The 72,089-nt window shown below is 38.4% G+C and overlaps 2 protein-coding genes across 3 annotated transcripts; both read right to left on the bottom strand.

The window, feature by feature from the left end:
- Nucleotides 1-12,683: 12,683 nt before the first annotated feature.
- On the bottom strand, nucleotides 12,684-31,371 carry LOC145795246 (xanthohumol 4-O-methyltransferase-like). 2 transcript variants are annotated; one of them, XM_082879046.1, is made up of 2 exons: nucleotides 30,535-31,368; nucleotides 12,684-13,165 (listed from the first exon to the last, which is right to left on the bottom strand). In XM_082879046.1, exons 1-2 carry the CDS (start codon nucleotides 31,300-31,302, stop codon nucleotides 12,866-12,868), a joined length of 1,068 nt encoding a protein of 355 aa, XP_082735172.1. In that variant the 5' UTR covers nucleotides 31,303-31,368; the 3' UTR covers nucleotides 12,684-12,865. The 2 variants fall into 2 exon arrangements, with proteins under 2 accessions (XP_082735172.1, XP_082735173.1); XM_082879047.1 differs by lacking the exon at nucleotides 12,684-13,165 and adding an exon at nucleotides 30,028-30,331 and having other exon boundaries at nucleotides 30,535-31,371.
- A 4,099-nt stretch (nucleotides 31,372-35,470) lies between these two features.
- On the bottom strand, nucleotides 35,471-58,318 carry LOC145796020 (uncharacterized). The gene is made up of 7 exons (XM_082880992.1): nucleotides 58,286-58,318; nucleotides 57,603-57,706; nucleotides 36,863-36,947; nucleotides 36,656-36,726; nucleotides 35,824-35,938; nucleotides 35,632-35,670; nucleotides 35,471-35,548 (listed from the first exon to the last, which is right to left on the bottom strand). Exons 1-7 carry the CDS (start codon nucleotides 58,316-58,318, stop codon nucleotides 35,471-35,473), a joined length of 525 nt encoding a protein of 174 aa, XP_082737118.1.
- Between the last annotated feature and the right edge of the window lie 13,771 nt (nucleotides 58,319-72,089).

Here is a 72,089-nt window from a genome sequence, read left to right as displayed (position 1 = left end):
TCCGTGTGTCCACCCAAAACAAGTTTCACATGCGACCACCTTCATTGAGGTCAATTGTAGAATAGAAGTTTGAATTTTGTTGTTACATCAAATAAAAATAAAGTGCAACTGATTCGGCATCTCGAACCCCAAGCCTTAATCTTCTAACATTCTCAATGTGATTCATTGCATCTCATTCATCAAATCTTAATGCCTCGTACCCCCTTGCTTCAACAACTATAGAATGAAAATTCCTAGCCACCCCTATCCCCGCTTCATTGTTTATTTCTAGTCTTTTCTTCATAGGAGTAAGAATCCTCTTATTCATTGCAAAATGTCGTGAGTCACTAGGAATCAAGTCATGCCTATGTGCAAGCACAACTGTGGTTAACTTAAATCTTCCATCCTTTTGTAGAGTCACTTTAACCTTTGTTTTACATTTAATTTTTGATGACAAAGATGGTTGGAGAGGGTGTATTTCTAGTCGTTTTGTTCTCTTGCATGCTCGAGTACATTCAATTCCAAATTATTTTACTTCCCCATCTTGTCTAATATTTTGTGTTCTATAAGCTACAACAAATCCGAGGTGTTTTGTATATTTTGCATAAAATGCTTATACTTCTTACTTTTAGCTAAAACACATTCCCTTTTTAGGTTCTTCCACATCACCAATCTCATTTAATGATGGATTGTTCTCTAGTTCTTCAACTTCCTTAGTCACATTCAGTGAAAGATTGTTTGAATCAATGTCCATTGAAGCGTGTAGCTTGAAACCAAAATTCAGACTACCTAACCAGTAACCAGACAGAAAATAAAGTGTAATTGAAAGTAGTGACAAGATTTCATATTTTCTTTCACTTCTCAAACCAGCCTAGATGATAATCTAATGCAAATCCTAACCCTCTATGACAAGTACTTCCAAATACCCCCACATTTTTTGGACTAAAAAGCCTCAAAAATCAAACAAAACAATCATATTTTTCTCCAATAGAAACATAAAATCAAGCATAAAGACAAGATTTCATATAGAGATGGTAGTAAGTTCTGAAGATAATCAAAACTTAACTTACTATTATCACATGCAACTTGGGTGATTTTTCATGAACAACATTTCAATTTTTTTAACAGAACATGCATCAAACATAATACAATTTTCCTAATATTTTACACAGATCATGAAGGTTCTCTAACAGAACATAAAATCAAGAATAAAGACAAGGTTCTCCAGTTCTAAAAAGAATCAGAACTTACTATTATCACTTGCAACTTGGGTATTTTTCATAAACAAAATTATAATTTTTCTATGTGGACTTTCATCAAACAACTGGAATGCATCAATGCAATGGTAAATGTTCAACAGAGGGTTTGATTCCAAAACAACCAAAAAAAAATATATATATTACAGACATCACACATGCATCACAAAATTCAGCAAATACAAAAAATTGCAGACATCACAAATGCATCTCAGATGCAAAAACACAAGAACACCCAGGTCAGTGAACACCAGGTCGGTGGTCGTCGTGATCGTTAATGAACACCCAGGTCGGGGGTCATCGTGCTCGTCATTGAAGTCGTGCTCATTGTGCTCATCTGGTTTCCCTCTCTCTCTCTCTCTGTTCTCTCTTCTATTTTCTGTTTTATTTTTGAATTGTTATATCTCCAAACTAGAACACGTGGAACACACATGCATCATATTTTTGGACGGAAAACAATTTGATCCATTCGGGCCACCATCCATTCATGCTACCCATTAGCTTTGCTTGAATTTTTAGATACACCTAATGTAAATACACATAAAAAGTATAATATTTATGAAAAAAAAAATTTATAAAAAAAATCACTAAGTACCAAAAATATAATAATAAAAAAATATGAAAATTTAGTATATTTTCCTATTCTTGTGTATTTATTGATTTTTTTAAAAAAACATTTTTACAAATATTTTACTTTTTAAATACATCTAGGTAAGGTGCATTTAGAAAGTAAAAAACTTGAAGGAAAGAGTATAAGATTTGGGGCTGATCAAAGGAGCTATGGTAGGTCATAGTGAACTGAAGTTGTCTCAACTGCAGTTTGCTGATGACACTAATATTTTTTGTGAAGCAAATTGGGAGGAAATCATTGCAATAAAGAAAATTTTGAGATATTTTGAACTAATGTCTCGGTTAAAGATCAATTTTGATAAAAGTAAAGTTTGTGGGATGGTGTAAAGGATGATCAGGTTAAAGCGTTTGCAAAAAAGTTGAATTGTTTAACTAAAAAATTGTCCTTGAATTATCTAGGCATGCTTCTAGGATCAAATCCAGGGAGTAGGAGAACATGGCAGCCAATTGTTGATAAGTTTAAAAAGAAATTAGCTCTATGGAAGAGAAAATGTTTATCATTTGCAGGTAGGCTAACTTTGATTAAGTCCGTACTATCAGGACTTCTAGTGTACTTTTTATCCATGTTTAAGATGCCAGTGGGCATTGCTAAGTTGCTAGATAGAATTCAATCTACCTTTCTTTGGGGTGGTGATGAGGTGAGGAAAAAAGTACATCTTGTAAAGTGGGAGGAGGTGTGCAAAAATAAAAGCAAATATAGGCTTGGTGTGAGGAAGCTCAGAGAGGTCAATCAGTGTTTGTTAATTAAATGGTGGTGGAAGTAGGGCTTGGAAGATAAAGCATTATGGAAACAAGTGGTGTGCCGTAAGTATGGCAAGAGTGGTGGTAGATGGAGTCCATTGACAATGGAGTCAAAGGTGCCACCTATCATGTGGAAGGATATTATGTCCTTAGCTACAAGTAATCCACCCTTGAGAGAGTTCTTATTGTCTAATTTCCAAATTGTGATTGGGAATGGTATTAGGAGAAAATTTTGGGTGGATGTGTGGATTAATAATAAGAGTTTATCCCTTGCTTTTCCTAAATTTTTTTCATTATCAGTTGAGAAGGATGGGTCATTGTATGATTTCTATCACAGGAATGATGGAGGGGTGACGCTTTGAATTTCATTTTCAGAAGACCGCTTTTTGCTTGGGAAGAGGAGGAGCTCCATAACTTGACTGTGTATCTTCATGTGGCACCCAGCTTAAGAATTCAAGCAGTGGACTCTTGCACATGGTTGGCTCATCCATCTAGGGCTTTTTCTATAGCTTCAGTATGGAATTGGATGGATTCAAGTAAAGGATCTAATCTCAGAATAGTCAAGACCATTTGGAATAATATTGCTCCCCCAAAGCATCAATTCCTGACATGGTTAGCTTGGAGAGGTAGGATGAAATCTGTTGTCATTATGCAAATGATTGGGGTGTTGAAGCCTAATGCAAACATCCTCTATGTATTTTGCAAGTCTAAGGTGGAGTCATAGAATCATTTATTATTGCATTGTAGTTGTATTTAGAAAGTGTGGTCTGGGATTGTAGGTTGGTGGGGTTTGTGTTGGGTTATCCCTGGGTCTGTATAGTCCCTGCTGAGTTGGTGGGCTAGTTTTAAGGTCAAAAAGAATGTGGTGGAGATTTGGAAAATTGTTCTTTTGTTTTTGTTATGGTCAATTTGGAAACTAAGAAATGAATGCTTGTTTAATAATGCTCAACCTAATTTTGTGGACTAGGAAGAATTTGTGGAAGTCAGAGTGGCCTTATGGGCAAAGTCTAATTTGAAGAATTTTCATTTCTCTGTGCATGATATTATTTCCAACTTAAGGAAGATTTGTTACTAAGTTTAATCTATTGGGGCAGCTGTTGGTGTATGGTTATTGCTGGTGTATTGTGTAATCTTGATGATGTTCTGTTTTTGGCTGATTAGCTGATGCAGATGGAGAGGCATGTTGATTGGAGGTGTCAGCTGGATGGAGTACATGGTAGCAGGGGCTTCTCGTTTGTTTCTTGAGGTGAGGATGCATCTTCAGCTAGTTGCTGTTGTTGTTGTTTTGCTAGTGTTTCTTCTGGTTGCTGTTGTTTCTTCTATCTCTCTTTTGTGTTGATGTCTCACCAACTAGCCTAAGCTAACTTTTATTTGTGTATCTTACTTTGTATAGCGATTCCGATTTTAACCCAATCCTTTTTATCTTGGACTCAAGTTTCATGGTTTCGTAATGTTGATTCATGTCTTTTTCCCCTCATACTTCCTTGAGTTTGGCTATTGGATTATAATGGTTGAGTTTGGAATAGGTTGGTTGCTTGGTTTTTCAAACTCTTATTGTCCAAAATTCTACTCTTTCGCTCAAGCGACATTTCTTGCACTCGAGCAGGCTTTGTGAACTCTAAATACGTTTGCAGGTCTGCAAAAGTATAAGGAGAGTGTATTCTACGCTCGAGTGATGCTTTCTACACACAAGCGGTCTCAGCTCGAGTGACCTGTCTTGCGCTCGTTTGTTGGTCTGTTATCTGTAAAACTATTGGGAGTGTATATTCTATGCTCGAGCGTCACTTGTCTGACGCTCGAGCGTTACTTCTTGCACTCGAGCGAACTATGCGCGTATCAGTTCGCAACAACACCTTTTTACATCACTTTTTCATATCTTTTTCTCTCAAAACCCTAGATCTAGAGCATTTCTCTTTACATTTCCACCTAGATCCGTTGGTTTCTCTACTCTAGTGTCTTTGGGAAAGAGGTAGAGCGTCTCAAGAGCTTCACTTTGGTCCGAACAAAACTTGGTTTCGGCGTCTTTGAAGTTTCTTCCTTGCTTTACTCGTCTTCTAAACTTGAGGTAGGGATTTTCTACACTCTCTATGGTTTTTAACTTAGCTATTTGTTGTTGTATAAGTAGTATGGTGATTCTGGAGGATTTTGAATAAACCGAGGGTTTTAGTTTAAAATCAAAAAAGGGGTTTTCAAATAGATGTATTGAAAACGGTTTTGAGAGTAGATATGAGGTTGTGGTGTGATTAATTTGTTAATTTTGATACTTGGGGTGGATTAGGAAGAAAGAGAAGTTTTGCCCTAAAATGTCTGAATTTGTTATTTTGTATAAACAATTGGAATTAGTATAAAAAGTGGAAATTGGTTGGATGTTTATATAAATGGTAGAGTTGGATATGTATTACCTTTCACCTAAGGAAGTTTGAATGGTTTGTATGTCTTCGACATTGTATATCTATTTAGAAACATTTGTTTTGGGCTATCGGTGGAGGATAGCTATGATTATTTTAGAAATTGCATAAAGTTTAGGTGAATTGAAACTAATCATTCATTCGTTGTCATTGAACAAGACTATGCCTTTAATACATTACAAATATATGATGTTTGGGAGAAGAAATGTGATGTGTTTCATGTTTGGGAGAAGAAAAGGGATGGACTCCATTGAATTAAGTTGGCCTATGTGTCCAGGGTGAAATAGGATGTATCCCAAAAATCGCATGTATACATGGATGTCGATTCGCGCAGACGAAATGTCCGTAAAATAGCAAAATGGAAGTATTTGTATAATGGCTACGTTGGTTAAAGAACTACTGAGTTGTACTTTTAGTTTGGTTGTCTGAATGAAATGGTGAATGACTTATGAATTGAGATAAAATGAATTGAGATATAAATTTGACATAGTAAGATATTGCAAAAGAGTTATGAATGATTTCATCATGGACATTTTATATGCTTATTACACTTATACCTTTGTTAAGATTGTGTTAGATTATTCCTACTGGGCTTTGGCTCACCTTATATAGGAAAAACATTTTCAGCTGTTGGTGATATGTCTCCGCCAAGGCAATAGCTTGGGAGGAATCAGAGCTAAAGGCTTGTCTTTTGTGTATTATATTATTGTTTTGATTCAAGCCAAGGGTTTTACATGTATTGGATTTATATCCACTTTTGTTGTAACCAAGCATGGTCTTAGAAAGATGTAAGCCTATAGGGCATTTATTTTGCTAAACTCTTTTGTACCATTAACTCTTATGAAATAAATAATATTAGACCCTTGTTCATATTGTTATTTACATATGGTCTGGAATGGATTTATGACATTTATTTTGGGGCATTACAACTTGGTATCAGAGCGTACCGGCTTTGAATACTTTGGGTACGTGGGAAGTGGTTATTGCCATAATGGGTTTGTCTCGCTCGATAGAGACTTTAGTATGTACTATGTGCTTACATGATAACATGCTTATGTGGTTATATGGGTACGGGGTTTAGTTTCTAGGATATTGATTGAGTCTATGGGTTTCTAGAAGTCCTATTAGAAGAGCACTTGATCACTGTTGTTTCTAATTATAACTCTGGCAACGCCACGGGACGATCATTATCCAGAAACAAAATTCCTATGTGTTTATTTGACAACATGCTTATGTGGAGTGAATTACTGTTGTCCACCGCATTAGGATGCAGGTGAATTAGCTTTCGCACATTTACAAATGTGCCAATCTTTTGTGTTACCTTCATTAGGATGTCAAGACATGGACATGGTGATGGTACGCATGGTAGGCCTAAGTGGCATGAGGTGCCTTTACTGGATGACATTCTGGCATAAGAAGAAGGGGTCGGTTAGACCAATGTGGCCGAACCAGTGGATCAACAGGCCATGGGCGCCTTAGCCCACAAAATGGCTGGAGCATTGTGGGACTTTATGATATTCTCAGAGCTGAGAATCAAATCCAGGCCCAAGTAGCTGAGACAGGGTCGTCTTTCTTTAAGCGGGAGTTTTTTTGGTGGAATTCGGATGAGTTTTTTGGTGATCCCAAGGAGCCACTGAAGACGGATGAGTGGCTAGAACAAATAGTGAAGACATTCGAGATGCTTGGCATTGAGGACGACTAGTTGAGAGTGTTTTGGCATCCTTCCAGCTGAAGGGAGATGTGGGTCAGTGGTGGAAGTATGCGCATGGGCACATTGGGGTGACCTAGGAGGCTTTTGTTAGCGACTTCCAAGATAAATTCTTGCCTCCCACAGTTCCAGAGAAGTTGAGAGATTAGTTCTCCAAGCTTGTGCAATTGAACATCCGGTAGCCGAGTTTGAGGCCACATTTACTAGCTTGTCAAGGTTTACATCAGAAGTCGTAGCGACTGAAGAGCACCATTATTTAGAGTTCGAGAAGAGGTTGAGGATCGGGCTCATGTTCAAAGTGGTCAGGTCAATGATTAGAGACTATGGACGCTTTGTGGAGGCAACGGCTTATCTGGTGACCGTAATGCAGATGGAGAAGAAGAGGATAAGGGGCTCTAGGAGGAGTCAGGATATTCAGGGGGACAATAAGAGGCAAAGAGATTCTAATCCACAACAGTCCAGGGAGCTCAGATGAGGTCTACTTTTCGAGTATCGAGTTTGAGTTCTGGGAGAGGTGGTTAGGGAGATGTCACTTGTCTCAAATGTGGCTAGTTGAGCCACAAGTCTCTAGCTTGCTCGTAGAGAGGAGGAGGACAGCAGTCTGCATTGTCTTTGGCTCGTTCTCAGAGCCAGAGTTAGGGAAGAGGCCAGCCGCTCACTTGTTATCAGTGTAGGCAGGCTCGGTACATGAAGAGGTTTTGCCCTCAGTTGGGCGGCATACCTGGTATGTTTGGTTCGAGGCATAGACAGAGCCACCAGCCGACACAGTCAGCACGGGCCTCAAGGGCCAATCAGAGAGCCTCTTCGGCTCAGTCAGTGCATGAGGCTTATGCTCCGAGGGGTGAGCAGGTTGAGCAGAGACCTACAAGGCATGCGTATGCTATTACCATGCCAGATCTTGTACCAGCTCCTATAGTGAGAGGTACCTTCTTGTTTTGCAATTCAGTTGCTAATGTATTGATTGATATGGGTGCATCCCATTCATTTATCTGGTCTGCATTTACATCAATTTTGGGGTTAGAGTTGGCTCGGTTAGCATCTCCTCTCTGTGTAGAGTCACCTATTGGTCGTGAGATTGTTTTGAAGTAGGGGTGTCGAGGTTGTGACATTGAGATTACCAATGGCTAACTTCCTTTTGCATTTGTGTTGATTAACATGTCTAGTTTTGATGTTATTTTGGGTATGGACTGGTTGTCGTCATATCGGGCTGTCATAGATTGTTACCATCAGAGGGTTATTGTATAAACCTTGAGCGGTGTTTTATTTCTTGGGAGACCGGGTTGATAGAGTCTTATCACTGGTGTATGATCCGCGTGGGCGGAATGAACGTAGTTTCCTTCTTGCCAACTTCTTAAGTAGGGAGTGTGATGAAGTCCGAGTTGAGTTGCCAAGGGTGGTTTGTGAATACCCGGACACTTTTCCTGAGGATCTTACTAGTTTACCACCTTATCGAGAGATCAAGTTCTCTATTAATTTAGTGTCTAGCACAACACCGATTTCTATGGCACTGTATAGATTTGCACCTGCCGAGTTGAGTGAGTTAAAGATTCAATTCCAAGAATTGTTAGATAAGGGTTTTGTTCGCCCTAGTACTTCACCGTGGAAAGCACGTGCTCTTTTTGCCAAAAAGAAAGATAGTGCGTTACGACTTTTTATAGATTATCGAAAGTTGAACCGGGTAACTGTTAAGAACAAGTACCCAATGCCTCGTATAGATGATTTGTTTGATCAGTTGAAAAGGTCTTATTATTTCTCTAAGATAAAGCGGAGATCGTGGTATCACCAGTTGAGAATAAGGGAGGAGGATATCTAGAAGACGGCATTCCGTACGCAGTATGGCCATTATGAGTTCCTAGTGATGCCTTTTGGGCTAACCAATGCACCATCTGTGTTTATGGATTTGATGGGTCGGATCTTCCATGAGTTCCTATACCGTTTTGTGGTCGTCTTTATAGATGACATCTTGATTTACTCACCCTCTGAGGAGAAGCACGAGGAATGCTTATGAGTGGTGCTTAAGTTTCTAAGACCCCACAAACTATAAGCTAAGTTTGGGAAATGTGAATTTTGGCTGAGGGAAGTTAAGTTCTTAGGCCATGTGGTATCCGGGGAAGGGGTGACTGTAGATTCATCTAAGATTGAGGCAGTGCAAGATTGGGAATAACCTAAGAATGCTTTTGAGATCCGTAGTTTCTTGGGGTTGGTCAAGTATTAGCGTCAGTTTGTGAAAGATTTCTCTAGATTAGTTTCACCATTAACTAGACTGACAAGGAAGGGAGTTGAGTTTGTGTGGAATGAGGCTTGTGAGATGTCTTTTCAAGAGTTTAAGGTTAGACTTACCACTGCTCTAGTGTTGATTATTCTGGATAGGGGTTTGGGCTATTCAGTGTACTATGATGCCTCACGGGAAGGGTTGGGCTGTGTTTTGATGCAAGAGGGGAAAGTAGCAGCCTATGGCTCGTGACAGTTGAAAACACATAAGAGAAACTACCCTACTCATGACCTAGAGTTAGCGATGGTGATCTTTACCTTAAAGATTTGGAGGCATTATCTGTATGGTGAGAAGTTTGAAGTGTTTTCTGATCACGAGAGTCTAAAATATCTGTTTACACAAAAAGACTTAAATCTGAGGCAGAGGAGGTGGATGGAGTTCATAGAGGATTATGACTTTGAGTTACATTATCATCCGGGGAAGGCCAATGTTGTAGTCGATGCTTTGAGTAGGAAATCTACTGACAGTGTAGCTTGTATAGCCATCCGAGAATGGGAAATGTTGGGTGTTATTGGTGAGTTTGACTTGCATCTTGGAGAGTCTGTTAAGTCGGCATCGTTGTTTTTAGTAGTTGCACAACCTACACTAGTGAACCAAGTGATAGAAGCACAGAAACGTAACTTTGAGGTAGAATCTCTCCAGGAGAAGATATCCAGTGGGAAGGTAGAAAGAGGCTTGAACGTGTACTCTAACTCGAGTGTTAGTTACCTTGACTGTCTCTTCGTGCCGGAGTCTTGCCCAGAAGAAGTACTCCCAGAGTTTCACCATTCACGCCTTGCGGTGCACCCGGGAGGCACAAAGATGTATCATGACCTTAGCCGCCAGTTTTGGTAAAGGGGAATAAAGAAAGATGTGGCCATGTCTGTGTTGAGATGCCTTACTTGTCAACTAGTGAAGGCTGGGTTTGTTGCAACTCTTGCATATAGCCTAGTGAAAGTGGGAGCATTTTACGATGGATTTTGTTGTGGGTGTTCCGAGGACTCAATGGGATAGTGATGCAATTTGAGTGGTAGTTGATCGGTTGACCAAGTCGGCGCACTTTATACCTGTGCGTATGAGTGACTTGGTAGATCATCTTGCTGACCTCTATATTAGGGACATAGTGAGATTGCACGGAGTTCCTGTGATGATTGTCTCGGATAAAGATTCGCATTTCACAGCTCGGTTATGGCAAAGCCTACAGAGTGCCTTGGGCACGAGATTGACTTTTTGTACTACGTATCATCCTTAGACTGACGAGCAGTCCGAGCGTACTATTTAGATCTTTGAGGATATGCTTCGGGAATGTGTTCTTGACTTTAAGGGGTCATGTGAGAGACACTTGCCCTTAGTGGAGTTTGCCTATAACAATAGCTTCCAATCGAGTATTGGCATGGCACCGTTTGAGGCCTTGTATGGTCGATCGTGTAGATCCCCTATGTGTTATGTCGAGGTGGGTGATGCATCTATGTTAAGTCTAGAGTTAGTTGGGAAACGACGGAGAAAGTTACACTTACTCGTAAGAGGTTGGCTACTGCCCAGAGTTGCCAGAAAAGTTATGCTGACCGTAGGAGGAGACCCTTGTCTTTTGAGGTGGAAGACCATGTCTTCTTGAAGATATCACCTAGGAGGGGTTTGATGAGGTTTAGAAAGAATAAGAAGTTGTCCCATCTATTCATTGGGCCTTTTGAGATCCTTGAGTAGATTGAAGAGATAGCTTATCGTTTGGTCTTGCTGCCACAGCTTTTCGGGGTTCATGATGTGTTTCATATTAGTATGCTTCGGAAGTATAAACCGGATCTAACGCACATGTTGGATTGGACTGACTTAGAGGTAGATGAGGATGCTTCGTATGAGGAGAGACCGGTGAGAGTCTTGGATAGTTGGTACCAAGTCTTACAAGGCAAGACAATTCCTTGGTTAGAGTATTGTGGAAACATCATAGGGTTGAGGAAACAACTTGGGAGTGTGAGTTGGAGGTCCATGAAAAAGTATTTAGACTTATTTGTTGATGGTTGATCATGTATTGAAATTTTGTTATGTTAATGAAATATGAAAACATTGTATATGTTTTGAGAATATGGACACATTGCATATGTTGTATATGTCTTGAAAACACAGATTTAATGTAAACATTGTATACGTTTTGGAAAAATATGAATTGTGCTTTCAATGTTGGAACTTGTGTATCGAGTTAATGAGAATGAGTGAACAGAGAATGGGTCATGGTGATGGAATTGATTAATTATCCTTATTGTGATCGGTTTAAACATAGTTTTAAAACTTGATTTGTAATTTTAGGGACAAAATTCCTTAAGGGATGGAGATTATAGCGATTCTGGTTTTAACCCGACCCTTTTTATCTTGGAGTCGGGCTTCGTGGTTTCGTAATGTTGACTCATGTCTTTTTCTCCTCATACTTTCTTGAGTTTCGCTATTGGAATGTAACAGTTGTATTTGGAACAGGTTGATTGCTTGGTTTTTCAAACACCTGTTGCCCAGAATTCTGCTCTTCCACTCGAGCGGCACTTTTTGCTCTCGAACGGGCTTTGTGAACTCTCAAGTACTTTTGCAGGTCTACAAAAGTACTAGGAGAGTGTATTCTACGCTCGAGCGGTGTTTTCTGCGCTGAAGCGGTCTGAGCTTCGTGCGGTCTTTCTTGTGCTCGAACGTTGGTCCGTTGTCTACAAAACTACTGGGGGTGTGTATTCTGTGCTTGAGAGTCACTTCTTGCGCTTGAGCGGAACAACTTATTGTGTCTGACGCTCGAACGTCACTTTTTGCGCTCGAGCGGACTGGGCATATATGAATTTGTAGCGGCACTATTGTACATCACTTTTTTTATATCTTTTTCTCTTAAAACCCTAGATCTGGAGGCTCTTCCTCTAAAACTCACTCTCTCTCTACATTTTTACCTAGATCCGTTGGTTTCTCTTTCCTAATGTCTTTGGAAAAGAGGTAGAGCATCTCAAGAGCTTCACTTTGGTCTAAACAAAACTCGGTTTTGGCATCTTTGAAGTTGCTGCCTTGCTTTGCTCGTCTTCTAAACTTGAGGTAGGGATTTTCTATACTCCATACGATTTTTAATTTAGTTATTTGTTGTTGTATAAGTAGTATGGTGATTTTGGAAGATTTTGAGTAAACCTAGGTTTTAGTTTAAAATCAAAAGATGGGTTTTCAAATGGATGTAGTATCAAATTATTTAATTAACTTTAATAGGATTTTGATACTACAAATCTTATAATTAAATCTTATAGGATTTAATTAACTTTAATAGGATTTTGATACTACTAAAATTAAAGTTAATTAAATCATTTAAAATTCCTTAAATTTTAAAGTTAATTAAATCATTTGATACTACTTCCATTTGAAAATCCCCTGTGGTTCTAAAAATTACATTATGTCCCCCAGGGTTTCTAATTTCATAACAAATAAATCTTTTTATTAATAAATCATAAAGTTAATTAACAGTTTTAATAATGTTAAAATTTTATTTCAATTAATAATTTAGATAATTTTATTACTGTATAGGTGAAACTGTTAGAAATTTCACTTTTTCAATTAATTCTTGTTAAATAACAAATTCTAACAGGGAGGTATTTGTAATTTTTCAAACCACAAGGGCAATTCGTATTTTAAGCAAGTCTCAGGAGATGTATTTGTAGTTTACCCAAAATATTCACAAAAAATAAAAAACTCAATTTCCAAAATATTAAAACCAAACAATGTGAATAATAAGTGAATCAAAATAACGTCAAAATATAAAAATTCGAAACATGATTCAACACTTACAAATAATTTAAAACAGAAGGATAAAAAGATTTGAAACCCGTCTCATGTTCAACTGGTTTAGGTTACATAGCATTTTCTAGCTAAAATGGAGATGAAAAATTCATTCCAGAAAAGCCTCAATTATTGAGGGAAAAGCTGCAATTTTGATAACATTGTAGCGCGGAAAACCTCCTTCCTCCAACACTTTCTTCCATTCAAGCTCAGTCCTCTCTTTTCCACCCGAACTGTGAGCAATCATTGGCAGATCGAACACCAATCTTGTATCATCAAACATGCCATCACCTTCCGGATTTAGAACTACATCAACGATAATCGCCTTTCCGGTTTTCTCAGGTATTGCTTTCCGAGAATTTTCCAAGATGTTAACACAATCTTCGTCGTTCCAATCATGCATTATCCGCTGCATTCACAAATAATTGTTAGGCATCACCGATTTTGTTTAGTAATGATTTTACTCCATATTTTCGCTTTTTGTTTCCAAATATTATGACATTTGTGAAATTGAAACTACAAATCTTATAATTAAATCATTTTTAGTTATAACTAAAAAAATAATGGGTCATAAGACATAACCAAAGACATTTTTGGTCATAACAAAAATAATAATCAAAATAGGTTATAACTAACATCACAATAAAATATAATCAAATCATAACTAGGAGTCATAACCAAATACTACTTGAGGAATAATAAAAGCCATTTTCAATCATAACTAAAATAAAAGCACAACAAATCATAATTAATACTATAATAAGTTATAACTAATATCAATTGAACATATTTACAGACCACAAAAGTTATAACTAGACATAAACGGTGTGTATTATAGAAATTTCCTACATTTAATAGTACAAAAGAAAATTGTGTCCTTGCCAAGCTATCTCAGGGCAAGGTTTGTGTTAGGAATGCTATATATATAGCAAGAGTTTTTTGTGTTGATTGTTAATTATATTTTGTGGTACAAACTCTCAAATCTATGCCTAGTTTGACAATTGTTTCTCTTAGTTAAAAAATCAAAAAGTTACTAAAAAAATCAAAAAGCCAACAACTCATACAAAAAAGTCAAAGATTCCCTTTTCTTTATACATTTTGCACATCTTTTCGTAAAAAGTCAAAAAATCATCCCAAACATACTAGTTTTTTTTACGTCACATTTTAGCCAAAAAGCTAAAAAGTTACTAAAAAAGTCTGTTCTCAAACGAGGCCAGGCCGAAGATAAATTTTAACCCGCGTGACATATTTGAAATAAATTTGATATATATATTTTGATATAATTTTATTTATATCTAGAGTTTTGGTTTTTAGCATTTTTTTTTTTTTTTTTTGTGAATAACCCTTATGCTGTGTTTGGTTGGAGGATTTGAGGAGGGATTTGGAAAGGGAAAGAGAAAAGTTAGGTGAAATGTAAATAAAATACACCTACATTTCACCTAGTTTCACACACCTTTTCCCTTTTCCTTTTCAAATCCTTCCCCAAATTCTCCAACCAAACACAGCATTAGGATTTTCAGCGTGCTCGTGTGCACTGTCGCCCGTGCCTAGTTGACGAGGTATTGGTGTGCTCCAGCAAGGGATATATATGCATTTAATTTAGCAATCTTTGGGCCTTTGGTCATAGAAATTATGCAAGTTGTGTGTTATTTTGCAAGGTATCTTCAAGGTATCACATGTATGTTGGGGGGCTATAAAGTTGCTCACTGTTTGGCTTGTATGGCTGTCTCTTTCGCAGGCTTACAATTTCGAATGGAAGAGGTTCCTGCGTCCATATCTAACCTTGCCGGGTTGATGTTGGTTCGATTTCTTTGTAAGTTTTGGCTTTTGACAGTTTTCCATCCGGAAAAATTATTTTTTTATTATTATTATTTTTTAAAATTTAAAGATTGAAGTCGCCTCACACAGGCCGTCCAACACGATTCTCATGGCAAAAATAGTGAACAATTTTTGTCGCCCATACTACTCATAATAATATATATTGATTAGAAAACTTTATAACTGTAGGAAGTTTAAAATTTTAAATTGCACTCATAACATATAATTGTACGAAAGTTCAAAATTCTAATTATTAGTGCATTATTTATGCACATGAAATTTTACTATACATCTATTTGAAAAGACTGTACTATATGCACTTTTAATTACGTCATTTTTTTCTTTAGCTATGATCAATTTTATTTTTAATTGTGACATTACTTTAGTTATGACTCATAAATTTTTTTTTTTAAATTATATCTCCTGTTGTGTTTATTATAATTTTTTTTTAATTATGACTCAAAAAATTAAAATTATATCATTTTTTTATTTTAATTATAAGATGCATATCACGTACACCATTTGAAAAATATGCATCATAATATTTCCCTCCATGCACATATTTTAATATTGAATAGCATATTGGGAAAATACGGGTAATCATCTGGTTTTCTACATTCTGTTCGTAATATTGTGGTGGAAAATGAAAAGTGTGCCGCTGTATGGAGATGGTGGATCCCATAGATTCTTTTAATTAAAAATAATTGTGTTATTAATTTAATATAATTATTAGGATAAATTACACTCATATCCTCTAAGGTTTTTAATAATTATAGAGACCTCTGATATAATTTCAATAATTACATAAATCACCCTTACTTTTGAAACTATTATTAAGATTTCTCACAATTAATCTTCTGTTAATTTATTTAACAGAATATGATGACGTCTTACTGACGTCATCTATTATGGATAAAAAATTCAAAGATTGGCCTTATATATTAAAAGGCAAACTTTACTTTACCCCCATGTGGTTTGGGTCAGGTACATTATCCCATAACATTCAAAAATCACCACATAACTCCCATGTGCTTTGTGCACTAAAAGGCACAGTTAACTTTTCCGTTCAAAATAATACATTGTGAGAGTCACGCACTTATAAGGAGAGTAACACTATTTTTAAGACGAAAATGCTCCTAACACATCTTCAAATTTATAAACAATACTATTCAATTATTTCTCTCTCTATTCCATTCATCCCAGCCATTAGTAGCCTTTCATTTTTTTATTTTTCCCTTCTCCTTTCTCTTCTTTTCTTTTTTCGAACTCATCAACGTCCACTACTTGCAGCTTCCCCCATGATCAAACTAAAACAAAAATTTTATATGAAAGCTACTAAATACAAGTAGCCCCATGGATTCCGGAAATTTTTTTTCTAGTTTAACAAATGTTTAAACACCGTGGCTTGTTCTTTTGTAGCTTAATACCCATCTGATCCCTTTCATTCATCCATCTAGTGTCTCCTTTGCTTCCATATCCTTACCTTGCTTCATTGCTAACCATTTTACCTCTTCCCTTACTTTCCTTCCCTTATACTACATGGATGATTGCTAATACCATAATTAAAACCATGAAGATTGCAGATAAGAGGCAATTAGAAATTTTACATGAAAATTTGGGGTCATTCAGCATTAAAATTTTGGGATTTCATGAAAGAAGTATTGTGAAAATCTTAGCTACAGATTTTAGAAATATATACACATTTATATATACAAATTATATATATGCAATTTGCAGGTTTATAGATATATATATATATATATATATATGTTAGAGTTGGTAGCATGGAAGGAAGATGAAAGAAAATAGGTGTGTGTATGTGCGCACGTATATATATGTATTTATATTTGTAGATTTAATTTAAAAGAGATAAGAGGAAGAAAATGGGGGCATAAAGGTAAATTTATACATTCTGTTAACAGAAGTTAGTGTGCGTTTTAGTTCACAAACTATATGGGGGTTATGTGGTAATTTTCAAATGTCAAAGGGGTAATCTGCATCCGGCCCAAAACCGCAAGGGGGTAAAATGAAATTTTCCCTATATTAAAATAGTAAATTTCGCTCACCTCTCTTGAAGTTTTACAAAAAAATGATAAAGACCCATACATTATTTTAATAATGTTAAACAAAATTATTAAATTGTATACAATATTTAAAAAAAATTCTAAATTATTAAGACAACCATATATATATATATAGCAGAATAACAAAACATTACCTTATCTAAAAAAAAAAAAATAAAGCTAATAAATTGATCACCATTAAACCTTATAAAAGATGTTTTATTTTAAAAAAAAAAATCGTCAATTTTATAAATAATTATTTTGAGACATTAGAGTTTAAATAAAAATTTAAAAATACATAGAGGTATTTGATTTTTTTTTTCTGTATGAAAAATATATATTTGGAGAAAATATCCGTCTCTTTCTATTTTCTTTATTTTATTTCTTTCATTTTTTTCTATTTATTTTCTCATTTATTTTTTCGTAGTGTCACTGCAGTAAATAACAACACCATATAATAATAATAATTATTATTATTATTGTTTGTTCTATTCTCTATGTTTTTTCCTCAACTATTATTATTTTTTTTTTATCATTTTCTCTTTCATAAATCTTAGCTAGCATCACCTAATACCATAGCAACTTACGAAATATGAATTTTTCTTTTGTTTTGTACACATATTTTTGTATTAAAATTTTTTTACAAAAAATAAATATAATAACATTTCATATTTATAATAAAAAAAGTAAAAATTACCATATGTTACTTCATAAATATATAAAATAAATATACATATATATATATATATATCATTTTATCCTTCCACAATCCAATATTATTCTCAGATTTTAATTATCATTAAAAAAAAATAAGTCAATATTTCCCACCTTAATAATTAAATTTTTTAAAAAAATATAAAAGTGGAAAAATATCTAATCACGTTACAATAAATTAAAATTAGATGTAGGAAATGAAAGATAAAGAAATTATTTGAGAATAATAAACTATTTAAATTCGTCATTTGTTACATCTACTTAAAATAAAATTTTACTTGAAAAAATAATTTATTTGAAAATAATAAAACACTCAAATAATTTTTTATTTATTACATTTAAAATCATATCTCCATATTTTTTTCTTTCATTTAAATTATTTTTATTAAATTAAATCTCAAAATTAATTCAAATAAGAAATATGGATATTCTTTCTTAATTTCATTAATGGTTTAACTTTTTTTATTTATTTATTTTTTGAACTTATAAATGTTCAAAACTTATAATAAAAAAATACAAAGTCAAAAAAAAAAATAGATATGCGTGTGTGTGTGTGAGAAATAAAATGATAATTTAATATACATAGGTAAATTACAATTAAAGGTATTAAGTGTAAAAGGTATTATGGATATTTTTGCATAATCAAGTTAACACTATTTGGCTTAAATTAACGGGAGGGGAATCTTGACAATGTCAGAAAGAGTAAGGGAGATTTCTGTAATTATTAAAGTTACAGAGCAAGTCCATATATATATATATATATGGTAGAATAACAAAACATTACCTTATCTTAAAATATATATGAAAAAAATAAATAAATAAAATAAAATAAAAAATAAAATTGAGCTAATAAATTGATCACCATTAAACCTTATAAAAGATGTTTTATTTTTTAAAAGACCATCAACTTTATAAATAATTATTTTGAGAAATTAGAGTTTGAATAAAAATTTAAAAATACATATATTTATTTTATTTGATTTGTTTTTTTGGGTAAAAAAAATACATATTTGGAGAAATTATCCATCTCTTTCCATTTTCTTTATTTAATTTCTTTCATTTTTTTTTCTATTTATTTTCTCATTTACCTTTTCGTAGTGTCACTGCAGTAAATAATAACACCATATAATTTTTTATTATTATTATTTGTTCTCTTCCCTATGTTTTTTCCTAAATTTTTTTTCATAATTTTCTTTCATAAACGTTAGCTATCATCACCCAATACCATAGCAACTTACAAAATATGAATTTTTCTTTTGTTTTGTACACATATTTGTGTATTAAATGTTTTTTAAGAAAAATAAACATAATAACATTTTATATTTATAATAAAAAAATTGACTTATAAAAATTATCAAATGTTACCTCATAAATATATAAAATAAAAATTATCATTTTATCGTTCCACAATCCAATATTATTTTCAAATTTTAATTATCATTAAAAAAATAAGTCAATATTTCTCACCTTAATAATAATATTTTAAAAAATAAAATAAAATTAAAAAATATCTAATCACGTTACAATAAATTAAAATTAGATGTAGAAAATGAAAGATAAAGAAATTAAAATTATAAAAGTTCAAACTTGTACTAACAAAAAATACAAAATCAAGGAAATACAAATATATATATGCATATATGCGTGTGAGAAATAAAATGATAATTTAATACATAGGTAGATTACACTTAAAAGTTATTAACTGTAAGGATATTATGGTTATTTTCACAATCCAGTTAACACTGTTTGGCTTGAATTAATGGAAAGAAAATCTTGATAATATCTGTGGGGATATATTTTTGAGTACCGACACGTGGCAAGGTGACGCCGACGTGTCAGCCGAGGTGCCACGTGTCAGGATCATAACGCCGAGGTGATCTCGATCAAGCCGAGGTTATTTCCGAAGATATAGGAATCCGAGATAAGCAGATAAAGGACAAGAGTCCTAGAATAAAGAGGAGACTTAGTCAAGATAAGGATAAAGCTCTTAGGGAGTTTATCTCTATCTCTAAAGGAGTCCAAAGTAAGTATTAAACAGGAATCCATAGAATTCAGGCTTCTATTGGGATTAGGATTGAGGTAACTATAAAAGAGAGGCACTCCCGTGGGTCTAAGGTACGCAATTTCATGCTTTTGATACTCAAGCTTGTGAGTTTAGCACTTGATTTATCTTTGAGAGATATACTGACTTGATCGTCGGAGTGCCCCCAGGCGGACAAACCACTGCCGGAATCTTCTCTTTCTGTTGCAGGTCAGCCAGGTGCCATCTATTCTGTCGGTGCTCTCCAGTTGGTTACTAAGCGGGCAGTGTGGTCAGAAAATCACTCACACAATTTGGCGCCGTCTGTGGGAACGAAAGTAGAATAGATGGCCAGTACGGACAGAAGGAAAAGATTGGGGATGACACTCCTGCTGGGAGTGGGAGACCTACTGACCTCGATGGCAAATGAGAAAGGTCGAATGCAGAAACTCATGAACAAAATCACGGAGCGAAAGACGTCGGCCAGACTAGCGACACACCAAAGAAACCTGATCAAAGCAGGTACTACAACGAAGACGACTTCCAGGTTTGGAAGGATAGGTGCCTATGGAGGGACGAAGAGGTAAAAAAGATGGAAAACAAATTGGCAGACCTGCAGTCGGTCGTCAATTTCATGATGCAAAATAACGTCATGCAGCCACCATACCCGCTGCACGACACACCGATTCCAGCGGCCAATACCCAGAAGGGAGGACAGAAAACAATCCCCGTAGCCCCTCAGCACAACGGAGACGAGAGATACTCTCACCGACCTTCTAGGGAGGACGGACGAAAAGAATCAAGAAGAGAAGGATCACGGAGGACGCATCGCACAAAGGACGCAGACCCTAAAGGACATCGGCATGTTCAGGGGCAGGCACTGTGCTTCGACACAACTCATGGAGAAGGATCGAAAAGGGCTCACCACGAGGCCGAGAGTAGTATACCGAAAAGACTGAAGTCGAAAGATAGCCGAGCTCCTGGGCGGAGCAAAGAAGACTTAAGAGATTACCTCAAGAGAAAGCAACAGAATGCCGAAGCCAAGGTAACCTCTCCAGATAAGCCGAGGACACCATTCTTGGTGGAATTAGACAGATTTGAGGCACCAAAGCGATTCAGTATGCCGAGGTTTCAAATATACGATGGAAAGTCAGACCCCAACTTCCACGTTGGACTATATTTGAATTCAATGGCATTATATAGTGGAAACGAGCCGTTGCTCTGCAAAGTGTTCCCCTCATCCTTCGGGGAGATTGCATCAGATTGGTTCCACAAACTACCGAAGGGAAGCGTGAAGACTTGGGAAGGCCTGGCCGAGATGTTTGTGGCCAGGTTTGTAACAAACAAGTTGCAGCCATTAAGGGTGTACGCGTTAATGGCTCTGAAGATTAGCAAGGATGAAGGCCTTAGGGCCTACGCAAAAAGATACTATGAGGTGTTCAATCGAATACCCGAATGTAATCAAGAGGTGGCAGTCGTATCTTTCAAGAACGGCTTGAAAGACAACTGTCCACTACGGAAGTCTCTGGCAATGACATTGCCAAAAAATATGGAGGAGCTCATGGCGAGAATCGAGAAGTACGCCAGAGCCGAAGAAGACACGTCGGGAACTAGGGAGACTCGCCGAAGCGAGGTCGAGGTAACAACGGAACGAGTAGGCAAGAGGCAGAACTAAGGGCCACACAAGCAGTAACAACTGTGTTCCGAATCCCAATTCCCAAAGTCCTGGATTAAATTCGAAACCAGCCCTATTTCAGAACACCAGAAAGGACTCCATGAGAGTTCATGGAAAGAAACATTGGCAGGCATTGTGCCTACCATAATGAAGATGGGCATACAACTCAGGGTTGTAGAGCCCTGAAAACATATTTGGAAGATCTGGTGAGACAAGGACATCTAAGAGACCTTGTCGATGAGACCAGAACAAGGGAAGAACAGACAAGATTGCCTCAGGCACCAGCAGCCCCACCTCCCCCAGTACAATAGCCGCAGGCAGGAGGACCTCGGATAATCAACGTAATCCACTTGCAGGTTAACGAAAACGAAATCCGAGGAGAGACCCAGAAAGTGAAGCACCTGCAACATGTCTACCAAGTCGGGAAAAAAAAACATCGGGCAGAGGAATGCCAAGGACCAATGATAACCTTTACTAAAGCCGACCTAGAGATGGTCCAGCATCCGCATAATGATGCCTTGGTAGTATCCCTCCAGGTTGGGGAGTGCCAAGTGAAATGCATCCTGGTTGATCAAGGCAGCTCTTGTGACATCATGTGCGTCCGATGTTATAAAGAGCTCGGCCTTCACCAAGATGATATGGAATAGTCCAATGGCCCAATGGTTGGGTTCAATGGAACGCCGACATGGCCTCTGGGAGCAGTAAGCTTGGAGGTGCAGGCTGGCACCAGAAAAATCAAGACAGAATTCACCATCATCGACACACCCTCCCCTTACAACATCATCTTGGGGAGGCCATGGTTGCATACAATGGGGGCAGTTCCCTCAATATTGCATTAACTATTGCGATTCCCAGCAGAGCATGGGATAGAAGAAGTCAGAGGCGATCAGCTGCAGGCGAAGAATTGCTCCATGGCAGCAATGAAATCTACCTGCAGTGTGCGAGAGCCAGAGAAGACAGAAATTAAAGATGAGGACGTAGAAGTCCTAGAAGACGTCGGCAAAGAGCCAACCGGGAAGAGTGAAGAGGCACTGAAGAAAATCCTCGTCCAAGATGGGGATGAAGAATGCTTCTTTCTTCTCGACTCGGGCTTAGTCGAAGAAGAGGAAAAGGAGTTGGAAACTTTTTTGAGAGCAAATATTGAGGTGTTCGCTTGGACATCTTATGAAATGCCTGGCATTGACCCCGAGGTCATGTGCCACAAACTGAATGTTGACAGGTCGGCCAAACCTGTAATTCAACGAGCCAGAAGACCGACATTAATGCACATCGAAGTAGTAAAAGAAGAAGTAGACAGGCTCCTGGAGGCTAGGGCCATTAGAGAAGTACACTACCCCACATGGCTATCCAATACAGTGGTGTTAAAGAAGAAGAACGGTAAATGGAGGATCTGTGTAGACTTCACCAGCCTCAACAAAGCCTATCCCAAAGACAGCTTTCCTCTACCAAAGATTGACCAGCTAGTAGATGCCACTTTAGGGCATGGAAGAATGAGCTTCCTAGATGCCTACAGGGGGTACCACCAAATAGCCATGTACCCGCCAGACGAAGAGAAGATAGCGTTTATCACCCCAAAAGGCCTGTACTGTTACAGAGTAATGCCTTTCGGGTTGAAAAACGCAGGAGCAACTTACCAAAGGCTGGTAACCAAAATGTTCAAGCACCTGATTGGCCGAACAGTAGAAGTCTACATCGACGACATGGTCGTTAAGACCAAGGAGCTTGAGGGTTATCTTACCGATCTAAAAACAGTCTTTGAAATCCTTAAAACATATCGGCTCCGACTCAATGCATCGAAGTGTGCATTTGGTGTTGGATCTGGTAAGTTTTTAGGAGACCTAGTGACTAGAGGGGGCATCGAGGCCAGCCTAGATCAGATCAAGGCCATCCTAGAGTTGAAGAGCCCGACGTCGGCAAAGCAAGTGCAGATGCTAATTGGAAGGGCCACAGCCCTGAACAGATTAATCGGCAAAAACTCAGATAAGTGCAGACCTTTCTTCAACTTGATAAAGAAAGCCACAGATTTCCTGTGGACAGAAGAATGCGAAGTCGCTTTGGCCGACCTAAAAAAATACTTGACCACAGCTCCAGTTCTTTCAAATCCAGAACTTGGGGAGGAGTTGTTCCTGTACTTAGCCGTTTCAGAACATGCGATAAGTGCAGTACTAATCCGAGAAGAGAAAGGGGAACAAAGGGCTGTTTACTATTTAAGCAAAACCCTAGCCAATGCAGAAACGAGGTATCTGCCCTTAGAGAAGTTGGTACTAGCTTTAGTAATGACTTTAAAAAAGTTGAACCATTACTTCCAGGCCCATAAAATTGTGGTGCTAACAGAGCACCCCTTGAAGTCCTTACTGCAATAAGGAGACCTGATAGGAAGAATAGCTAGATGGGCAGTCACCCTAGGCCAGTGTGACTTGGAGTACAGGCCAAGGACAGCAATTAAAGGCCAGGTTCTGGCCGACTTCGTGGCCGAGTTCACACTAGAGTCCATCGAACATCGGGCTCCGTTGAGCCAGGAAGAGCGATGTCCAGCCAAGCAAGGAGAAACACAACCAAAGGCAAAAGAACAAAGGAAAGAGGACAAACTCAGACCCTGCAGCATTTACATCGGCGACTCCTTTCGACTGTTTGTCGATGGGAGTTCAAACCGACAAGGAGCAGGGGCAGGAGTAGTATTGATATCCCCAGATGGGCAGGTACTAGAACAGTCAATTCTTTTGGGATTCAAGGCCTCAAATAATGAAGCAGAATATGAAGCACTCATTGCATGACTGAAGTTGGCAGCAACAGTGCAAGCAGATGAGGTAATAGTTTTTTGTGATTCATAACTAATAGATAACCAGACAACAGGTGAGTTTGCAGCCCGAGATGAATGAATGTCGGCCTATGCAAAGGAAGTCATCAGACTGTCAGCCTTATTTCAGAACTGTCGACTACTTCAAGTAAGCCGAGATGACAACAGCCACACCGATGCGTTGGCTAACCTAGCTAGTGCAGTACAGCTTGGAAAAGCAAGAACAATAATGATTGACTACCTGCTGGGCCCAAGCATTGAACCAATAACCACAGAGCATGAAGCAATGTACATAGACATGGGACCAAGCTGGATGGACGCAATTGTTGCGTTCCTAAAAGAAGAAAAGCTACCAGATGACCGCAAGGAGGCACACAAGATCAGATTGAAGTCGGCAATATTCAGTCTGACAGCAGAAGGACATCTTTACAGAAGGTCCTTCACTGGACCCCTTTTAAGGTGTGTACACCCTTTGCAGGTTGAAGATTTTCTATATGAAATCCACAAAGGAATTTGTGGAAGCCACGCGGGGGGCAGATCACTAGCTCACAGGGCCATTACCCAAGGGTATTGGTGGCCTTACATGCAAAAAGATGCAGAAGCTTACGTGAAGAAGTGTGAACAATGCCAAAGGTTTGCACCCTTGATACACCGACCAGCTGCTGACCTGAACCCTGTATCCAGTCCTTGGCCATTTGCCCAATGGGGCATGGATCTCGTTGGGCAATTACCCCAAGCAACTGGACAAAGAAAGTACTTGCTAGTAGCAACAGATTACTTCACAAAATGGCTAGAAGCAGAGCCTCTTGCCAAAATCCGAGATGTGGATGTCAAGAATTTCATATGGAGAAACATCATCACCAGATTTGAAATTCTGAGAGTAATTGTTGCAAACAATAGAACTCAATTTGACAGCAAGCTAATCAAGAACTTCTGTGCAAAGTTCAAGAACAAGAACTACTTTTCAACCCCAAGCTTTCCATAAAGCAATGGACAAGCAGAAGCATCCAACAAAGTAATTTTGGATAGAATAAAGAAGAGGTTGCAGGCAGCAAAAGGCAAGTGGGTAGACGAATTGCCCAATGTACTCTGGGCATATCGAACTACGCCGAGAAGATCAACAGGAGAATCCCCCTTCGCCATGGCTTATGGCACAGAAGCAGTCATTCCGCTGGAGATCGGCATCCCAGGAATCAGAACCGAGGGAGTTGAAAATGAGACTAATGATGTACTGTTAGCCTGAGATCTGGATCTTTTAGAAGAAAGAAGAGAGAAAGCTGCAATCCAGTTTGCAACATACCAGCAGCAACTTGCAAAAACTTATAACAAGAAAGTCAATCCAACAGAGTTTCAAGTCGGCGACCTAGTCCTGAGGAAAGTCGTCGACAATAAGAAGGATCCCAGAGAGGGCAAGCTTGGCCCAAACTGGGAAGGACCCTACAGAATCATCTCGGTACTGGGTAATGGGGCATATCGACTTGAAGATAATGAGGGCAAAGAGTTGCCAAGACCTTGGAACACTTGTAATCTGAAATTTTTCTATCATTAAAATTCCTTTGTTCCTTTGCCATTCGCCGAAGTAAATAAATAAAGATTCTGTTCTCTTTTCAAGAAAACTTGACATTGTCTCTAGAATACATGCATAATGAGAATCCAAGTGGAACTCAGGTTCACATTAGGGGGCAGAGAGAAGAAGAATATGCTTAACACTTGTTGAAATTTGTGGACAATTTACAAGTTGAAGTTAAGCCGAAATCATTGTTTAACACTTATTGAAATTTGTGGACCATTTACAAGTTAAGTTAAACCGAAATTATTGCTTAACACTTGTTGAAATTGTGGACAATTTACAAGTTGAAGTTAAGCCGAAATCATTGTTTAACACTTGTTGAAATTTGTGGACCATTTACAAGTTATGTTAAACCGAAATCATTGTTTAACACTTGTTGAAATTTGTGGACAATTTACAAGTTGAAGTTAAGCCGAAATCATTGTTTAACACTTGTTGAAATTTGTGGACAATTTACAAGTGAAGTTAAACCGAAATTATTGCTTAACACTTGTTGAAATTTGTGGACAATTTACAAGTTGAAGTTAAGCCGAAATCATTGTTTAACACTTGTTGAAATTTGTGAACAATTTACAAGTTGAAGTTAAGCCGAAATCATTGTTTAACACTTGTTGAAATTTGTGGACAATTTACAAGTTAAGTTAAACCAAAATTATTGCTTAATACTTGTTGAAATTTGTGGACAATTTACAAGTTGAAGTTAAGCCGAAGTCATTGTTTAACACTTGTTGAAATTTGTGGACAATTTACAAGTTGAGTTAAACTAGTATGAGGTTTAACACTTGTTAAAAGTTTACAAGTTAAGATTAAAACCAAGACGTTTGTCTATCCGAGGTGTATCACCCCGAGAAGATTATACAAAGAAAGAAAAGTATGTGAAAGACATGTAGAATATTCTAAGTATAGAATCATGCAGAAGCAATGAAGAGAAGACAAGAGTGCAAGCACTTAGAAAAAGAAAAGTTGCATTAGCATTCACCAAGAAAAGGGCACATTGGCCTTACATTGTTCCAAAAGATAAAGAAGAAACAAAATACAAGTAAGCAAAAGAAAAACATGAAGCTAAGACTCCTCTCCACCAGTTGGTTGAATTTGAAGATTAGATGTTTGTTGAGATGACATCTCAGCAGCCTTATCCGCCGCGACCTCGGCGTCAATTTCTGTAAGAGTGTCATCAAGGTTCTTATCAGCAAGGGTGGCATCGGCTGAATCCTTCACATAAGCAGCGTCTTTGTTAACCTCATCACCTTCTTCATCCTGAGTCAAGTCTAGGACTTGCTCATTCTGAAGAGGGGACTTGGCCCCATCAGCATGTTTGGATTTTCTTACCAAAGCCTCATCCTCATCCTCATCACCATCCTCAAACTTAGATTCGCCGGCATCTTGACTTGGAGGTTGAGCTGGAGGGAATGGAAGAGGAATGGCATCAGCTTTTCTCAGTGGTGAGTCCTCTAGGACATTAAGTTTCTTTAGAAGGGACATCCAACCAAGGGTGAAACCCTTGTTGTATGCCTCCTTCACCTGTTGTTTGTAGGCATCTGTGACGTCGGCCATGCCTTGGGCATATGCTTTCTCGTCGACGTCTTTTATTTCGGATTCTTTGGTGGCCAGTGCCTCCTGAAGCTCCTTTTCGGCTTGGACCATTTTTTCCTCGGCTTCTCTCTTCTGAGACTCAGCCACTTTCCTGATAGCCTCAGCAGCCTCAGCCTTCTCTTCGGCATTGGTCTGAGCTTTGATTGCAGCCTCGACTTGGTCCTCCTATTTTTTCATCTTTGATTGAAGACCTTTGTTGGTATTTTGAAGGGAAGAGAACTCCTTCTTCATCTCGGCCAACTTCTCCCGATTTTCAAAAGACTGAATTAAAAATGAATGAGCATGCTAAATAGCCTGAAAGTGAACAGAGCGAAAGTTATTAGAAAATTTTCTAAGTATGAAAAAAAAAAGTGCCAGATAAAAGACACATACTTGGACAGAACGCTGAAGCATCAAGGCATAGTTCTCGTACTCGCTGAAGCCAGCGTTCTGCTCCAGATCCCCTGGTAGAAGCAGAGCAGTACTAAGCACAACGCCGACATTGATATCCTTGGCGCTCTCATTGGCCATGACTGGCTTATCTTCCATGGTTATTTCAGGGGCCCAGGGGGCGGCAGGCTTCTTAGACCCCGAGGTTGTTGCGGAAGATGACCTCGGCTTCTTTGATTTTGGTGATTCGGATGGTTGGGCTTCAGGGCTCCTCTTCCTAGCTGAAGGCTGAGATTTATCACTCTCAGCCAACTTTGAGATAGGCAAGGTGTCTTCAGATTCAACCTGAGCTACCTTAGCCTTTGGTTGAGCCTTCTTTATTCTTTTCGGCTTTGGTGTAGGTTGGGTTTGTGCTGGTTGATCGTCAACAGATGATGGAATGCTGGCCAGAAGATCTTTTGCAACTGGTTTTGGCCGACCCATCTCGGCAGTAGAGACTGTTCGGCGTCGGCGGCGGCGTTGTGATATTGGAACCAAGTATGGAGCTGAAGTTGACGGTTGCTCGGCTGGATCAGAGGTTGACCCCTGGTCTGTCTGAGATGTGGATGCGGTCTGTGGCGTTGTGGCAGATGGTGGAGAAAGGTTTTTTTTCTTCCTCCTAGGGACGTTGGGCAAAGCGGATCTGTATGTTGGAATAAAGTTGAGGAGCAGAGGCGTCTTTCGTTTGTGAATTGGCAAGTTTAGAAGTTTTTTCAAATCCTTGCTAGGATAGAAGGATTGGCGAAAATTCTTTGAAGGTTGAGGAAGAACTGTAAAAGATAAAAATAGCACAGACATTAGAACAGAAAACATTGAAAACTTTATGCAAGAAGATAAAAAAAAAACTTAATGAAGGGTGGCCCTTACCAGCTCCTTCCCCCAAAACAGTGCGGCTTAAGGGATAAAGAAGGAGGTTGTCATTTGGCTGAAACTTCCAATTGCCCGAGACAATGAAGTAATCGTCTCCTGCTCCCTTGTTGGAGTCTGGGAGGTCGGCTACGATTTTATATTCGGTGGATCTCGGCTTAAGGTAATAGACATAGTCCGTGTCTTTTCTAGGACGACACATGGTATAACAGTATTGGAAGTCGGCAAGTGTAATCCTGGCATTTTCTTGTTCAACTAAGGCTATGGTACCAGTAATAACTCGGTAAGAATTGATGGCGAGTTGCATTGGGTTCAACTTATAGAAGTGAAGGATTTGACGGAAAAAAGGGTCAAGTGGAAACCGAAGTCCACACTCAATAAAGGCAACTACAGGGAAGGGCATGGAGTGATCAGTAGGCATGATGGAGTCATCATCCCCAGCCAACCTCAGATTGACATCGGCTGAGATTTCAAACTCTTGCCTAAAAAAGTCTAGCTTAGAAGGGGTGTCTACCCGATGTTTCCACATACCCATGATATCGGGATAACTAAAGGTATTGGATTTCAGAAAGAAGATGTTTCAAAAAGGGTTATTGGGACCTCGGCAAAAAACCTAGGTTTGAACTGGTGCAGAAATTTGTAAGGGATGTTTCAGTTTTTCCTAAAATGTGGATTCTACAGAAAAATCCCAAACCTAAAACTATGGAGATGAAGATCAAAGGCACAGATCTGGAAAAGACACAAAAAATAGAAAACAAAGGCAAAGTTTCAGAATCAAGAACAGAGATGGACTATCAAAAACATAAAGAATACAAAGGGTTGAAGACCAAGAACAGTGGCAAGACGTGCAAGAAAACTATGAACAGTACATGTATTCAATGCATAAGCAAAAAGTAAAATCAACGCATTCAGATGTATGAGTCACAAATTAAATGTTTGAGCATGGCAGTAATAAAAGATCAAGAACTGGAATAAGAAGAAAACAGTTGCTTACCAGAAAATATAAAGCCGGTGTAAAGATCGCCGAAGTCAGACAACGGTCGTGGAGGCAACGAAATGGTGCAAAACACGCCGGAAGTCGTGAGCGGAATAAGTTTCAGAGCAAGAAAGCTTGAACAATGGCGGACTCGAGAAGAGAAAGTTAGAGAGAGAAAAAGTTTTCCAGAAACAAGAATAAAGTGAAAGGGAAAAATCGAAGAGGTGTTTTGTTAAAAATGAAAACGGCGGCAAAAAGTAATCAATATGCTTGGAAGAACGTATGCGTCAGACGGCGCACGTGAGAGGGAGAGACGGCTTATGGGCGCGTCACAGGTACGAACCAGTAAGAAAGAAACGCGTGGCTAAAAATGGTTGAATTATGGTGTATGACAGCTCATACGCGTGAAAGGGTTCTTGAAATTCTTGTTCTTCAGCAAAGACATGTCGGCCAAAATAATGATCTCGACTGAGATACTGAAAATTGACGTACTAGAAAACGGAATGATATAGGTTCCATCACCTCAGGATGCCGAGGTAATAGAACCTAGGGGGCAGTTATAGGGATATATTTTTGAGTACCAACACGTGGCAAGGTGACGCCGATGTGTCAGCCGAGGTGCCACGTGTCAGGGTCATAATGCCGATCGAGGTGATCTCGGTCAAGTCGAGGTTATTTCCGAAGATATAGGAATCCGAGATAAGCGGATAAGGGACAAGAGTTTTAGAATAAAGAGGAGACTTAGCCAAGATAAGGATAAAGCTCTTAGGGAGTTTATCTCTATTTCTAAAGGAGTCCAAAGTAAGTATTAAACAGGAATCCATAGAAGTCAGGCTTCTATTGGGATTATGATCGAAGTAACTATAAAAGAGAGGCACTCCCGTGGGTCTAAGGTACGCAATTTCATGCTTTTGATACTCAAGCTTGTAAGTTTAGCACTTGATTTATCTTTGAGAGATATACTGACTTGATCGTCGGAGTGCCCCAGGGTAGACAAACCACCGTCGGAATCTTCTCTTTTTGTTGCAGGTCAGCCAGGTGCCATCTATTCTGTCGGTGTTCTCCAGCTGATTGCTAAGCGGGCAGTGTGGTCAGAAAATCACTCACACAATATCCAAAATAAAAAATAAAAAATAAAAGAAATTTCTGTAATTATTGAAGTTACAGAGCAGGTCCTATAATCATCAGAAACTCCAGCAGATGTGAGTGTAATTTACCCTAATTATTATATAGTGCAGTAATAGAGTCTCCACACATATCTTGATTATAAATCTTACCTTCATGAAGACGGCATCAGCAGTAGGAATTGCCTTAAACATGTCACCCCCAACATGAGAAACTCCACCGTACTCCGGCGCCATAGCGATGACATGTGGCAGATCAAAGTTGATACCCTTAATATGAGGATGCACCTTCGCGATCTCACCCATTGCTGCCCCCGTCCCACCTCCCACATCAACCATCGATCCGACGCCACAAAACTCATCTTTGTATGCCGTCGTGATCGCCTTCATCGTGATCCTGGCAGTACATCCCATGGCATCATTGAAGATCTTGTTGAATTCTGTGTTCATGGAACAATAGTCCCATATCTCACGGCCATGAGCCTTTTGGAATGCAATACCACCTTCTCTCACACAGTTGCTGAGGTAATGCCAGGGGGCTAATGCCCTGTGTTCGTTCTCCATCATAAGCACTGGAGCTAGGCTGAGTTCTGCGCCGTGTAAAAGCCATCTGGACATGTGGGTTGGCCCGTAGAGAGCCTCTCCGCCGTCTGATTGAGGAGTAACGGTGAAGATTTTTCTGCGGACCAGCAACCTCATGATACGCGCGAGGCAGGAGAGATCTGGGGAAGGAGAGTCGATGATCCCGGCGGCAATTTGGGGCAAGGTGATTGGGGAGCCGTGAGAGTGTATGATATCTGCTATGCGGAGCTCTACAGCAGATTTAAGTGCCATAGAGTCTGCAAAGTGGAACATGTATTTCCATATCTCTGCTTGAGCTAGTAGCGTTGCCTCTCCATCAAAAGCTTCCTTCCCTTCCATTCTCTCTCTCTCTCTCTCTCTCTCTCTCTCTCTCTCTCTCTCTGTCTGTTTGTATGTATATGTGAAGAAGAAGTGATGGTGTGAGGATAAGAGATGTGTGGTGTGTTGCTTTCATATAGGAAGTGAAACATATTTCGTTGGTAGATTATTGCATTTGCAAACAGGAAGAAATTAATTGGTTGATCCAAAATCAAAAATTAATCAAATATATATATTGGGAGATCTAGCTACATATTGTGGGTGTTTGTTTATTTTAATTTTTGACTATTTTAATAAGTAAATTTTTGTATTTTGAAAAGTGATTATAATATTTGTGAAAAAAAAATAGAATAATTATGAATTTGATACAATCTCTTATCTTATTAACTATTTTAATTTTTTTTTTTTTTTTTTTGAACTAAAAGCTAACCCAAAACCTGCCAAAAATTACTTGCCAAAAAAGGGCCATTATTGTGACAACGTGTAACATATGCATTAGTCAATATTTCCTAAATGGCTAAACTGCTTGGATAACATCTTCCTCCAAGATGGGAAATGTTTTGGACCGCACACCCCAAAGTGGTTCTATCCTTTAGGCCATATTTGTTGGGGTGGACATGAGTTTGGGATTAGATTAATAGTCTAATAAAATTATTAATCCGATATTTGATTAAACAATTGAAGTACGGACTAATTATTTTAAACTTGACTATTAGTTAAGATATGATACATAATCCAACGGATTCGTAGTCCTAGGACTATTAATTATGGGAATGCTAATCCAGTCCGCCCAAACAAATATGGCCTTAGTGTATGTGTAACATTTATATTATGGATAGTCCATATTTATAGAGATTATGTAGGAATCTTGTGTGGGTAGGGGTCTTAATCACCACTCTTTCACTATTTTCAAATCTTACTTTTGTCTTTTCATTCTTTTTTTTTATTATTGTTATTTTTAAATAAATCACAATAAATTAAGCATCACAAATTTAATGTTTTTATGTTGCTTCATTTACATTGCGTTTGATTTATAAATTTGGATATAAATTTGAAATTGAAACAGTAAATATAAATAAAATAAAACTATATTTTACATAATTTTTTTTTCTTTTTCAAATCTATAAATCAAACATAGCCGTAAGATTTCAATTTACATAAAAATAAATAAATAAATAAATAAATCAATCAAAACAAAATTCTGAAAATTAACTTAGAAAACCGAAACCAAACATAGTGAATATTATCAATATCTTTTTTTGTACCGAAATACATATTTAATTTATTCTTATGTGTTTACATTATTATTTACATTATAGTTTGGATAACTTTTATTTAACTAATAGGGAGATTGGTATTGAACTTTGTGTGACTTAGGTCTTGTTTGGCAAAGGCTAATTTATAAAAATATAAAATAGGCTAAAATAATTAATAAGATAAATGTTACATCAAATTTATAATCATTTCACTTCTTCCCTCACAAACATCACATCCACTTAAAAAAATCCAACCATCTTCCCAAACATAATTATTTTAGCCTACTAAAATAACCAATTTCCCAAACAAGGCCTTATTATAATTTTTTTTCTAAACCACAAGTACGACTAGTGTAGTTTTTTTTTTTTTTGTGATAAATTTCACTTATTTATATTTTGATTTTTGTGTCATTTTAGTCTCTACAGTTTTAATTAACTCAATTTTGACCCTTAATTTTAGATTTTGTGTCAATTTAGTCTAAATAATAATGACATTGGTATTTTTGACAGAAAATGATCGTTGTATTGGTTGATGTTAACTCACTGAGTTGAACAAATTTATAATTTTGTACTTAAAAGTATGATACATGCCATTTATATGTGTATTTTCTATTTAAAAATTGCTAACAATTATAATCAATTAGATTAAATTGAGAAAAATTCAGAAATTTATTGTCAAAATTAAGCCAATTGAAATTATGGTGACCAAAATAACACAAAAGCAAAATATATGAACAACTGACACAATTTATTTTAAAAATCATATTTACTGTCAACACAAATGTAATCCAATCAAGTGGATATCGATATCCAATTAACGTAATTTTCTACAGAGATGAATTACTCGACGAGTCCCATTGTTGCAGGCTCCGTAGTGAGCTCACAAAGGCGTAACAACACTCTCTAGTTCGATTTGGATTGGAGAGGAGCCTGCTCCCTACAGTAACCTTTTTTGAAGTTTGTAAAAAAAAATACAGTTAGTTTTATATTTTTAACAAAATTACACTAGCATTATTTTTAGTATAGTTAACGTGATCGAAATGAATGTCAATGGTGGTAGATACTGAAATAAATAAAAATAAATATAAATATTAATGGAAAAGAGGTGATAATATTATTTTTTTTTCATTCATATGATTAACAAATTATTGATGAAAAATAGTCTAACTACTATGTGAATTAAAATCTTATGATATATCTGTGTAATTATGTCAAAAATATAGGACCAACTGTATTTTTTTCAAATATCAAGGAAGTGCGTGTAATTTATCCTTTATATATATTTATATCACTACAAGAATTCGCACTTTTGCCGACTAAAAATTTGGTCGGCAAAAGTCCATTTTTAGTCGGCAAAAGTTATCTGCGACTAATTTTTTTGGTTGCCACTTTGGTCGCCAATTGAGGGTCGCGGAAAGTAATTAGCGACTAAAAAATTTTTTAGTTGCGAAAAAGTTATATTTGCCGAATAAATTTTTGGTCACTAAATATATAATTACTGCAACTAATCCATTTAGTAGCTAAAACACTTTAGTCGCAAAAAGTCATTTTCCCGACCAAACATGTTAGTCGCCATTTCGCACATTCAACGACCAAATAGTTTGGTCAGCAATTGCCACCCATTTCCACGACCAACTAATTTGGTCACCAATTGTCACATTCCGCGACCAAAAAATTTGGTGGGCAATACATTCCACGACCAAAAAGATTGGTCAGCAACATTAATATTCAAGAAATTAAACTTTTGCCAACTAAAAATTTGATCGGCAAAAGTCCATTTTTAGTCGGCAAAAGTCATTCACAACCAATTTTTTTGGTCGCCACTTTGGTTGCCAATTGAGGGTCGGCAAAAGTAATTGGCGACAAAAACTTTTGTTAGTCGGGAAAAAGTTAGATTTGCCGACTAAATTTTTTGTCACTAAATATATCATTACCGCAACTAATTCATTTAGTCGCTAAAACACTTTGGTTGCCAAAAGTGATATTTTCCCGACCAAACATGTTTGTCGCCAAAAGCAAAAAATCAGCAACCAACTATTTTTGTCGCCAAAAGTTGAGGAATCGCCAACTAATAATTTAGTCGCCAAAAGGTAAGGAACTGCCGACTAATGATTTTAGTCGTAAAAGTGTAGAATTTGGCAACCAATTATTTAGTCGCCAAAACTTTTCTTAACCAAATATTTTGTCACCAAAAGACATTAAACAATCAACGACTAATTAGTTAGTCGCCAAATCTCTTTTTTTTTTTTTTTTTTTTTTTTTGAACAATCAATTTTTGTTTATAAACATTCAATCTAGTATTGAACAAAATTCATTCAACCCAACCTAAATATAACATTAAAATTCATCATATTTTCCTGCTCAATCCCAAACTTTACAATCATTCCATTCAAAACATTAATTGAGACAAGTTTTAAACATCCATCCATTGAAAACCAGTAAGTAATTGAACAAAAATTAAAAGGAAAATCAATGAAGGAATCCAAAAAAAATTCTAAAACAGGAAGGAATATATATGGTTTTGAAGCATCAGCCTTGTGCTTGATCGTTTTTGGAAGTCACCTACGGATAAAATAAGAAAAGTTAGAATCTAGAAAAACATCAGTATTCTCATAAAAAAAAAATTAACCACATGGCAAAAAATTTATATGATTACATTACAAACATTTGATGATGACTATACCACAATTAAGTATTGGCATACCTGAACAATGAGACAAAGCAGCTCAGCAAGTCTCGCCAAGGTAATCCTTCAGTAATACTTTGAGACAACAAGGATGTTCTGCAAGAAACAATAATGTCTTGTAGATGAACCATTGCAGCATATAATTGAAATATATAATTGAACATGAGTGAAAGATTACATGTTCAATTACTCTCTGTCTCAAATCTTCAGCTGCTCTAAAGAACCACCAAGCATGTTCTTTTCATTCTCAAATCCATCCTTGAATGTATTCCATAAAGTCATCCACTGAATAACCTCCATTGTAACACGCCGTTTCAAGAGCAACCTATGACATAATAGAAGGGCAAGCATCCAATAGTGTTAACAGAACAAAACTATGCTCTCTGTTTTTCTTTTTTGGTCTTTTACTATTGGTTTCACAACAGCAATCACATCATTGCATAGAGTCTGCAACCAATAGAATAGCACTTAAATTCAAGCAAAGAGATGGGTATAAAAAAATCTTTGGAGATTAAAATTTAAAAAAAAAAATAGATGATGTGCATGAGTAGTGGAACACATCCTTTTCAGTAGTTCTAGTATATCCCAAAAAATATATACCTCTATTGATAGGTCTAGTTCATTTTCTGTGGATGATTTCCCATGTCCTCTTAGGTCCATGCCTACTACCCTTGACTTTTCCTTAAGTTTACTAGCTGTCAATGCAAATGAAAGACTGTCCAGATGAATTTTGTCATGTACCAAGGTAAACAAGTCGCAGAGTGCTTGAAATAATAATATTAGCATATGCAATCTTTATTCTTTTTCTGTTTTTGGTTCTCTTTCAATCTAGAACTGCAGCCATATAAAAGTAAGACATACACAACAACAAAACAATGTGAATTAAATTTAGTTAATGTAACTTTCTTTTTCTTTAATTAGTAAGGGCTTTGGGTAGGGGTGTTTGAAGACAGTGTCATTTTCTTGGGCAAAAAAAAATTATATTTACAGATAATCAAAAGGCACATAGTGGAACATTGCAGTGGAGAATCTGTACGAGATCATTGACAGAACAAAAATGAAGTTGCAGGTTAAATTTTCTATAATTCTGATAAATAAATAAAAGACATTAAACTCCTTTCCCTTAAAAATTATATTATGAAATTACTATTCAAAGTGAGTCCTCTTCACTACTTATTTCTCTTGTTTCAAACTGCTATATGTTACAGTTTTGTCTTTTTCTGAATACAACAACTAAGAAAGCCAGAAAGATAAGATATTGCACCACAATATAGACTATTTTGATTCTCCTTGTGTATTAGTTTGTTGATAACCTCACTAAAGTTTACATAACAGTATGCATTAGTCTGGATCTCAGTATTCTCGTAATTCATGCATTAGAAATACTATGAAAGAATATAAGACAATTCTATTAAAATAAAATCAAACGTACCCAGAATAACCACCTCCATGCAGACAAAAAATAACTGGTCCATCTAATCCTCCTTTATAAATGTGAAAAACCTAAAATGAAAAGGCATGTTAATAATTCCACCCTAAAAAATAATAATAATAATAATATGAAAGGGAAAAATTAAAATAATGAAAGAAACTTTCGCACGTATTCAATAACTAAAAGGAGAAAAAAAAAATTACTTACATCATTCGAATCTGGAATGTGAATATCATCTTCTTGGTCAAAATAGCCCAACCAATCCAAAGGTGAGTATTTTTGTGAAGAAGTCCTACAAGAACAAATGGTAAACAACAGATAGTGATCATTATTCACACTAAAGGACGATTACAAGGGGAGAAGGGGGGATGGGGGGGAATAAAAACAATAATATGTGCAATTATCAACTTGACCAATCCTACATCAATGGAAAAATCATTATTTAAGTGGCTTTTTTTTCGTCTTTAGTAGACTTTTTCAATTTTTTTGGATTTTAAGAGATTTTAGAGTAAAAGTCCCTAGAATTTTAAAAATATAAATTAAAATTTTAACAGTCCACTAAAGATGACAAAAGCCAATTAAAAAAGCTGTTTTTTTCACTGCTTTGCCAAATTAAGCATAATTTATGGGGTTGAGAATAATGGTTGGCAATTAGATTCTCTAGTGGTTAATTGGAAAAATTCTTGAGTTCCATGGAAATTAATTTCTCAAGGTATATCTCGTTTCTCTTGATTTATTTGTTTTACTGTGGGAAATAGGGAGAATATCCGCTTCTCGAAGGATGTATGAGGGGTGAGGTTTCTTTAGTTTATTTACTTCCTCATTTGTATCAATTATCTCATTCGCATAATGCTTCTATTGTATATTCTTATTCAACACCATTTGTTTAGAACTTCAATTTTTCGAAAATCTTAATGATCGTGAGATCAATGAACTTCTTTCTTTGTTATCTATTATTCATGATATTCTTTTTGACATATGATGCCAATTATAAACGAAAGTAGAGTACTTGTGCAAATCCCATTTTGATGAGATTATTGAAGATCCAACTGTACCATTGTTTGATGCATGTAGACACCCCATTTTTGACCGTCCTTGAGACTTGGTTGTGCTTGCAGGTACACCCAACAACTAGTTCGATTGCTCGCTGAGTACTTGACTGTCGCGGCGGAACGTCACCGGTTCGAGCTTCCCGGACCCTGTATCGTTTCTGCCCTTTTTTTGGACCTTGACTAGGTCCTTTCAAAGTGACCTTCTTGGTGCACTACCAGCCATGGCATGGCACTGCCGCCCATTTCCTTGTGCCTGCCGGCCATGGATGAAGCCCTACCGACCATCAGTGAGCCACTGCCGGCCATTACTGATGGCCGGCACCCCCCTGTCTCAGCTGGTTTTCCTCTAGATCTTTTGAGCCAGCTGGTTTTTTGTTTTCTGCCCTCCATACACGTGTATGGAGGGATGGAGCTCGTAAAAAGCTTCTTGAAGAAGCTTCTTCTTGCTCTTTTCTATATAAGCAAGAGGGCTCCCTCTATATCAGAGGTTCAGCCATTTTGAAGAGAAAAACCTCTCATTCTCTCTATATTGTTTGTATTTTGTGCTTAGAAATTGGATTTCCTTGCACTTTTACACTGCAACACATAGAGATACACCACCACCATTGGACTAAGCTTCTTGGGAGGGATTCTTGAGGTCTGAAAACTGGTTTCCACCCCTGAAGTTGCTGGTTTCGAAGAGGGTCTTCAAGGGTGAGTATTTTCCCCATTTTTGCACCTTCTTGTACCTCACTTTAGCCCTCCTTGCATATTGATTTGGGCTTTGCTTATAACTGAAAAAAGTCTTGTATTTAAGTTCTTTTGAAGTTTGCTGAAGGTCATTTTGTTGTTAGGGGTGTGTAGCCCCCTTGCATGCTTTGTTTGGCTTTGTTTTAAGCCATTCCTTGAGGCCTCTGAGCTAGCCTTGGTTTGGCCTTCTTACCACTGAAATCCAGTGGATTTTCAGTGGTAAAGGTGTGGTTTTGAGGTCCTTAATCAGAGGGGGTGGCCCCCTCTCTTTTGGTTCCTCTTTGCTTGTATTTTTGGCCTTCCAAAGGACCATCCCTCCATGCATTTTTGAGGCTTGGTTCAGGCCTATTTTTGGGACTTTTAGGACCTTCCTTGGCCCTGTCCATGGCTAGTTTGGTTATATTTTGCATGCATCTTGTATGTGTTGAGTAACTCCATTCATAGTTCATCAAAGTAGCATGTGTGCTTAGCTAGTATTGAGTCCATTTCAGTGGGTTTTTGGTGATGTTTTACCATGCCAAGAATCTATTTTGGGTTGGTTTTGTCACTCCATGCTTGCATGATGTATTTGAAATGTAAATCCCCTAAACTAGTTTCATATGCTCCATGCTTTGCCATGTCATGTTAGCTTGTTTGGTTTACATTTCAGCATGTATTTGGTCATCATTTGGCATGTCATGACCCTATCCATAGTTGGTTTGATCATCCTTTGCATGCTCCATATAGGTGCAGAACAAATCTTGTTTACTAGCCCTTTGTGCATGGTGTTTTGACTCATCATCCTAGCATATTTTGGCTTCGCTCTAACATGATTTTATGCTTATTTTGGGCTGCTCTAGGACTTTTTTGGGCTGCCATGGCCATATCACTCCTGCTTTGTATAGCTATAGTGTAAATGCTTAGGCTAGTCTTGGGTTTTGAGGCCCCTACCATGCCATACATGTGATGTTTGCATGCTTTGCCCTCATTCCATATGCTATCTTAGTCCATGAAATGTTGTCATACACTTGCATTTGACATGCTTTGAATGCTTTATAGAGCTTGTGCTTTATGCCTCAAGAATGGACTTTTGTGCATGTCATTAAGCCTAAGCCTTTGGCTCATCATTTTAGTGCATTTTGGGTCTTATTATACCATGATGTCACTCTGTTTTATGTCGCCCAATTCATGCCATGTTTGGTTTCAATAGGTGTAGTGCATTGCCTCTTTAAAGCCTTGCATACGCCATGTTTTTGGCTTTGTGTTCTAGCCTTTGTTGGTTAGCTTTGAGCTTATTTTTGGTCTTGTTTGGACCTGCCCTAGGACTGTTTTAGGTCCCCTCGGCCCCTTGGGGTTTGCCTTGTATGGCCTTGGCTTAAGTCCCCTTGCTTACTTTGAGCTTTGAGCATCATAACATGCTATGCTTACATTGTTGATTTGATTTGGCATCACTTTACATGAAATTTCAGAGCTTACCTCATTACCATATACCCATGTTTGTTGCTCCTTAAGTGTGCTTAAGAGTTGTCCTCTTTGTGCCTTAATACCTGAGCCACTTGACATACATGTTTGCCTTGCCATTTCATGCTTTTCATGCCATCAATTCATCACTTTTGGCCGCTGATTTGGGCTTAGGTGAGAGCAGCCCACATTAGTTTAAGCCCATCCCTTTGCATGTTGTCGAATGCCTGTCTTGCATATTGTTGTATGCTTGCTCCATCTTTGCATGTTGTCGCATGCTAGCCTCATTACATGTTGCATGTTCATGTAGCTTTTTGTCATGTTGTCCAAGGTTGTTACCTCACTTCATGCATATGTGCTTGTTGCATGTCATTAGCCTTGTCAGGTTGTTCATATTGCATGTTTGCCATGCTTACGTGTTGCATTGTTTGAATTAAGTGTTAATCCGAGTACGAGGAACGAGGGGCGTTTCATACTCCGAGTGATGGAACGTGTCTTAATTCTCGGTCGCCGAAGCTCTTGATGATTCATGATAGAGTTCTAGGCTTTACGTGCTTTATTTGTGCATTCATTTTCATATTGATTTGCACAAGTTGGATCTTTGGCCATCATGCCTTCGGATGCGTGATTGATGGTCGTGGATCCGACTAGGCCTCTCCCTTGATGTTTTGAGGTGATTTGGGGTGGCATAGTGCATATACACCCTTGGGAGACCCTCTCATTTCTCTATTTTATGCTTTGTTGAAGCTTGGTGTCACAGCACACCAGTGGCCAGCAGTGCACCACTGATGGCCGGCAGGCTCTCATCCTTGGCCGGCAGTGCCCTGTTGTTGGCTAGCAGTGCTTCTTTCTTGGCCGGCAGGCCACCGGTGAACTCTCTAGCAGTGTTTTGGTAAGTTTCAGCAACAAACATTGAAAGACACCCTGCAAATAGATCAAAATTTTGAAAGACCATTGATATCCCATCAAATATCTTTTCGAGAAACCGGCACTTACGGGTAGGGTAGCTCATTGGTTGCTGTTGCTTTCCGAATTCGATCTGAAATATGTGACGCGCAAGTCAGTCAAGGGAAGAGCTGTAGCGGAATTTTTAGTTGATCATCCGATGGAAGGGGGTGAAGCAGTCGAGTACTTATTCCCAGATGAGACCATTTTACATATCAAAGACGAAACTTGGACGATGTACTTTGACGGAGCGTCAAACCAGTAGGGGTATGGATAGGAGTGTTGCTGATAGCACCCGACAATTCCCATATTCCTCTAGCTTTCAAACTCCGGTTCAAAGTCTCGAACAACGAAGCAGAATATGAGGCATGTATTGTCGGTCTAGAAGCAGCCCTGGAACTAAGGGCAAAACGGTTGGACGTCATCGGGGACTCGAACCTTGTTGTGTCTCAAGCAAAAGGAGACTGGAAAGTCAAAGAAGAAAGGATGATAATGTATCACCAGACCTTGGACTTGTTAATTCCTCGGTTTGAGAAGCTAAACATTGCTCATCTAGTAAGAGAGAACAATAGGTTTGCAGATTCACTAGTAACTCTATCTTCCATGATAGACATCCCTTTCGGAGTCCGGATGCGTTCGATCATCATTGACCAAAAGTTTACGCTGACATACGAATCAATTGCTGCCATAGATGAGGTTCAGGATGGGAACCCCTGGTATTACGACATTTGGAATTTCTTGGATAAGGAAGCATATCCGCCAGGGGCAAATGCCAAGGATAAAAGGTAATCAGAAAAATGACCATTCAGTTCATCATCTGTGGGGGTAAATTATATAAGAGAGGTCATCTAGGAATCCATAAGCTGTGTGTGGAAGTCGAAGAATCGAAGCGCCTAATGAGGCCATCCACAGAGGGGAATGCGGTGCGCATATGAACGGGGTAATGCTAGCGCGAAAGATCCTCAGACAAGGTTATTATTGGTCCACTATGGAGGAGGATTGTATCGGCTTTGTTCGGCAATGCCACAAGTGTCAGATCCATGCAAACCGCATGAACATTCCGCCGTCGAAGCTGTATAATATGACTTCGCCATGGCCATTTTCAGTTTGGGGAATCGATGTGATCGGGGCTGTCACTCCAAAAGGGTCGAATGGGCATGAGTTCATCCTAGTCACGATAGATTATTTCACGAAGTGGGTTGAGGCCCAATCTTATGCGGTGTTTAAAGCATCGCACGTTGCAAAGTTTATCAGAAACAACATCATCTGTCGCTACGGGATTCTGAACGAGATTATTTCAGATAATGGTTCCCACTTCAAGAAGGAAGTGATTGATTTGTTGGAAAAATACAACGTGGCTTTTCATAAGTCATCCACCTATCGGCCGCAAACCAATGGAGCGGTCGAGGCTGCCAACAAGAATATCAAGCACATACTGCAGAAGATGGTGGAAACCTACCGGGATTGGCAAGATAAGCTGTCGTTTGCTCTGTGGGGCTACCAGACGTCAATTAGGACTTCTACTGGGGCGACTCCATATTCATTAGTTTATGGGATGGAGGCCGTTCTACCTATTGAAATTGAGGTTCCGTCTTTGCGAGTGCTAGCTGAGTGTCAGGTAGCCGAAGCAGATTGGCAACAGAGCGGATTTGAAGAACTCATGCTCTTTGACGAGTACAGACTGAAAGCACTGTATCATGTTCAAGGTTATTAGGGCAGAATTACCAGGGCTTTTAACAAGAAAGTTAAGTCCAGGAATCTAAAAGAAGGAGATTTGGTGCTCAAGGACAACCGAGCTCCCATCCACGACCCAAGGGGCAAGTTCAGACCCAATTAGACTGGTCCCTACATCATTAAGTCTATTTGGTTAGGTGGAGCTGTGGTTCTGATGGATCTAGATGGCCTAGAGTTCTCCCAACCGATCAACATGGACAAGTTGAAGAAATATTACCCCTGAGAGGCTCGCTAGGCTGAAAACCCGAAAGGGCGACCTAAGCAAAAGTCAGAGCACAAAAAAATTGAAATTATAAAAACTGAGCTCGCTAGGCCGAAAACCCGAAAGAGCGGCCTTGGCAAAAGTTAGAGCGTAAAAGGAGAGTGAAAATACTCGAGTGAACCCGAGCTTGAAGTACGCAAGGCTTGATTCCCATCTTTGGTATACGTAGGCAACTTCATCCTGAAGTTCAGCCATAAACTTTTCCCCGATCAACTTTGACCATTTGATCATCTCGGCCATCTTTGTCCATTCAGCATTCAAGAGTTCGGTTATGATCTCCGGTGTAGTGCTTTTCAGACTAGGGGTAACTTTTCGTTGCTGTACAGTGCCGCGGTACTATTCAGACTAGGGGCAACTTTCCAGTTGCTGGGATCCGGGGTTGTGCATCTCAGTGACAGATTTCAGGCATGTCCAGTTCTGATCCATATTGAAAATGGTTTTGAAAAGTTTTAATAAAAGTTGACTTTGTTCAAAATTAATCTTTTTACAACTTAGACCATTTTTGGACCAAAGCGGAAAATTTTCAGTACCAACAACCTTCAATTTCATTGATTTCAATACAGAGTTCTCCTACCCTTACATACAAATTGAAGTTGCGTTTTATTACATTCATAAGAAAACTTGAAAGTACTAATAAAGTAATAAATCTGGGGCATAGATAAGTCAGGTGCTCCTAAGCCCCCTCCCAGAGCTGGTCGAAGCCTCTGATGCCAAAGTGGGCCCTTCCTGTGCCTCTTTATTGAGCCAATCCAAGCACTCATCAGACAAAGTGCAACTGAAAGTGGGAGCGGGGGTCAGGAGCTCTCTAGTCCTCCATTCTGCGGCAAGTTTGATCATGTCTGAACTGGCGCTGGAACCGGAATGGAAAATAGAAGACACAGTGTGTCATGCCAATCAATTGAATCCCAGGTTGACGGGTCATGCTGTAACTCATTGCCGGCAGATTGAGCCAAGGGCAGCGCCAAGCGATGAGTTTTGCAGACAAACTGCATAACCAGTTGTACCACCACCCCTCATCCAGGGCATCGACCAGGCGTTGTCGAAAAAAGTAGTCGCGAGCTGAGTATGCTGGGCAAGACTCCACAATCTGTAACTTGTCCATTAACCACACCTAGAGAGGGATGAAAAATGAGAGAATAAAGAATAGAGAGATGTACGATAAGAGAAAAGTAAGAAAAGGGTTTTGTGAGAAAAACCGAGTCTGAGGGCCGAGTGCTGTGAGTAATACATATGTGAGATTAGGTGGGAAATATTACCTGCAATAGTAGTGGACTCCCCGCAAGCCTAGCCGTCTCCCGACGATGAAATGCGTCTAAGCCCATCAATGTTTCAGCCAATGTCATGGCAATGCAGCTCTTGCCCTCCTTCAAACCTTGGGCAACCTCGATCAGCCGGACACTGAATCCTCCGGAGTCTGGGGCAAACAAGAATTGAGATAGCAAGCATAGGCAAAACGCGTGTCGCTGATAGCCCTGCCAATAATGGTCGCCGCGGTCGCCAGCATCAGAAAACCGACAAACCAAGCTTGGGATGTCCAACTCCCCATCATGAATCAGTGATCGAGCATCATGCAAAGTGAGGCCGCACATTTGTCCTAGGGCTTGGATGTGGCCAAATCGGAGTTGAGGCAAGATTTCCTCATTACGCTCGGATTCCATCAAAGCTTGGAAATCCTCGAAGGTAGGACACATCTCTTGCCCGCTAAAGCTAAAGACATGTGTTACCAGATTCCAAAACCTTGTCGCGGCATGGAGGAAAGGAAGATGCAGCGGAGTACGGCCCAACGTGAATAGTGCATTCAAGTCGAAGCCTCGGAAGTTCAACTTTTCTGAGCCATCTAGAGAAGCGATCTAATTTGTGAGGTTTTGGGCAAGGAGTGTTTCCATTTGGTGCAAATTTGAGCTAAAATGAAGAGAATCCCGAAGCTGGAACTCATATAGAAGATAAGAAAGTGAGTGGAGGACAGATGTCGTCATTTCGGAGAGTCTGCCATTAATGGCCGGCAGTGGCTCATCAGTGGCCGGCAGTGGCACACTGATGGCCGGCAGTACTTCCCTCTTGCTCATTGGCTCCCTCACTGAAGACCCAGTTGTCCGTTGCAGTGGAGTCCTATCCCTTGTGTCTTTCGAGGTCTTGTTTTGTCCTGTTGGACTTTGTCGTGTCTTGTTTAAGGTGTATTATTTTATTTTTTTGTGTCAGGTTGTAATTATCTTCCTTTCATTTATCGAGTTGTTGCAATTTGCTTATCGAGTTGTAACATGCTTGGCTTTGTTTTGTTTATCGAGTTGTTTTGTTATTAGTCAATTCACTACCTGATTAGTGCAATTTGAGTGTTTGGTTTTCAAAACAAAAACTTCGATTTCATTTACATTGTTGTGTAAAGTAATGCGATGCGATGCATGTACAAACGAAACAATTTTTCAACAAAAAGGCTATTTTCATTCCGTCATAGTTTCTTTTCACAAAAGAGATTGGTTTTAAACCAAATCTGCCTAACGCAGTACAATGTGCAAAACTACTAGTAAAAAGGAAAATAAAACAAAAAGGAAAATGAAACTACTACAATGTGTTCATACCTTGCTTTCTTACACATTGCATGCGTTTCCACGTATGCTTTACTTACATGTGTTTATGCATCTCACAGGAGGTTACACATTGTATGCGTTACTGCATACTTTACTTACATGTGTTCATTCCTGCCATACACATTGCCTGCGTTAATCCCGCATGCTTTACTTACATGTGTTCATTCCTGCCATACACATTGCATGTGTTTCCACGTAAGCTTTACTTAGATGTGTTTATGCATCTCACAGGAGGTTACACATTGTATGTGTTACTGCATACTTTACTTACATGTGTTCATTCCTGCCATACACATTGCATGCTTTTCCACGTACGCTTTACTTACATGTGTTTAGGCAACCTCTCGCGTTGTTATGCTTGCTTCGAATCGCATTGTTATGCACACGCCTGCGTCGGATTGTTATGCACCCCTTTCCACCCGCATTGTCATGCATCCCCTCACTTGCGTTGTCACGCACTTTCCATTGCATTGTTATGCACACTTCTAACAAAATTGTACCTGTTAAGTTTTGTTTCTCTTTCAGGCACGATATTGTATGTACGGTTCATTTGAAGCTGGCACGACCAGACGAGCCGCACAGGTATTATATGCACTCCGCGTGAAACGTGGTAAGACTTGCATAATTTTCTTACATCCTTCCTGTCGGAATATGTAGGACTGTTGTTCACCTGCTTAAAACTGTTGCATCATTTGCTTCATTACAGCATTCTTGGCATAATTATAAGTCATGCCCTTGCATCTTGCATACCATTTGCATTATACCCCAGCCTCCGGGCACATCTCCGCATGCCCATATTGATTGATTGTCTGAGCCTTCGGCCTTGTCAAAAATGGGGGCTTTGACACTCACTCCCGTCACTTTGTGACTGTCGAGTTTTATCAAAGAGGGGCAACTGTAGACACCCCATTTTTGACCGTCCATGAGACTTGGTTGTGCTTGCAGGTACACCTAACGACTAGTTCGATTGCTCGCTGAGTACTTGACTGTCGCGGCGGAACGTCACTAGTTCGAGCTTCCCGGACCTTGTATCCTTTCTGCCCTTTTTTGGACCCTGACTAGGTCCTTTCAAAGTGACCTTTTTGGTGCACTGCCGGCTATTTCCTTGTGCCTGCCGGCCACTGATAAAGCCCTGCCGACCATCAGTGAACCACTGTCGGCCATTACTGATGGCCGGCACCCCCCCTGTCTTAGCTGGTTTTCCTCTAGATCTTTTGAGCCAGCTGGTTTTTTGTTTTCTGCCCTCCATACACGTGTATGAAGGGATGGAGCTCTTAAAAAGCTTCTTGATGAAGCTTCTTCTTGCTCTCTTCTATATAAGCAAGAGGACTCCCTCTATATCAGAGGTTCCGCCATTTTGAAGAGAAAAACCTCTCATTCTCTCTATATTGTTTGTATTTTGTGCTTAGAAATTGGATTTCCTTGCACTTTTACACTACAACACGTAGAGATACACCACCACCATTGGACTAAGCTTCTTGGGAGGGATTCTTGAGCTCTGAAAACTGGTTTCCACCCCTGAAGTTGCTGGTTTCGAAGAGGGTCTTCAAGGGTGAGTATTTTCCCCATTTTTGCACCTTCTTGTACCTCACTTTAGCCCTCCTTGCATATTGATTTGGGCTTTGCTTATAACTGAAAAAAGTCTTGTATTTAAGTTCTTTTGAAGTTTGCTGAAGGTCATTTTGTTGTTAGGGGTGTGTAGCCCCCTTGCATGCTTTGTTTGGCTTTGTTTTAAGCCATTCCTTGAGGCGTCCGAGCTAGCCTTGGTTTGGCCTTCTTACCACTGAAATCCAATGGATTTTCAGTGGTAAAGGTGTTGTTTTGAGGTCCTTAATCAGAGGGGGTGGGCCCCTCTCTTTTGGTTCCTCTTTGCTTGTATTTTTGGCCTTCCAAAGGACCATCCCTCCATGCATTTTTGAGGCTTGGTTCAGGCCTATTTTTGGGACTTTTAGGACCTTCCTTGGCCCTGTCCATGGCTAGTTTGGTCATATTTTGCATGCATCTTGTATGTGTTGAGTAACTCCATTCATAGCTCATCAAAGTAGCATGTGTGCTTAGCTTGTACTGAGGCCATTTCAGTGGGTTTTTGGTTATGTTTTACGATGCCATGAATCTGTTTTGGGTTGGTTTTTTCACTCCATGCTTGAATGATGTACTTGTATTGTAAATCCCCTAAACTAGCTTCATATGCTCCATGCTTTGCCAGGTCATGTTAGCTTGTTTGGTTTACATTTCAGCATGTATTTGGTCATCATTTGGCATGTCATGGCCCTATCCATAGTTGGTTTGATCATCATTTGCATGCTCCATATAGGTGTAGAACAAATCTTATTTACTAGCCCTTTGTGCATGGTGTTTTGACTCATCATCCTAGCATATTTGGCTTCGCTGTAACATGATTTTATGCTTATTTTGGGCTGCTCTAGGACTGTTTTGGGCTGCCATGGCCATATCACTCGTGCTTTGTATAGCTACAGTGTAAATGCTTAGGCTAGTCTTAGGTTTTGAGGCCCCTACCATGCCATACATGTGATGTTTGCATGCTTTGCCCTCATTCCATATGCTATTTCAGTCCATGAAATGTTGTCATACACTTGCATTTGACATGCTTTGAATGCTTTATAGAGCTTGTGCTTTATGCCTCGAGAATGGACTTTTGTGCATGTCATTAAGCCTAAGCCTTTAGCTCATCATTTTAGTGCATTTTGGGTCTTATTATACCATGATGTAACTCTGTTTTATGTCGCCCAAGTCATGCCATGTTTGGTTTCAATAGGTGTAGTGCATTGCCTCTTTAAAGCCTTGCATGCTCCATGTTTTTGGCTTTGTGTTCTAGCCTTTGTTGGCTAGCTTTGAGGTTAGTTTTGGTCTTGTTTGGACCTGCCTTAGGACTGTTTTAGGTCCCCTCGGCCCCTTGGGGTTTGCCTTGTGTGGCCTTGGCTTAAGTCCCCTTGCTTACTTTGAGCTTTGAGCATCATAACATGCTATGCTTGCATTGTTGATTTGATTTGGCATCACTTTACATGAAATTTCAGAGCTTACCTCATTACTATATACCCATGTTTGTTGCTCCTTAAGTGTGCTTAAGAGTTGTCATCTTTGTGCCTTAATACCTGAGCCACTTGACATACATGTTTTCCTTGCCATTTCATGCTTTTCATGCCATCAATTCATCACTTTTGGCCACTGATTTGGGCTTAGGTGAGAGCAGCCCACATTAGTTTAAGCCCATCCCTTTGCATGTTGTTGCATGCCTGTCTTGCATATTGTTCTATGCTTGCTCCATCTTTGCATGTTGTCGCATGCTAGCCTCATTACATGTTGTTGCATATTCATGTTGCATTTTGTCATGTTGTCCAAGGTTGTTACCTCACATCATGCATATGTGCTTGTTGCATGTCATTAGCCTTGTCAGGTTGTTCATATTGCATGTTTGCCATGCTTACGTGTTGCATTGTTTGGATTAAGTGTTAATCCAAGTACGAGGAACGAGGGGCGTTTCATACTCCGAGTGATGGAACGTGTCTCAATTCTCAGTTGCCGAAGCTCTTGATGATTCATGATAGAGGTCTAGGCTTTACTTGCTTTATTTGTGCATTCATTTTCATATTGATTTGCACAAGTTGGATCTTTGGCCATCATGCATCGGGATGTGTGATTGATGGTTGTGGATCTGACCAGGCTTCTCTCTTGATGTTTTGAGGTGATTTTGGGTGGCATAGTGCATATACACCTTTGGGAGACCCTCCCATTTCCCTATTTTGTGCTTTGTTGCAGCTTGGTGTCACAGCACACCAGTGGCCAGCAGTGCACCACTGATGGCCGGTAGGCTCTCATCCTTGGCCGGCAATGCCCTGTTGTTGGTTGGCAGTGCTTCTTTCTTGGCCGGCAGGCCACTGGTGAACTCTCCAGCAGTGTTTTGGTAAGTTTCAGCAACAAACACTAGAAGACACGCTGCAAACAGAGCCTCTAAAGAGCAACCGGAAGGCGTTTCGAGGCGAGGAATCGAAGCGAGCATGCATACCCTCCTCTTCTTCAAACAGAGCTAGAGCAATTCTCTTTTACTGCTTACTAGTTAGTTAGCATTTGTTATTTGTAATAATTAATTTGTTAATTAATTAAAGTTGTGTAAATAATTAGTTGTAACTAGTTATTCATAGAGTTTTGTAATAATTAATTAGCTCGTGAGGTAGTTAATTAGGTGGCTTGTATTATTTATTCGGACCCTCCGAGAGAGGGCCAACTGTAATAAGTGTGCGTGTGTGTGATGTATGTCTTCCAACCCCACGTCTTTCTCCCTTTTATTTACCAGCTTACAATGGTTAGATTAGGACATGTTTCAATTAGCATCCTTATGCTATGCATGTTTGCATCATTCATATGTCTTGCATGCACCAGGCTCGGCGCATCATACTAACTGCATTATATTTCAATTTCAAGTTGAATACGTGTTAGTTGTAGTATCTCATATGCCATCTTAGAACAACCGAGCCTATTGTAGTTGCATTCCTGCATGTGTTGCATTAGCCATCTTAACATGAACTAGGATCATGCATGTGATTACTAACTAGTTTATGTTTTGGCTCAGAGTACTCGGTAACTGTTTATGCTTTAGCATCCTTGCATGCATGTGAGTGACTGCCACGATAGCATACTTACCATGAGGCTAACTGCTTATGTGATATACCTGCCTGAATGCCTGTGGGTGAAGGTTGGATTATCTGAATTGGAACAATTCATCGATTGTGAGTTTTCATCTTGTTTTCTAAGCCCACCCGAGGGTGGCAAATCCACGTCTTAGCCTACTTACGAGTAACACCATCAAACCATTTTCAAATAAACAAACATGAGATGTTTTGTTCCAATTCAGGTGATCCAGTCTATACTTGTATGCTGTGCGCATCACATAGTAAATCTAGGCTAATAACCGGAATAAGAACGCATAATGTTTTCAAAACTCAATATCGTTGTTAGTAGAGGCCGATCTTTGATGGGCGAACGGGGGTGCTCATGAAGTGACCTTCCCCAATCGTACCCAAGTTCCCGAGCCGAGGCAACTTTGGTGATGACGGATATGTGGCCTTAGGCACGAGTAAGGGTTTCCTCAATTTCCCCCAAAATAAAATATTTAGGTAGCGACTTTGTATCTGGCAAAGCAGTCCATGTTTGGCACTTCTTTCAAAAAATCTGTTTTCAAAAATGATTTGCCGGATTTGGACTCTTTGACGATTCATCGGTCTTGCATTGTACTCTGCGAGATTAGATACATGACCGTGACTTTGAGTCCTGAACTGTAGTAAGCCTCAAATGAACAAAACGGGATTCATCCTCCCGGGACGTTCGGGGACGTCTACAGTTTCTGGCAACTCTGCTGGGGACTTAGAGAACTTGGCTCGAACTCATGATATCTGGTTTTCACTACATTTGTGTATTTCTTTGCATTGTATTTGCATTGGTGCGCCTAGGACACCGTGTTTTCCGTATGCTATTCCTGAACAGTTTGCCGGCGGCTCGCTTCGAGAAGCGTTCTATAAGGCTGACCGGATGCTGGCTCTGCCACGACGGGAACACAAACCCCGATTTTACCGGGGCACCCTCTTTGACCATTTGACCTAGTGCATATCAGAATCCATAGTGACTATTCCAAACTAGGACAGGTTACTTACCCGATCATAGGTTGTTTGAAACCGCTGTGTGCGTAGTAAAACCCTAGCTCCTGACAAAATAGGACAGGGAAACCCTACCCCAACATAGGGGTGTTTTAGCTCTCACTTGCCTGTTATGTCCTTTTAGAGTGCGTCTCTATAGGAATGCATGTATCAGTTTACAAGTTTGGGCATCAGGCCTGCGAGCACCAGTTCAGTATTTTGGGTATCAGGCCTGCGGGCACCAATTCAGTATTTTCATAATCAGTTATCTGCGGGTATCCGATTCAGTTTTGGGGGCAGTAATTTGGGAATAATGATCAGTGTTGGAGAACAGCATTTTCAGCTTATCAACTGTGTGTTGTGTATTTATTTTAAGCCGTTATGCTGTCCGTTTGTCTGGTTGTTTATTTCCTTATTATTGCTTTATTTATCTTTTTGCTAGGTAGTTTAGCACAATTGCTTTAGACCAAGCAGATATTCCCCAAGCACTCTAGACAACAGGTCACCGACTCAATCGATCTAAGGATTTGGTCGACGGACAACCAGTGTTCCACTCTCTACCCCCAGTTATCAGACGGAGATCGAGGAAACGCAGTGTATCCAAGCAAAGACTGCTAGATCATGCTAGATCAGTGGACTTTGAACAGTCAGGTTGAGCTTCCCGAGGTTACTCCAGTGTTAGACCTACCGGTAGTTCAGATAGATCAGGGCAGTATGGTAGGAATGACAGGAGTTGAGGAAATGATGCGTCAGATGCAGGACACCATTAGAGCCATGCAGCAGGACGCTGTTCGTCGAGATGAATTTGCCAAACAACAGGCTGAGATCATGGCCCAGCAGGCAGAGTTAATTGCCAGGCTCCAACAACAAACCGGGGCATCTGCTTCACATCAAGCTCCTCCACCACCAGGGGTTTAGACACCCGGGGAAACACCCAATGTACAGGAAGGTATGGACATTCCGGTAAGGCCGGCTCTGCCCCCAATTTTACCCCAGCTATCCAAAACACTTACCAATCTACCGGACTCTCCTTTCGAGTTCGAGGTCGACCCTACCACGTTAAATTGAGCAATCTTGAGAAGTTGTTCAAGAAATCCCAAGGGGTGAAGTCTATCCCGGACATTGAGGATGGGTATACTGGCGTGGCTGTGACGCTGCCAGACAAGTTCAAAATGCCACAAATCGACCGCTTTGACGATCGGGGGATCCCATGGTGCATCTCCGTTTGTTCTCCAATATACTACGGCCGATGGGCCTTACCAGACCGCAGAAGCTTTCATTATTCGGCCGGACCCTGTCGGGTGTGGCCGCTATCTGGTACGTAAAATTAGAAGATGATGTTAAGCGAAATTGGGATGAGATGGCTGAGGCTTTCATTGCACAGTACTCCTATAACACACAAATCGAGATTACAACCCGTGATCTAAAGACAACAGGACAGAAGCCTAAGGAGAGCTTTTCGGATTTTGTGGCCCGGTGGAGGGCCAAGGCCTCAATGATGACCCTAAGGCCCACTAACAAGGACCAAATTCGGATGATTGTGCGCAATCTCCAGCCAAAACTGATGCAGAAAATGATTGTGCTCCCCTTCCCTACCTTTTCAGATTTGCACGAGATGGGGGTACAAATTGAGGATGCTATGAAACAAGGTCTGATTGACCAAGACAAAGAGCAACCCCGAAGAACCTTCAACTGCAACAACAACACAGGCACCAGCAATGCCGCAAATGCTAGAGCTTCAGAAGTAAGCATGGACACCACCATTCCCCCTCCAAGACCTATGGCAGCTACGCCTTTCTCCGGCGCGTCCGAAAACAACACACAAACCACCAAATACCAACCCAGAAGCCAAAGAACCTTCACGCCTTTATATATGCCCCTGTCCAAGGTTCTAGGGGTATTAATCAGGAAAAGGCACCTAAAGCCCCTGGAGCTGAGGCCGTTGCCAGAAAAACTTCCCCCTTCCCATAATCCTGCCAAATACTGCGTGTAGCACCAACAACATGGTCACGACACTGACCAATGTTTTTGATTGCATCATGAGATCCAAAATCTCGTTGACAAGAAGGTGATTGTGCCTCTAGAAAAACCCAATGTCACAACAAACCCTCTCCGACCGCACAACCAAGTTCCACCTCCCAAAAGAATCAACTTTATCCAGACTGGGGTCGCGTCTTATGATCCTAGCATCTATATCACTCCATCCCACCTACCCAAGCTGGAGGTGCTCCTTCCTGACTGCACTGATTTGTGCATATTGGACATCTCCAGAACCCAACCCGAACCATTGGTGGTGACTGTCGAACACAGAACAGGGGAGATTTCAGGGGAGAATGGGTTTGTTGAGTCAGAATCCGAGGAATCTGGGAGTTTTGCTGAGGAGGTATACAGTCCGAGCGACTACATTCTACCAGTAGGCCAGGTTAGGCCAAATGTGGAATTGCCGGCAGGGGCAGAGCTTTGTGTGCTGCAGAGGGATGAATCTGGTCAGAGGGTAGAAGACTTGGCAGCTGTGGAAGGGGACTTTGCTAACCTCCAATTTTTCAATGAACAAGATCCAGAGGGCATGGTAGTCGACGTGTCAGATTTTGAGGAGTCAGCAGAGGTCGGCGGGTGGCTTGATGACCTACCAGATGTCGTCGACGAAACTCAGCTAGAACAGGGCTCGGCAGGGGCAAGAACATCAGTTGTGGCCGGAAGGGCCGGAAATCAGAATGCATCACCGGAGAGCGCTGGTGCTAAGAATTTCACTCAGGACTTGGGCATCGTGAATGCGGGAATTATTGAACAGCCAGCTGTACTGATGCCGTTGGAACAAGAAAGATTTGGTGACTCTGAGAGAATCAGGAAAGCTAAAGCCCCTGAGAGGATTGAAAGTGCTGTGTGCACGAGGCCAGAGAATGCTGCGAGCATGTGGACGAAGAATACTGCGAGTATAATTGTACCGGAGCCAGACAGGTGTCTGTTGGCTGCCGACGGAATGTGGTGAGAGGACGATGATCTATGTCTTGCCCACACGGATGAGGATTGGGGGAGCAACCAGCCAGACGATACCTGGTACATCGACGAAGTCGATCACATGACTAGAAGCGGGCGGTATTTCAGGCCCCCACATCTAGATCAGCCAGAGGCGTCTGGGAAGGATAAGGAGACAGAGAAACAGAAAGAGAAGTAACTCAAAGAAGAAGCTGTACTGAAGCAGCTGAAAAAGATACAGGCAGACATCTCCATTTGGGGACTGCTTATGGCATCGCGAGTGCATCGACAAGCCGACTTATCGGCCATGGACAAGGCCAAGCTCTCGATAGACACCACGCCCGAACAGCTGGTGCGCTTAGTTTTTCCGTGAAGAGTTACCCCGATGTTGACCTTCTCCGATAAAGAATTGCCACCTGAGGGTGTGAACCATAACAAGCCACTCTACATCTCTGTGGAGTGTCGAAACAAATGGATTCCGGTGGTTCTTGTTGATACCGAATTTGCCATCAATGTGTGCCCGGCAAGGACTGCGTATGTAATCGGTTTAAAGACCGCGAACTTTGTGCCGACAGCCCAGGTGATTCGGGCGTATGACAATACGAGCAGAGAAGTAATGGGGACAGTGAAGATTCAGACCAAGGTTGGGCCAAGACAGCATGAAATAGACTTTCACGTCTTAGAAGTTCCTGCAATTTTCAATCTGCTCTTGGGGCGGCCGTGGCCGCACCAGGTGAAGGCAGTGTCATCCACCTTGCATCAAATGGTGAAGTACCCCCATGGGAAGGGAGTAGCCATTGTCTTTGGAAATTCATCGATCCATCCACCGCCAGAAGTATCTACGCCAGTTTTGGAATTGAGCACGGTATGGAGGATGTGTTCATGTCGGGTTTTATCTTAGCCGAGGCTCGGGTTGTGCAAAACATCATGGTTGTTAATGAGGGGTTGTATGTCAGTGCTCAATCAGTATACCTCATGAATAAACTCCAACACATCCCTGGGATGGGATTAGGAAAGATTGGCCGGAAGGGCGTCGCAGCATTGGCCGAAGTACCACACAACCCACATACCTTTGACTTGGGTTATCTGCCCACCAAAGAGGATTGGATAAGGAAAGGCAAGGAGATGGCTGGGAGAGCCAGAGCGAAGCAGGCGGGGAAGCCTTTTGAGCTGATGCACCGGCCCATCCAGAGTACCCTAAATGGACGCTTCGTCCGGGTGGGAGAGGACTTTTCGTTTTGTGGCTTCCCAGAGTCGTGGCTGAACGCGAAGAGGAAGTGCGTACCAGGTTTCGAGATCTTCTTTGATCTGCATTTATCCGGGGATGACATTGCCGAAGAGCAGACGGACCCATTAGCTGAGGCTGAGCAAAGCGAGAAAGTGGAATCTGAGGACACCGAAAGTGAAATGGGGGTAGCACTGGCTTGTCTACTATCAGATCCTCCGATCGAACAGAAGTGCTTAGGGGATAACTTCTCGGTGTCCATGATCGGGAATGAAACGGCTATGGGCCTACCAACAAACATTTTGGATACATCTATCGCACCCTCTTTCATCTGGCAGTATGAAGAGGGATTTTTTTCAAGCAGCACCGGGTCAGGTAGTGAGCCAGAATCTGATTCCTCCGAACCTGTTGAGTCGGAATTAGGTTCCAGCTCGACTGAGTCTGAGTCCGGTATTCCAGGGGGTGATAACCCGGATACCACAGTCCTGTCCAGGTCGTCTTTTTCTTTCTCTTTTGAGTCTGTTGTAACCAAGGAATCAGACGATATAACATTAATATCAGCCTATTTGAACATCAACTATTCTTCCTCTTCCTTCCCATAATAAGCAATATAACATTAATTGACATTAGAAACATAGACAATGGTTTGTGATCAACTATAATATGACATTAATTGAACTAATACAATTACAAAGATAAAGTAAATTAAGAAACTGATGATTAACTACAACCTTGGCCTTAATTGAATTACTAATGTTGATTAAACATCAGCCTATTTGAACATCAACTGTTTCCCCTTCTGCGGCTTCCCTCACCCAACTAACTTCTTCATCACAAAGCATTATATTTTATTCCAATTGTTGGCTCATATATGGCTCGATTTGTGGATCAGTCGAACTCATATCAAATAAACCTCTTTGAGACATCTTCACCGCCACTTGCCAGTCTGGTTGTAATGGGTCTGCAACATACCAAACTTGCTCTACTTGGGATGCCAAGATGAAAGGTTCATTGGTAATTCGATCATCTCGGTACAACAAATGATTGAAGTTGACTAACGTGAAATTAAAGACATCTTGTATCTTCTCGTGAATGTTGTCAATCCAATCACACTTAAACAACACATGCTTCTTCTCATTGGAATATCGAATCTCAATGATATCTATCAATTGTCCATAATAGTACACAGATCCCACACGAGGATTCTTGTCTTTCCGACTAGCATAACTTATGGTATCTGCCTTCAAAGCTACGCCACAATTTTGTGTGGCTCGATGGTCATCCATGGCCTTTACTCGATACCGAAACCCATTCATTATATACCCGTTGAACCTCCTTGCTAGGTTATGAGGACCATTTGCCGATACAGCAATCTCTTCAGAAAATGTGACATCACTAGTCCTTCGCAAAGTTTGAATTTTTTAGGCCATAGGGTGGGCTATTTTTTATACCATGAAAGGGACAGTAAGCATTTTTTGGGTCACTAGATAGGAAAATACTGACATATATGCTTGCACAAAAATATATTTACCGGCATGCATATACTTTGCCTCTTTTGTTCGTTCCTTTCTTTTAGCTTCGTTTCTTTTTATTTCTGTTACCTCTCTCTATATATATATATTTTTTTCTAAATATTCTTTTCCTATCAAAATCAATGGAGATAAAGCTTTAGTAGTAAATTTTAAATTAAGCATTAAACTAAATTAAAGATTGCTAATGCATTGTTAGTATTTTATCATTGAATTCCAAGTTATTTTATTCAAAACTTGTAATGTATTTCATGTGTCTAAGCGATATGCACATGTTCCCCAAGTGCTTAAAGCATGTTGTCTAAAATATTTTAAAAAATAGTAGAACATGTTTGGAGGTGTTTCTGGCAAAGGTCGAGAAGTTTCCCATGAGTGTCGTGTTGTGTCGGTGTCCGACACGACATGCCACCTTCTTATAAACTTTTAATTCAAGCAAACCTCACACTTTAAAAGCTTTAGCTATTTCAAAATGATTCCATCAATAACCCAACCATCTTTCATCCTAGCTTCAAAATTACAAGTTTATCATAACCTTAGACCACCATTAAACCATTTGCAGGTAGCATAATTCTATTTTTTTTATTGATTCCCTACGAAGTTTGGAATCAAAGCTCATGTGAATATGCTTCACCTAGAACACAAAGGCATCCGCCAAGCTCAAGTCCAAATTATGATAATGATTTCTACCCAAACACAACTCTTCCCTCAAAAAATTAAATTCAAAATTGTCCATCTGCAAGAAGACATTGGATCTTATACAAACTGGCCAAGAAAGAAAAACCTGTGCGGATGCTTTATAGATGCAAGTGCCAAGACACTTACACCAAGAAATAAGCAACTATATAGAGCTTGAGGCCAATGGTCCCACGAGATATCACATCCTCATTTGCAGGTTGAGTCTTATCAAGCCGCTGCCACGCAATTTCCTGCAAACAGCATACAAGAAGGCACATTTCCAACATCACAAAGACATTGTTATAAAGTTTCTTTATTTAAACCAGCTTCATCATCTTTTGACTGGACAAAACATTCAACCAACCATTCAGCTATTACAGTCAGCTTATTCTTATCCTTGATTATCATCCATTAAGGAGAAAGAAACCCGAATTGTTAGTTACATATATCAAATGTTTATGTGTATATATTTAGATCTCTCTACATATAGAAAATATACAGGGGACTTTTTAATTCTTTTACTTTAGAAGCAAATTATTAATAGTAGAACTACAAACAAGAAACAAACAAGATAAGGACTCAGTTCAACGACCCGAGACATACAACAGAAGTGATCTTTTTCACAATTTGGACAGTTTTAGATGGGGAGAGGCAACATACACTGATCTCTTTTTTGGTAAGTGGGGCAAATGCGGTATCGTCTTTCACACCAACAATTATTTAGATGGGGAGAGGTAACATTTAACCTTCTCTCTACTTTTCTCTCTTCAACTCTCTTTCTCTTTACAGACCCAGCTCTAGTTTCGACACTGGCCACTGCCTCACACTACCATAGGCACTCCACCATTGTCGCTGCCACCCATTTTTAAAGAAGAAAGTTAAAATGAAAAGTATTTTTTTTACTAGCAAAGAGAAATATTTTACTAACATGAAAAATATGAGCATTGTAAAAAAAAAAATGATGTCAAAGGAGATTCCATATTTTTCCTAAAGTAAGTGAAACTTTTAAAAACCAAATGAATTGTAAACATTTAATTGAAATACAAAGCACATGTAACCACTTTGGAGGTTGGTCTAAAGGCCTGATGCGACAGTTATAGTCTTCAAATATAGAAAGGAGAAAAGGCAATCTTACTACTTTCGTTCATAGGATCAAAGATTTCTTCTTCTTTTTTTAAAATGGAGGACGGGTTTGACTATACAACCTGATATGTTCACAAAGCATATTCTGAATTACAAGCATGAACACGTCAATCACAATTTAAGAACAAAATTGTTCTTAAATCATACAATAATTTTCAGAAAGTACCTACACTCTCTTTTTCATGTTTAAGAAATTCACAAGAGATGGAATGAGAAGGAATGCACAAGAACAAATACTTACTTTATGAATGGCCATTCACAGTTGCTCACAGTTGCTTGTCACTCGTCGTTCACAGTCGCTGCTGCTCGTCACTCCGGCGAAAGCCGTCGTTCACCCTCGTCACTTTGCGAAGGCCGTCGTTCACCACTATTTTGATTTTGAATGATTTTGATTTGAGGATTTTGGGGATTTTGGTTTCTAATAGTTGGATCAATGGATTGGGATTTTGGAGATTTTAGGGATTTCGGTTTCAGAGGGATTTTGATTTTAGGAATTTAGGGATTTTAGGACTTTGACCGCGAATGGGATACAAAAAGCGGGATAGCAAATATTCATTTATTTGCGATGGCATATGTCAACCGTCGCAAATGATCATAATTACCGAATGAAACGACATCGTTTTATCCATAGTTTTTTGCGATGGTCTTCTGCCATCATAGATGGTCCACAATTGCGACAGTAACTTCTTACCGTCGCTAAATAATACGTTTTTGCGATGGTATTCCGTGCGTCGCCAATGTTCCTGCAGTTTTCTTTTTACAATCTTTAGCGACGGAATAAGCCCCGTTGCAAAAGTCTATTTTTTCTCGACGGTAGATACACGCCGTCGCGAAAGAGTTTTTTGGCGACGGCAACTATGATGCGTCACAAAAAATGAATTTTTGCGACGGCAGTCACCCCGTCGCAAAAACCTCCATGTTATTTGCCAGGATTTCTTGTAGTGTATTTTTTATTTGGAAAACATTTCAAAACAAAAAGGGTTAATTACACTAATAGTCCCTATAGTTTGAGACTTGTGTCACTTTGGTCCCTGACTTTTCAATTGTGACACATTTGACCCTGAATTTTGAATTTTATTCAAAATATGGATAATTGAAAATATCATTAGATTTTTCAAGAGTAAAATCGTCAATTTGATGAAATATAAACTAATTTGACAAAAATAAATGTGAAAAAAATATTTTTAATTTTTAAAAAATTATTTTTATCCACCAATGATAAAATTTTGTAAAATTAATAAAAATTACTTGATTAATTTTTTAAAATGAATTTTATATGATCATAATCCAAACACATAATAAAAATTAATTTGTTAAAAAAAAATAAATGTTTAAAAGATTTATCAACTTTACATAATTTTATTTTTAGTCGGTAGAAATAATTTTTAAAAAATCAAAAATATTTGTTTGACATTTATTTTTGTCAAATTAGTTTAATTTTTTATCAAATTGACAATTTTACCCTTGAAATATCTAATGATATCTTCAATTGTCCTTATTTGGAACAAGATTCAAAATTCAGGATCAAATGTGTCACAATTGAAAAGTTAGGGACCAAAGTGACACAAGCCCCAAGCTATAGGGACTATTTGTGTAATTTGCCCAAACAAAAATGACTTAAAATATGGGATTCTTCAAACATTCCAAAAGGATGTTGGATTTTTCAAATATTTTGAAAAGGAGTACAAAAATTACTTGGTAAGTTTTGGCCAAATGTATAATTTCCTTGAAATTAAATCTCATAACCATGTAATCACATAAGCATGTTTTCATATAAGCACATATCATTCATACTAAAGTTTCTAGCAAGCGGGACAAATCCATTGTGGTAGTAACCACTTCCCACGTACCCAAAGTATTCAAACCCGGTACGCTCTGATACCAAGTTGTAATGCCCCAAACAAAAAAAATAGGACAAGCTCACCTCATTTATGGAAATAGAAATGAGACAACATACTTTCATTCATCAGAGTTAATATACAAAATGTAACACATGCGATATACATTCATAAATGTTCTATCCTGAATCTACAACATGTGTCACCAATAATCAAAAGATGAAAGTTGAATAGATATTTAAATGCCCCAATGGCTTACATCTTTCCAAGTCATTCCTTGTTACAACAAAATGAGTCTAGCTCAATACAGTTAAAGCTCTTGGCTATACAAATTAAATGCAACAAAAATGAGCCCTTGCTCCAAGTCTCTCCAAGCTACTGTCATGGTGGAGGCATGTCACCAGCACCTGAAAATGGTTTTTCTTAATAGGGTGAGCCAAAGCCCAGTAGAAATAATCTAACACAATATATGCATCTTAACAAAGGTATAAGCATGAAAAAGCATGTCGAATGCCCATTATAGAATCAATCATATATTACAAGATCATAAAATGCCAAATTCTTTTTTCCAATTCGTCTTATCTTAATTCCATTCATGTCAATTTGTTTCTCCTCAATTCATAAGTCATGTTCATTATTATCCAGACAACCCAGCTGAGACTACAACTCAGTGGTTCTCAAACATACATAATCAATACACAACACTTTAATTTGCCATTTTACAGAAATTTCATCCGCGAGAATCGGCACCCATGTATATGCATGGTTTTTGGAACTTACACCCAAGACACACATGCCAACTTAATTCAATGGAGTCCATCACCTTTCTCTTCTCACATATGGAGTACATCCCCTTTCTGCTTCCAAATATCATACATGTACAATGTATTATAACATAGTCATATTCAATGACAGCAATAAGAGATTAGTTTCAATTTGCCTAATCCTCATGCAATTTCTATAACAATCATGACTATCCTCCACCGATAGCCCAAATTAGATATTTCTAAATAGATATACAATCTTTACATCAGATAAATTATCCAAATTTTCATAGGTGTGAGATAATACATATCAAACTCCATCATTTATATAAACAACCTTCCAATTTCACACTTTCATTACCAATTCCATTATTTATACAAAATAATCATTTGAGTCATTTTAAAACCAAGCTTCCCTTTTTCCCAAGTTCATCCCAAATACCAAAATCAACTATTTTAACACAACACAAGTCCATATCTAATCCCATAACCATTTCCATTGCATTCATTCGAAAACCACCCTTGAGATTTTAAATCAAAACCTTAGGTTTGTCTAAAACCCTTCAAATCCCAGTCTTGCCCATACAATATCAAATAATTAAGTTTAAAATCATATGAAAGTGTAGAAAATCCCTACCTCAAGCTTAGAAAACCAAAGGAAAAGATGGATGAACTTCAAAGACGCCGAAACCAAGCTTTAAATCGGATCAAAAGAGAGCTCTTGAGACGTACCACCTTTTTTAACAAAGGCACACGAGTAGAGAACCCACTAGATCTAAGTGAAAATGTAGACAGAGAGAGAAAGAAAGAGTTTTAGAGAAAGAGAGAGAGTCGGTCTAGGACTTTTGAGAGAAAATATGTCAAAAAGTGATGTAAAAAGGTGTTTCTACAGACTGATATACACGCAGCTCGTTCAAGCGCAAGAGTTATCGCTCGAGCGACCAGATAAAAAATAAGTCACCTCACTCGAGCGCAAAAAGCTTCGCTCGAGCACAGAATGCACACTCCCTAAAGTTTTATAGACAGAAGACCGTCGCTCGAGTGCAAGAGTTCTCGCTCAAGCAAAGAACACTACCCTTCCAGTATCTTTGTAGGCCTGCAAAAGTACTAAGACTCACAAAGCTCGCTCGAGCGTAAGAAGCTTCGCTCAAGCGACGAGGCCAAAATTTGGGCAACAACAATTTGAACCAACTAGCAACCAACCTGTTCCTAACACAACCAAGACACTCCAATACCCAATTTCAATGATGAATAAGGGAGAAAGAGACAAGAACAACAATACAGAATCGTGAAACTCGAGCCTAAGATACAACAAGGGTCGAGTTAAAACCGGAATTGCTATAACAACCAAGAAAAATCAACTGTCCATGGTGGTTAACTCCTAAAAACAGAGCAAATGGCATATCATATTTGTTAGTGAGATAAGTTGTGTCAAGTAAAAGAATATCTCCAAATTTTTCATAAGCCATCCGACTCATTGTATCTTCCGAAAACAAGTTTCTATTGCGAAAGTCAGTATCAACATCAATTATATAATAGAAACTCAAATTTTGTACATGCATCCTCAAAAAATATTTTTGAAGTGCATCGGAATCTCCTTCTCCAAGCCTCTATCTTTTAGCTCTGTCAATGTAATTCCTTGCATCACGTTCATCAATTGTTGTTGACTCGTAACCCCCGGCTTCAACAACCATTAAGGTATAATTCCTAGACACCCCAATCCATGCTTGATCATTAATTTCTAATCTTCTCTTCACAGGAGCAAGAATTTCCTTATTCATTGCAAAATGACGTGAGTCGATGGGAATCAAGTCATGATTATGGTCAAGGTTTACTGTGGTTAACATAAATCTCGCATCTTTTGTAAGGTTGCTCGTACCCTTGCTTTGCAATTAATTTTTGTGGACAGAGATGGCTTTAGAAGGTTTACTTCTGATTTTTTGGTTCTCTCTCCCGATCGAGAACATTCAATCCCAAAATATCTTAATTCCCCATCATCGCTACAAACTTGTGTTTTATAAGCTATGGAAAATCCAACATGTTTGGCATATTTGGCATAAAATGTGTACACTTCTTGATTTGAGCTAAAACACATACCCCTCAAGGGTTCCTTAACTTCTTCACTCTCATTTAATAAATGAATCTCACCACTATTTGAATCAATCTCCATTTCTGCTCATTCAAAAATTACAGCTCAATATTCATCAACCATTTATAGTCCATATGATATCTCGGTTTCTTCATCAACAATCCAAGTCTAAAAAACGGAATGAGTTTTGCTTTTGAAAAGCAATTTTTTGGTATTAAAAAATAGCTCTAGAGTATCCGTTCAATATTTTTTTTTCTTTCTAAAAATCAATTCGTAATGCAAACTTTGGTATTGAAATTTGATTACAATTTCCAAACAAAAAAACAGATTGAAAGACAGAATGAGTTTCCAAACAGATTGAATAACAGAATAACTATTTGACTTTCCAAACAAATTGCAAAATAGAATTACATATTGATAAACATAATAACAGATTCAGTATGGTATAAAACAGATTGACTTTCCAAATAAAAATCATTCTCAAAATAATGAGTTATGGTATTAAAAAACAGAATGAACTTTGGAGTACTTAAAATCCTATTGTGTGTATATATATATATATATGTATGTATAAGTATAAGTATAAGTATAAGAACATTGAAACAATTAAGGACATAAAATAGAGAGACAAACTGACCTAGAGGAGCGTGGAAGTCCAAGTTGGAGGAAAACGTCGGACGATGAAAAATGGAGAAGACGTCGGGCGACGGTGGAAAGTGACGGCAGAGGACAGATCTGCAGGTTCAGAGCGAGAGAGGGGAGACGGAGACAGAGAAGAAGATGGAGATAGAGAACATCGGATGGTAGAGGAAGGAGAAGACACCAGACGATGGAGGAGAATGACGGCGAATGAGAGAACTATAGCTCATAGAGCTGGAATAGATCTTGAAAATGGAACATCAATACCTCGATTTTACATTTGAGCAGGATTTCTATTTTATTTTATTTTTTCCATAGTGCATGAAACACACACACTGTATATGCAAATGTTCTTCATCTTGCCTTGTTGGCTGCCAACTCGTTAGTGCTGCTTTTAGAACTGCTGATTTAGTGCTCTAAATCGGAACTGTTTAGTTTGTGGCTATTCTAGTAGGCTAAATTTTTTATGTCTGGAAAGATGATTGGATTTTTTTGTAGTTGGATGAAATGTTTGTGAAAGAAAAAGTGAAATAATTATGGGTTTGATGTGATATTTTGTCTTATTAGCTATTTTAGCCTATTTTGTTTTTGTTTTTTTGTTTTGTTTTGTTTTTTGTTTTGCTTTTGTGGATTTTAGCCAAAAAAAAAAAAAAAAAAAGAGCCTAAACCTAACTTTCCAAACACCACCTTGTTCACAAGCTTACCTCATTAATGAGGTGACACTCTCTTTGAATCTCCTGACGATCTAGAGAGGCAACAGGTGTGTTTGGTTTGTGTTTTGAAACATATTTTTGAAAAAAAAAAAAAAAATTCAAAATTACTTCTTTCTCTATTCCACATATTCAATCACTTTTTCTCTCTCATCTTTCCTTCTCAATCACTTTTTTCTCTCACACACATCTACTCAATTACAACAAAATATCAAATCATCCCAAACTCTCAAACTCCAAAATAATTTTCAAAATATACAATCAAACAAACCAAAACATTTCTAAACTATCTCCCCAAATTTTCTTTTTAAAAATTTATCTCAAAATATAAACCAAACACACTCTCTGGATCTCTATAGCATAACCCCCTTTCTATTATCGTTAGATCCCCATAGCATAAACCCCTTTCTATTATATATCATTTGTGTATATATTTATATATATATGTATGGCTTTTATAAAATACATTTAGGGAATTTTTTTATTTTTTATTTTTAATGAGATTACTTTGTGTATATTTTTTATCCATAAAAATTAATGTGGTTGTTGGGTTGAAAGCTATGGTAATAGTGATTTATTTTTCATTAACACAAAAAAAGAGGATTTTTTTTAATATTCAAAAAAATTAAACTATTTAGTGAAGCAATTTACTTTTCAAACTATTTAGCAAACTAATATACTTTTTAAAAAATGTAACTTCAAAGTAAGCTTTTATTGCGTAATTGGTGTTGTAAATTGTTGCCATGTCAATAAGAAATCACATTTTTAAGATACAATTTCATAATAAAATCGCATTTTGAATCTACAATTTTAAAAAGTTAGTTAATTTATACATAGCTTTATAAATTAATTATTTTCAAAAATAGCTTAATTTTTGGAATATTTACAACATCAACAACAACAAAAAAAAAAGGGAAAAAATCCATAAATAGAAAGAAGAATTACAAAATAGGGAGGGAAAAAGAAAGAAAAAAAAAAACCCTGCAGGCCCTCAACCTTGTCTTCATTCTTTTTGTAGGGGTTAATTTCATTTGTTCTCTCATAACTAGCAAATCAAATAAAAAAAAATTAATTATCTTTGCAAATACAACTTTTTTAGTCAGATTATGCCTCATTTGGCAAGTGGTGATTTTAGTCAAAAAACTAACAACTTATACCAAAAAGTCAAATATTCCCTTTTTCTCTCCACTTTTGGCACACATTTTCCTAAAAAATCAAAAAGTCATCCCAAACATACTAGTTTTTTTTTTTAATATCATATTTTAGCCAAAAAATCAAAAAGTTACTAAAAAAACTTGTTCCCAAACAAAAATAACTAAAAAGCCAAAGCCAAAAAACTAACTAAAATAACTAAATTTCCAAATGAGGCCTTAACCACATAGTTTAGGACTAGGACACTTTATCCCTTATAGTTTAAATATAACCAGAAAGCCTTCATATGATATTGGACTAAAATGTCACTCTTAATTTTTCATCTAAGCTAACGGAATGTGTACCACATACACTATTTTTTAAAGTAGGTTTGATTTTTTTGAAAAATATAATATAATTAAGGATAAAATATAATTAAATAAAAATATTAAATAATTATATAATAATTAGGATTGTTCTAAAATATAATTAAATAAATATATTAAATAATTAAGAATTGATCTAAAATATAAATAATATAAAATTAGATTAACATGTTAGGAATTACAATAAATAATTAAGAATTTTTGATTAATTATTATCTAAAATATAATTAAATTAGAATTAGATTAAAAAGGTTGATTATAATAAATAATTAAATATTTAGGATTAATTGTGATATAAAATATAATTAAATTAAATTAGAATAAAAAGTTAAGAATTACAAAAAATAATTAAGAATTTATAACTAATTGTGATTTAATTGAATTATTGTTAGACATTATAAATTATGCGTATGAGATGAGAGAAAGAACATAACAAAATAACTAAATAAATAAATATCGGGTGTGAGGGTATTGTAATCATTTCACATCTATAGTTAACGGTGTTAATTATTTCACTTTGATTCAAAATCATATAGTAACTTTTTGACTATATTTGAATCGTATAGAGTAAAGTGTTTTGATTTCAAACTATAACAGGGTAAAATGAATTTTACCCTTTAAATTATAAGATGGTAAGTTGTTTTGTGCTCAAATCATAAAGGTAAAATGAATCCTTCATAAGATAATCCTCTTTATATATTTTATAATTTTTTATTTCCTAAGAACACTATATAAATAATGTAACATGATAATCATCATGATCAATGAATATTATTACTTTATTATAACTAATCACATTTGACTTCTTATATTTTTAAGTATGATTTTTAACAAAATTATACGTAAAACACCAATAAATCCTAAATATGATCTTGTAAATTGTTTAGTCTTTATTTATTTATTTATTTATGAACCCAAAACTTCCATTAAAATGAAAATTACATAAAAGGATAGTCACTTACATATTTAGGTTTAATTTTTTAGGAATAAAAGTGGGTTTCTCAAGATGTAAAATTACATATTTGGGCAATTTACAATATAGAAGTTTTGGAGTTTCCCTTATTTTAGATCAAATCTCACATTATGAACAAAAACCTAACACTCTAATGTAACACTCCAATTTAACACACTAAAAAACTCTTTGGTATATTTTACCTAAACGTAATAACGTAACATTCAAAAAAAACTCTTTGATGTGCTTTTTCCAAACGTAACGCTCCCATATAAAAAATAAAAAAATTCTTAGTTTATTTTTCCCAAACGTAACATTCCAGTTAGTGTAATCACAAACGCAATACTCCAATGTAACACACAAAAATCCAAAAAAAAAACTTCTTAGTGTGTTTTTTTCAAATATAACACTCATTTTTCCAAATGTAACACTCACAGTTTGAAATTATATATTTTTTCAAAACTTACTAAGAAATATTTATACTCCTTTTGGAATGATTTAAAAAAACTCACATTCTTTTTTTTTTTTTTTTAGTGTTATATTGAAGTGTTACGTTTAGAAAAAGTACACTAATATATATATATATATATATATTGTATTACATTGGAGCGTTATATTTGTGAAAGTATACCAAAGAGTTTTTTTTTTTTTATGCGTTACATTAAAGTATTATACTAAAAAAAAAATTTTGGTGTTATATTGAAATGTTACATTTGGAAAAAGTATATTAATGAGTTTTTTTATGTGTTATGTTAGAATGTTACAGTAAGTAATTTTTGTATTACATTAGAGTGTCATATTAAGGAGTTTTTTTAGAGTATTATATTAGAGTGTTATATTTGGAAAAAGTATACTATTTATTTATTTATTTGCGAATTGCATTAGAGTGTTACAATAAGGAGTTTTTTTTTTTTTTTTTTTTTGGAGTATTATATTAAAGTATTACGTGTGAAAAAAATACACTAATGAGTTGTTTTGTGTGTTACATTAGAGTATTACAATAAAGAATTTTTGTGTGTTATATTAGAGGAGTTTTTTTTTTTTGGAGTATTATATTGGAGTGTTATGTTTGGAAATGGTACAATAAGAAGTTTTTTTCTGTGTTACATTAAGGTATTAACTGTATTGAGCTAGACTCATTTTGTTGTAACAAGGAATGACTTGGAAAGATGTAAGCCATTGGGGCATTTAAATATCTATTCAACTTTCATCTTTTGATTATTGGTGACACATGTTGTAGATTCAGGATAGAACATTTATGAATGTATATCGCATGTGTTACATTTTGTATATTAACTCTGATGAATGAAAGTTTGTTGTCTCATTTCTATTTCCATAAATGAGGTGAGCTTGTCCTATTTTTTTTGTTTGGGGCATTACAACTTGGTATCAGAGCGTACTGGGTTTGAATACTTTGGGTACGTGGGAAGTGGTTACTACCACAATGGATTTGTCCCGCTTGCTAGAAACTTTAGTATGAATGATATGTGCTTATATAAAAACATGCTTATGTGATTACATGGTTATGAGATTTAATTTCTAGGATGTTGATTGAGTCTACGGGTTTCTAGAAGTCCTATTAGAAGAGCGCTTGATTACTGCTGTTTCTAATTGGAACTCTGGCAACCTTGCTGGATGGTCATTATCTGGGAACGAAATTCATATGTATTTATGTGACTATGTGCTTATGTGGAGTGAATTACTGTTGTCCACCGCATTAGGACGTGAGTGAATTAGCTTCGGCACATTTGTAAATATGTTAATCTCTTTTGTTACCTTCATTAGGATGTCAGGACGTGGACGTGGTGGTAGGCGTGGTAGGCCTAGACGGTAGGAGATGTGGATACTGGATGATATTCCGGTACAGGAAGAGGGTGTTGGTCAGGCCAATATGGCCAAAGGGGGTTTGAGGATGACTTTGGCATCCTTCCAACTAAAGGGAGATGCAGGTCAACGGTGGAAGTATGCGCGAGGATGCATTGGGGCAACTTGGGAGGCTTTCGTTGATGCCTTCTAGGACAAGTTTTTGCCTCCTACTGTTAGAGAGAAGCTGAGCAATCAGTTTTCTCAGCTTAAGCAGTTGAGCACACCAGTGACCGAATTTGAGGTTGTATTTACTAGTTTGTTGAGGTTTGCACCGGAACTCATTGCGACTGAGGAGCGTCGTTGCTTAGAGTTTGAGAAGAGGATAAGGACTGGGCTTATGTTCAAAGTGGTCGGGGTCAATGAGGTGGCGACTCACCTAGAGACTATGATGCAGGCAGAGGAGGAAAGAATGAGGGGCTTCAGGAGGGGTTAGGAGGTGCAAAGGGACAATAAGAAGCAGAGGGGTTCTAACCCACAATAGTCCTAGGGAGCTCAATCGAGGTCCACTTTCCAGTGCTGAGTTTAGGTTGTGGGAGAGGTGGTCAGTGAGATTTCACTTGTTATAAGTGTGGCCAATTGGGCCACAAGTCTCCAGTTTGCACGCAGAGAGGAAGAGGGCAATGGTCTGCATCGTCTTCGGCTCATTCTCAAAGCAAGAGTTAGGAGAGAGGGCAGCCGCTCACTTGTTATCAGTGTGGGTAGGCGAGGCACATGAAGATATTGTGCCATCAGTTGGGTGGCACACCCAATGCATCTGGTTCAAGACAAACACAGAGCCACAAACTGGCAAAATCAGCACAGCCCTCGATGGCCAATTAGGGAGCCTCTTTGGCTCAACCAGTGTGTCAAGCTTATGCTCCGAGGGGTGAGCAGGTTGAGCAGAGGCCTACAGGGCGTGTGTATGCTATTACTGTGCCAGATCTAGTACTAGCGCCCTCGGTAGTGAGAGGTACCTTATTGTTTTGCAATTTAGTTGCTAATGTGTTGATTGATATGGGTGCATCCCATTCATTTATCTCGTCTGCATTTGCATCAGTTTTGGGATTAGAGTTGGCTCAATTAGCATCGCCTATTTGTGTAAAGTAACCTATTGGTGGTGAGGTTGTTTTGAAACAAGGGTGTTAGGGTTGTGACATAGAGGTTGTCGGTAGTCGACTTCTATTTGTATTTGTATTGATCGATATGTCTAGTTTTGACGTTATATTGGGTATGGACTGGCTATGTTCATATCAGGCTATTATAGATTGCTACTATTAGAGGGTTACTGTTTGTACTTTGAGCGGTGATTGCTTTTATTTCTCGAGGGACCAGGTTGATTAGATCTTATCACTGGTGTATGATCCGCGTGGGCAGAGTGAACTTAGTTGCCTGCTTGCTGACTTTTGAGCATTGAGTGTGATAAAGTCTGACTTGAGTTTCCAAGAGTGGTTAGTGAATATCCGGATGTTTTTCCGGAGAACCTTACTAGTTTACCACCTTACCGAGAGATCAAGTTCTCTATCGATCTAGTGTCTGGCAAGACACCGATTTCTATGGCACCATATAGATTTGCACCTTCCGAATTGAGTGAGTTGAAGATTCAACTCCAGGAATTGTTCAATAAGGGTTTCATCCGCCCTAGTACTTCACCTTGGGGAGCACCGGCCCTTTTTGCCCAAAAGAAAGATGGTGCATTGCGACTTTATGTAGATTACCGAAAGTTGAACCAGATAGCTGTTAAGAACAAGTACCCAATGCCTCATATAGATGATTTGTTTGATCAGTTAAAGGGGTTTTGTTGCTTTTCTAAGATAGACCTGAGATCAGGTTGTCACCAGTTAAGAGTGAGAGAGGAGGACATCCTGAAGACAGCATTCCGTACACGGTATGGTCACTATGAGTTTTCTAGTGATGCCTTTTGGGCTCACCAATGCACTACCTGTGTTTATGGATTTGATGAACCGGATCTTCCGTGAATTCCTAGATCGTTTTGTGGTCGTTTTTGTGGACGACATCTTAAGTTACTTACCCTCTGATGAGGAACACGAGGAAAACTTGCGAGTAGTGCTTAAATTGCTTAGAGCCCATAAACTGTATTCTAAGTTTGGGAAGTGTGAATTTTGGTTAAGAGAAGTCAAGTTCTTAGGCCATATAGTATTTAGGGAAAAGGGTGACCGTAGATTCATCTAAGATAGAGGCAGTGCAAGATTGGGAACAACCTAAAAATGCTTTTGAGATTCGTATGTTCTTGGGGTTGGTCGGGTAATACCGTCGGCTTATGAAAGATTTCTCTAGATTAGCATCACCGTTAACTAGATTGATGAGGAAGGGAGTTAAGTTTGTGTGGAATGAAACTTGTGAGAAGTCCTTTCAAGAGCTTAAGGTTAGACTTACCACTGCTCCAGTATTGATTATTCCGGAGAGGGGTTTGGGTTATTCGGTGTACTGTGATGCTTCACAGGGAGGCTTGGGTTGTGTTCTGATGCAAGAGGGAAAGGTAGTAGCCTATGGCTTGCGGCAGTTAAAAACACATGAAAAGAACAACCCTACCCACGACCTAGAGTTAGCGGCAATGATATTTGCCCAAAAGATTTGGAGACATTATCTGTATGGTGAGAAGTTCGAGGTGTTTTTGGATCACAAGAGTCTAAAGTATCTATTTACACAGAAAGACTTGAATCTCAGGCAGAGGAGGTGGATGGAGTTCATAGAAGATTATGACTTTGAGTTACATTATCATCCGGGAAAGGCCAATGTGGTGGCTGATGCCTTGAGTAAGAAATCCATTGGTATTGTGGCTAGTGTTCCCATTTGAGAATAGGAGATGTTGGGTGATATTGGGGAGTTTAACTTGCATCTTGGCAAGTCCGTTGAATCTGCAACCTTGTTTTCTGTAGTTGTACAACCTACACTTGTGAACCGAGTGATAGAAGCACAGAAGGGTGACCTTGAGGTATAATCCCTCCTGGAGAAGATCTCCAGTGCGAAGGTAGAGAAAGGCTTAAATGTGTATCCTAATGCGAGTATTAGATACCATTATCGTCTCTTCATGCCAGAGTGTTGCTGAGAGGAAGTACTGTGAGAGTTTTATCATTCACGCCTTACGATGCATCCAAGAGGCACAAAGATGTATCACA

The sequence above is a fragment of the Camellia sinensis genome, chromosome 7, assembly GCF_055761805.1.
Source record: "Camellia sinensis isolate YWXY chromosome 7, ASM5576180v1, whole genome shotgun sequence".
Classification (NCBI taxonomy): Eukaryota; Viridiplantae; Streptophyta; class Magnoliopsida; order Ericales; family Theaceae; genus Camellia; species Camellia sinensis.
This window is presented reverse-complemented; position numbering and strand designations above follow the sequence as displayed.

Excerpts from the sequence above, each read along its gene's own strand:
- LOC145795246 (XM_082879046.1), bottom strand. The coding sequence starts at position 31,302 with ATGGAAGGGAAGGAAGCTTTTGATGGAGAGGCAACGCTACTAGCTCAA. Across the intron at positions 13,166-30,534 it reads CTGATGCCGTCTTCATGAAG|CGGATAATGCATGATTGGAA; the intron begins GTAAGATTTATA and ends TTGTGAATGCAG.
- LOC145796020 (XM_082880992.1), bottom strand. The coding sequence starts at position 58,318 with ATGGGTGGCAGCGACAATGGTGGAGTGCCTATG. Across the intron at positions 36,948-57,602 it reads ATAGTTGCTTATTTCTTGGT|GACTTCTTCACAAAAATACT; the intron begins GTAAGTGTCTTG and ends TTGTTCTTGTAG. Across the intron at positions 36,727-36,862 it reads ACATTCCAGATTCGAATGAT|GTTTTTCACATTTATAAAGG; the intron begins GTAAGTAATTTT and ends TTTTCATTTTAG.